Source organism: Bufo bufo, chromosome 4 (genome assembly GCF_905171765.1).
Source record: "Bufo bufo chromosome 4, aBufBuf1.1, whole genome shotgun sequence".
NCBI lineage: Eukaryota > Metazoa > Chordata > Amphibia > Anura > Bufonidae > Bufo > Bufo bufo.
The window spans coordinates 155,417,718-155,489,806 of record NC_053392.1 but is presented as its reverse complement, the minus strand read 5'-3'; the positions used below and the strand labels follow the sequence as shown (position 1 = coordinate 155,489,806).

General features: G+C 42.1%; 1 protein-coding gene across 1 annotated transcript; it reads right to left on the bottom strand.

Moving 5' to 3' along the window:
• Positions 1–12,070: 12,070 nt before the first annotated feature.
• LOC121000012 (phospholipid scramblase 1-like) lies at positions 12,071–68,993 on the bottom strand. The gene is made up of 8 exons (XM_040431043.1): positions 68,954–68,993; positions 57,952–57,981; positions 53,591–53,706; positions 51,925–51,967; positions 46,688–46,893; positions 43,251–43,403; positions 14,878–15,033; positions 12,071–12,166 (listed from the first exon to the last, which is right to left on the bottom strand). The coding sequence occupies exons 2-8, from the start codon at positions 57,965–57,967 to the stop codon at positions 12,158–12,160; spliced, it is 699 nt and encodes a 232-aa protein (XP_040286977.1). The 5' UTR covers positions 57,968–57,981; positions 68,954–68,993; the 3' UTR covers positions 12,071–12,157.
• Positions 68,994–72,089: the final 3,096 nt, after the last annotated feature.

Below are 72,089 nucleotides of genomic sequence, written 5' to 3'. Positions count from 1 at the left end.
ACTTGCAGTATGTTCTGTCTCTTAAGAACAGGGCAATATTAGAATAATGTGTATGTAGGTGTAAAAAATAATACGTAATGGCCAAGTACTACAAATTATAATTTGAAAATAAGCAGAATTCTAAATGAAAACCCCAGGGAGAGACAGCTTCCTTCTTCCCTGTGCTGCTGAGAGCAGCGCGATCCATATTCTCTGATACTGGGCTGTGCAGTAGCACAGCCTAGTATCGATAAAATTAATATATTCAGCGTTCACTGTTGCAGTTATATGTGGTAAAGCCTTTAGTGCCATATTTCAGTAGAAAAAGAAAAATATATTTGGCATTCAGCGCCGCAGTTATATGTGGTAAAGCATTTAGGGGCGTATTTCAGTAGAAAAAGAAATATATATTCAGCGTTCACTGTTGCAGTTATATGTGGTAAAGCCTTTAGTGTTGCATTTCAGTAGAAAAAGAAAAATATATTTGACGTTCAGTGCCGCAATTATATGTGGTAAAGCCTTTAGTGGCCGATTTCAGTAGAAAAAGAAATATATATTCGGTGTTAGGGGTGTTTTTAATTTTCGTTTTATTTACTTATTTCAGCTAACAATATGTCAGACAGAGAAGTACCAGGCCCTGCACAGTGGAGTGGCAGAGGCCTAAATGTTTCTGGCGCAGGCCCAGGTCACAGCAGAGTAAAGGGGCATGGCAGCAGGGGTCACTTCGAGAGGCCTGAGCTCCCAGTGTCAGCTAGCGGTCGTGTCTTGACCAGCAACCCAGCGGTTCTTGATTGGGTGACTCGATCTTCGACTTTGTCGCAAGTGACAGCAGCACCAGCAGCCTGAGTCTAGAGTTGCTGATGAGCAGCTTTCTTCACCTGCATAGTGAAGAAACTACTCACCAGCAGCTAGACATAGAGCAGAACCTGAACCAGCAGGTGGTGGCATAGTTGGATTTGTGGCCGCAACTGGCCAAGTTTGCCCTGGAAAAGCTGTCCTGCCCGGCCAGTAGTGTGGCATCAGAGCAGGTGTTTAGTGCACATAGTTTCCCCAAGAAGAACTCGCCTGTTCACCCCAAATGTGGAGAGATTGACTTTTGTCAAGATGAATCAGGCGTGGATCAGCCCGGATTTTCACCCACCAATGCCTGATGCATCAGATTAGATCATCCATTCTGCCTCACCCAAACCTTGACAAAAGAGACCAGTTTCTTCTGGCTACCTGCCTCAGTTACTATTCTGATGCTGCCACCCGCCTGATGCCACACATCTGATGCCAAGTGCTACTTCTTTTACTCACCTTCGTCAGCGGGTACTGGTAGTGCCACCCACCTACCGACTCTGTCACCGGGTCACTCTGTAGTCTCCTGCTGCTGCCATCTCCACACTATATCACCTTGCCACTCTGTAGTCTCCTGATGCTACTGCTGCTGCTCTGTGGCCACTCTGTGGCCTCCTCCTGATTCTGCTGCTGGCACGTCTACACTCTGTCATTGTGCCACTCTTTGGCCTCCTCATGCTACTGCCACTTCCAGACTCTGTCATTGGGCCACTCTGTGGTCTCCTCATGCTGCTTCCACCTTACCACTATGTCATAGGGCCACTCTGTGGACTTGTCATGCTGATCCCACCCTCCCCACTTCATGACTGGGCCACTATTCTGCCTTTTGGCCTGGCTGACATCATCATTTATTTGACCTTTCTTCTGATCTGTCAGAAGGAAGGAAAAATGAGACGCACAACAAATCCTGTCTGTGTAGCAGCTGTAAGGCCTGTATGGTCCCATCAGCATTGGCTTATGATTTGGTAGCCAAAAGCAGGAGTGGGTAGAAAACAGAGAAGACATGCAAATATTCCATTCACGTGTCGAGGGCCATATGCAAATGAGCTTCTGAAGGTGCCCAGGGGCGGCGTTACTGCGCGATGTGCCCAGAAAAACACACCTCTTTCAGCCCTCTGGCCCGCCCTTCTGTCCTATTATTACCTCCTCCTCTGCCTCCACCCGGGGGATGTCACGAGCAGCAAGAGAAGAAGTCAGGCTGGGAACTGGCCCGCACCTGCGCACTGCTCTGCCCTGCCCATTATGGGCAGAGGAACAGCTTTTTATATTGCGCATGCCCCGGCCAACTAAACACAGCCGGCCCGCTGGCCTCTGGTGCCGCTCGTGACTTTCGCCGGCTGGAGGAGGTAATACGACAGAAGGGCGGGCCAGAGGGCTGAAAGAGGGGTGTTTTTCTGGGCACATCGCCCAGTAACGCCGCCCCTGGGCACCTTCAGAAGCTCATTTGCATTCGTTTAAAAAGTGGTTTCTTTCATGATCCGGATGAGAGACACAGAAAACAAAGGTACCATTGTAATAAGGGTCAAAGAGTCTATAACCTGATTTGAGCGGTCTAAAACGCGGTAAAAGACTCCCTTTAAATTTTAAGTTGGAATAACCTAGGCATCATTTGGATATCATTATAAATGTACAGCTAACAGCTGGTATATATTATAAATCTTTAATGGACCATGCTTGTATAACCTGGGTACCTCCTGTATATAATGATATATGTACAGTTGGTATAACCTGGGTATCTCCTGTATATAATTATATATGTACAGCAGGTATAAGTTATACATCTTCTTGTATATAGTGATATGAAGCATGCTGGTATAACCTGGGTATCTCCTGTATATAATTATATATGTAGAGCCGGTATAAGTTATACACTGTATACAAGAATATGTATAACTTATACCAGCTGTACATATATAATTATATACAGGAGATACCCAGGTTATACCAGCATGGTCCATATCACTATATACAAGAAGATGTATAACTTATTCCAACTGTACATATATATTTATATACAGGGGATACCCAGGTTATACCAGCATGGTCCATTGAAGATTTGTAACTTATACATCTACTTGTATATAGTGATATGGACCATGCTGGTATAACCTGGGTATCTCCTGTATATAATTATATACAGCTTGCTGCTTTTTCAAGGCTGCTAATCTAGTGCTGGTCTAATCAAGTGCGGGTCTGCAAGTGCATTGGAGATATTCAGGAGACGAACTTAGTCTAACTCAGAGTTGTTGTTTTTTTTTCCCCTCTTTGCAATGGCAGACCTGGTTCTGTGCAGGAATTGTTGTGCTTTTATTTCAGGTTCCACTCTTCAGAGGTTTGGATACTGTCTGATTTGTAGACAGCTCTCCATAATGCAACAGGAAATTACCTTTTTGAAATATGAGATTTGTAAATTAACCATTAAGCAAACTCAGACTGAGAACATTGCAATGCCACTGTCACAGAGGCCCCCTAGAAATGGAAGATGGGTTACTGTAGGTTCTGGTAGACTGAGAGTTGTGGATAGAAGACATGTCCCACAGTCTGTGGATCTCCATAATTCATTTGCAGCACTTTTAGAGTGCAAGAGCAACATGGCGGATGGCTCAAGCACAGTGGGCGAGAAACAATCATCTCCCATGCCTAAAGTATGCAAGACTGCAGCCAAAGACAAAAAGGAGAAGGTGAGGACTGATAGTAAGCAGCTGTTGGTGGGCGATTCCATCATAAGAGGTGTGAAGTTTGAGGAGAATGGTGTTGTAAGATGTCTCCCTGGTGCTACCGCTAGCAGGGATAGAAGACGGATCCTTTAATATTGTTAGGCAAGCAAAACAGGAAAGGGAAGTGGATGTTATTGTCCATCTGGGGACAAACGATCTGGCTTGCAATGAGGTTTCAAAGGTGAAAGAAGCTTTTCACACACTTGGAAAGGATATACGGGAGGTTGCATCAGCTGTTTCATTCTCTGCAGTTTTGCCTGTGCATAACCTTCAGCATGACAGGAAGATGCGCATTAAGGAATTCAATGTATGGCTTGGTGAATGGTGTCGGAACCAAGGGTTTGGCTTTGTGTCTCATGTTAGCTCTTGTTGGAATGGAAAAGAACTGTACAAGAAAGATGGTTTGCATCTTTCTCTCAAAGGAACGAATGTCCTCGGTGAACAGTTCCAAGTATTTGCTAAGGAGCATTTAAACTAGGAAAGGGGGGCAAAAGAGTGATAATCCAGCAGTCCGACTGCCCCCCGGAACAATGCCAGAAGATGCCAGTAGCACAAAGGTTAAGAAATGACAAGCTCAGATTCTTATCTACAAATGCTCGCAGTTTAGGGAATAAGATCAATGAACTTGAGACTATAATTCTTAGTTCTGACCCAATTGGATGGGATAATGGTCCGCTGTAGTGTTTCCCTGCCAGGATGCCTCCAACTGTTGCAAAACTACATCTCCCAGCATGCCCTGACAGCCAAACGCTGTCTGGGCATGCTGAGAGTTGCAGTTTTGCAACAGCTGGAGGCATCCTGGTTGGGAAAAGCAGGTCTACTGTGATAATATGAACAAAGGGGGTTCTACAAAAGAGCTATTGTGGGGCAAAGTTCATATTTGTGTTTACACACATGTTTTAAAATGAATGCTTCCCCCTTTTATAAACAACTAAATAATGACGCAATGCTGTTGGGCTGGTATGCAACTTTTTCCAGGGCTGGTTTTTATCCCCAGTCCGGCCCTACACGTGTCATCTCTGTTTTAGATCCACTCCTGTTTTTTTGTTTTTTTTTACATTAGCAATACTGATGGATTATTGAGCAAATGCTGACGGAAGGGCAAAATAATCAGTGACTTCAACACAAACTTAGTGCGGACACCCACTCCACTCTGTCAGGGGGGCTCTACTTTACTATAAGCGTTTAATAGAACAGGTTCTGTAGACTTCTATGCGGAATCAGCTGATGACGGTGTAAAAGGAGTGTGCTTCTTCTTGGCACTAACATCGACCTGTAAATCTGAGTTCATACTTGAGTTATTTGGTCAGTTTTGGCCACGTGACTGCCCAAATAAGTGAAGTGTGCAGTGATTCTAAGAGTGACGAGTGACGCCTGTCATGTGCATGTCATACTGACTCACTGTATTATTTGATTACCACAGCAGACTCCCTATGCGTGTTACTACAAGGCACAGTGTTCTACACCCATATAAATGCTCTCTGCAGCCCGGAAATAGCAGTTTTTAACGCGATTCGCAGCAAATAAATTCGGATCGAACCGAATCTTTTCAAAAAACTTGGCGAACCAGCCGAATCAAATTTTGATTCGGCTGGTTCGCCGAGTTTTTTGAAAAGATTCGGGAGTCTTAGGGAGTCTGCTGTGGTAATCAAATAATACAGTGAGTCAGTATGACATGCAGATGACAGGCGTCACTCGTCACTCTTAGAATCACTGCACACTTCACTTATTTGGGCAGTCACGTGGCCAAAACTGACCAAATAACTCAAGTATGAACTCAGACTTACAGGTCGATGTTAGTGCCAAGAAGAAGCACACTCCTTTTACACCGTCATCAGCTGTTGAAGTCACTGATTATTTTGCCCTTCCTCTGATCCGTCAGAACAATAACCCACAAAAAACGGATCCTGTCTGTGGAGCATACGCCTTTACTCAGTCAGCATTTGCTCAATAATCCATCAGTATTGCTAATGTAAAAAAATAAATAAAACAGGAGTGGATCTAAAACAGAGATGACACGTGTAGGGCCGGACTGGGGATAAAAACCAGCCCTGGAAAAAGTTGCATACCAGCCCAACAGCATTGCGTCATTATTTAGTTGTTTATAAAAGGGGGAAGCATTCATTTTAAAACATGTGTGTAAACACAAATATGAACTTTGCCCCACAATAGCTCTTTTGTAGAACCCCCATTGTTCATATTATCACAGTAGACCTGCTTTTCCCAACCAGGATGCCTCCAGCTGTTGCAAAACTGCAACTCTCAGCATGCCCAGACAGCGTTTGGCTGTCAGGGCATGCTGGGAGATGTAGTTTTGCAACAGTTGGAGGCATCCTGGCAGGGAAACACTACAGCGGACCATTATCCCATCCAATTGGGTCAGAACTAAGAATTATAGCCTCAAGAAATTTGCTCATCTCTACTGCCACCCTGCTGGGTCATCTGTTCAGCCAATCCCCTGATGATGAAGCCCCCTCTTCACCTGGTTCCCAAGTGCAATTGGCTACATCATCATCCACTACTGTCTGCACATCACTGATGTCACCCTCATCAGTCTCACGGCCGTGTGCCATAACCGCGCTCTCAACAACTGCTCCCATGCAACTCCCATCATCTCTACTTGCCCGCCTACCAGAGGAAGCAGCGGATCTCTTCTCCACAACTTGGCTGGGCAGTAGCTGCTGACTGTTCTCAATAAGCTCATTCTCGCTAAAAAGCGGAGCAGAGCCGACAGCATACAATACTTTCCGAGCAGAAGGAACAGAAAGTGAAAGAGGCAGGTTCAGGACAGGGGTGGACACAGAGCTTGTTCCTGGGCCATGCCAACTAAGCGTGGTGTCAGAGGAACCCACCAACTCCTGGCTGGGGGTGTCTGATGTCAGTTGAGATAATATTGAAGACAAGTCAACCCATTTAAGGACAGTTGGGTTGCTGGTCAAAACCCAACGGCTGGATGACACTGGCAGCTATGGCCTTTTGCTGCGACTGCTGCTACCACCGCCACTTCTTCTGCCAGCTCAAGTAACATGTTTTCCACTGCTCATTCCCTTAGAAGGGCCTGACACCTGCTTGTCAGACATACTGTATTGTAACAGTAACTGTAAGTGTAAAATAGCAGTAGTATCAAGCCGCAATTTTACCCCAGAATCAAGTAGGAATGGATTTACTTATGTAAAAAAGAATGTAGTATCTGTAGTATCAGACCGCAATTTCACCCCAATTGCACAATTAAGGGTTAACGGAATGAATTATATATAAAAGAATGTGAACACCCTAAAATCTGTAGTATCAGGCCGCTGCAAAATTCTATGGGAAATCCACATGTACCATGTGTAGATTTTCTTGTGGATTTGAGGCCATTTCTGCAGCAGAAGTATATCTGATGCCTGTGAACATAAAGTTAGTTTAAGGGGTATTCCGGATGGTTAAAGTTATCCCCTATCCACGGGATAAGGGATAACTATCAGATAGGTGGGGGTCCTACTGCTTGGACCCCCACCGATCATGAGAACGGGGGTCCCGTACTCCCTGCAGACCCCTGGAAAGAACAGAGCGGCCGGTCGCACAGGCGGGTGAGTGCTCCATTAATTTCCATGGGAGTTCCGGATATATAGGACAGCATCCAAAACCACTCATCACACGGTCATGACATTGCTATCTATACAGCAAGAAAGAGCAGAGAATTACCAGAGACACAAAGTTCATGCAAAGTTCATTTATTTCAGTAATGCAACTTTAAAGGTGAAACTAACACATGAGATAGACTCATTACATGCAAAGTGAGATATTTCAAGCCTTTATTTGTTATAATTTGGATGATTATAGCTCATAGCTTATGAAACCCCAAAGTCACAATTATGAGGTACCCTTTGCTCAGGGGGTATGGATTAATTAGCTGACTAGAATGTGACACTTTGAGCCTAGAATAATTAACATTTTCACAAAATTCTAATTTTAGGCTGCATTAATGCAATTCCTTTTAATTTGCATTGCTGAAATAAATGGACTTTTGCACGATATTCTAATTTTTCGAGTTTCACGTGTATATGTATATGTATATATATATATATCTATATATATATATTTATTCTCTTTTGCCAACTGTATTTATTATTTTTTATTTTATACATAGTGTAGATGATTTTCCAAATGTTTTCTCTATAATATAGGAAATAGACGGACGTGCAGGTTGGGGGACACCTGGGAAATAGTGACCATAAAGTAATAACCTTCCAATTATCATTCAAAAGAGCGTTTCTACAGGGAGGAACAAAAATACCAAACTTCAAAAAAGCTAAATTTAGCCAACTAAGAGAGGCCATAGGCCAAACTAACTGGGACAAAGTCCTCACAAATACAGACACAAAATGGGATATCTTTAAAAACATCCTAAAAACTCATTGTGAGAGGTACATACCGTATGGTAATAAAAGGTTAAGGAACAAAAAGAAACCAATGTGGATAAATAGAACTGTAAAGAAAGCAATAAATGACAAAAAGAAAGCATATAAAACACTAAAACAGGAGGGTAGCACGGAAGCACTGAAAAACTATAAGGAAAAAAATAGAACATGTAAAAAACAAATAAAAGCGGCCAAACTAGAGACCGAGAGATTAATTGCCAAAGAGAGTAAAACTAACCCTAAAATGTTCTTCAATTATATAAATGGTAAAAAGTATAAATCTGAAGGTGTTGGCCCTTTAAAGAGTAATGAGGGGGGAGTCGCAGAGAGCGACGAGGAGAAAGCAAAGCTGTTAAATATTTTTTTCTCCAATGTATTCACTGAGGAAAATAAACTGTCAGATGACATGCAGAATGTAAAAATAAATTCCCCATTAAAAGTGTCCTGTCTGACCCAGGAAGAAGTACATCAGCGACTTAAAAAGATTAAAAATAGACAAATCGCCAGGACCGGATGACATACACCCCCGTATCCTAAAGGAATTAAGTAATGTCATAGCCAGACCCTTATTTCTGATATTTGCAGACTCTATACTGACAGGGAATGTCCCACAGGATTGGCGCGTGGCATATGTGGTGCCAATATTCAAAAAGGGGCCAAAAACAGAGCCTGGAAACTATAGGCCGGTAAGTTTAACATCTGTTGTGGGTAAACTGTTTGAAGGTTTTCTGAGAGATGCTATATTAGAGCATCTCAACGGAAATAAGCAAATAACGCCATATCAGCATGGCTTCGTGAGGGATCGGTCATGTCAGACTAATTTAATCAGTTTCTATGAGGAGGTAAGTTCTAGACTTGACAGCGGCGAATCAATGGATGTCGTATATCTGGACTTCTCCAAAGCATTTGACACTGTACCACATAAAAGGTTAGTATATAAAATGAGAACGCTCGGACTGGGAGAAAACATCTGTATGTGGGTAAGTAACTGGCTGAGTGATAGAAAACAGAGGGTGGTTATTAACGGTACACACTCAGATTGGGTCACTGTCACTAGTGGAGTACCTCAGGGGTCAGTCTTGGGCCCTATTCTCTTCAATATATGTATTAATGATCTTGTAGAAGGCTTGCATAGTAAAGTATCAATTTTCGCAGATGACACTAAACTGTGTAAAGTAATTTACACTGATGAGGACAGTATACTACTACAGAGGGATCTGGATAGATTGGAGGCTTGGGCAGATAAGTGGCAAATGAGGTTTAACACTGATAAATGTAAAGTTATGCACATGGGAAGGAAAAATGCAAGTCACCCGTACATACTAAATGGTAAAACACTCGGTAACACTGACATGGAAAAGGATCTAGGAATTTTAATAAACAGCAAACTAAGCAGCAAAAACCAGTGTCAGGCAGCTGCTGCCAAGGCCAACAAGATAATGGGTTGCATCAGAAGGGGCATAGATTCCCGTGATAGGAACATAGTCCTACCACTTTACAAATCGCTAGTCAGACAACACATGGAGTACTGTGTACAGTTCTGGGCTCCTGTAAACAAGGCAGACATAGCAGAGCTAGAGAGGGTTCAGAGGAGGGCAACTAAAGTAATAACTGGAATGGGGCAACTACAGTACCCTGAAAGATTATCAAAATTAGGGTTATTCACTTTAGAAAAAAGACGACTGAGGGGAGATCTAATTAATATGTATAAATATATCAGGGGTCAGTACAGAGATCTATCCCATCAGCTATTTATCCCCAGGACTGTGACTGTGACGAGGGGACATCCTCTGCGTCTGGAGGAAAGAAGGTTTGTACACAAACATAGAAGAGGATTCTTTACGGTAAGAGCAGTGAGACTATGGAACTCTCTGCCTGAGGAGGTGGTGATGGTGAGTACAATAAAGGAATTCAAGAGGGGCCTGGATGTATTTCTGGAGCTTAATAATATTACAGGATATAGCTACTAGAGAGGGGTCGTTGATCCAGGGAGTTATTCTGATTGCATGATTGGAGTCGGGAAGGAATTTTTTATTTCCCTAAAGTGGAGAAAATTGGCTTCTACCTCACAGGGTTTTTGGCCTTCCTCTGGATCAACTTGCAGGATAACAGGCCGAACTGGATGGACAAATGTCTTTTTTCGGCCTTATGTACTATGTTACTATGTTACTATTGCCACCTACTGGAATAATATGCACAGTGCAGAAACCAGAAATCTATACTGCAAAATGATAACTATATGAACAGGGAGAAAAGTGATTGTGGAAGATTTATTATTATCGCCCTAAAGTTAGACATTAAAACTAGACGTGAAAATCAGAAACTGTGCCATATTTATCACCATGGTGCACACTGTATAGCTTTAAAAGAAGTCTAAACATGTAATGTATTAGAAACATAATGCTACACTAATGCACACATTTTATTTGATGGTTTATTAAGCAGATCATCCATCAGTTAACTGTTGATCAGTTGTAGGGGCAATAATGTAAATTTCCACCACTGATCAGCATGCACATAGTTGTACCCCAGTCTGTAGGTAGCAAATGTTTGTTGTACACAGCGATGAGCAAATTAGGATTTGCAGGGCAGCAAAGACTACAACAAGGCATCCAGATGATGTGGAATAAGAAGCAAGCTGCTAAACAATGACAGGCCATACTTAGCAGTTGTCTGTATGTAAAACCTAAATCAGTTGCTGGTGAGACATTCCCCAGTGTGTATGAATGGAGCTTGTGATGCTGATTATAATACTCAACTGGGGTCCGCATAACAGTCAATCGCCCTGAATACTTATTGGTGTGAAGGAATACATTTCAGGGCCACTGCTATTATAGGTAGCACCGCTTTTAATTATCTAATAACATGTCAGAAGACTGCAATGGTGGGGTCTGTTGACAGTGGTGCTCATTTCCATGTCTACATAGTTTTGAGACAGTGCTCACAGGATTGCTCCTCCAGGCTCCTTGGGATCTACAGAATCCCAGCTTGCATATACCCGACTGATGTTATCTTGTGATATCTATAATAATATATATCACAGTTAAAATATTAAAATTTATGTATGTGTCTGTGTATATTTAGATATACACTCCCCTAAAGAATTATTAGGAACACCATACTAATACGGTGTTGGACCCCCTTTTGCTTTCAGAACTGCCTTAATTCTACGTGGCATTGATTCAACAAGGTGCTGATAGCATTCTTTAGAAATGTTGGCCCATATTGATAGGATAGCATCTTGCAGTTGATGGAGATTTGAGGCATGCACATCCAGGGCACGAATCTCCCGTTTCACCACATCCCAAAGATGCTCTATTGGGTTGAGATCTGGTGACTGTGGGGGCCATTTTAGTACAGTGAACTCATTGTCATGTTCAAGAAACCAATTTGAAAGGATTCGAACTTTGTGACATGGTGCATTATCCTGCTGGAAGTAGCCATCAGAGGATGGATACATGTTCTCATTCTGTTTACGCCAAATTCGGACTCTACCATTTGAATGTCTCAACAGAAATCGAGACTCATCAGAACAGGCAACATTTTTCCAGGCCAATTTTGGTGAGCTCGTGCAAATTGTAGCCTCTTTTTCCTATTTGTAGTGGAGATGAGTGGTACCCGGTGGGGTCTTCTGCTGTTGTAGCCCATCCGCCTCAAGGTTGTGCGTGTTGTGGCTTCACAAATGCTTTGCTGCATACCTCGGCTGTAACGAGTGGTTATTTCAGTCAACGTTGCTCTTCTATCAGCTTGAATCAGTCGGCCCATTCTCCTCTGACCTCTAGCATCCACAAGGCATTTTTGCCCACAGGACTGCCACATACTGGATGTTTTTCCCTTTTCACACCATTCTTTGTAAACCCTAGCAATGGTTGTGCGTGAAAATCCCAGTAACTGAGCAGATTGTGAAATACTCAGACCGGCCCGTCTGGCACCAACAACCATGCCACTCTCAAAAATCAGCTTTCTTTCCCATTCTGACATTCAGTTTGGAGTTCAGGAGATTGTCTTGACCAGGTGCACCCCGCTAAATGCATTGAAGCAACTGCCATTTGATTGGTTGAGTAGATAATTGCATTAATGAGAAATAGAACAGGTGTTCCTAATAATTCTTTAGGTGAGTGTATATTTTTTTATATATATAGTTTTATCGGCTGCCCGCTACAGTCGTCCATGTTGTCTTCCAAATCTGTCTTCGCTCGCCATTGCCACCATTGCCATTTAGAAACTCTGTTAAGGGGAAAACATAGCAAATTATCAGTAAGGTTAGATAAAGTTAGGCTAAAAGGGAATGAATAAATGCTGGACTATGTTTATACGTGGAAAATTCTGCACCATAAATCTGCAGCAACGTACAGTACAATGCTGAGAAATATAATCTGAGGAATTTCAAATTGCCCGAGTGCTCTATTCTACCACGAATATGCTTTAGATTTCACAGTGGATTTGACTGTTGGCCTTACGTGGCATCTAAAAATCTTCTAAAACATTTCTGACAAAATCCATGCATGTAAAGTCAATTCCGCGGTGGTAAATGTGGCTGTGTGTAAACTTATTTCCTGCACTGTTCGGACTTTGTCATTGACCGGCCACAATATCTTGAGCTACAAACATTTGCTAAGCAACAATTATGAAAATACTAAATACTATTCTTAGTTAGTACATAATCGTACAAGAAAGAGATAGCAAAAGCTGAAAGCTTACTTAAAAATAAAAAAACAAGCAGGGAGGATTTATTGCTACTGATTTTGTCTCAATTTTACTTTAGAATTTTAGCAGATTTTTTTCTTTTTTGTGGCTTTTGCTGCAGACTTGCCATGGATTTCACCTCCTGTATAACAAAGGGTGAAATCTGCAGAGAAAATTAGCATCATAAACTGACATATTGAAGATTTTAAATGTCACAGCTTGTAGATGAGATTTCTTAAAATGCAGTAAAATGCTTTGGATTTTCAGCATGCAAATCTGCGATGGGAAAATTGCAAGGTATACAGTGGGGAAAAGAAGTATTTGTAACACTGGCGATTTTGCAAGTTTTCCCACCTACAAAGAATGGAGAGGTCTGTCATTTTTAGCCTAGGTGCACTTCAACTGTGAGAAACAGAATTAATAAAAAAAATCCTGAAAATCACATTGCATTATTTTTAAATAATTAATTTTCATTTTATTGTATGAAATAAGTATTTGATACAATAGAAAAACAGAACTTAATATTTGGTACAGAAACGTTTGTTTGCAATTTCAGAGGTCAGACGTTTCCTGTAGTTCTTGCACACACTGCAGCAGGGATTTTGGTCCCCTCCTCTATACAGATCTTCTCCAGATCTTTCAGGTTTTGGAGCTGTCACTGGGCTAAATTGAGTTTCAGCTCCCTCCAAAAATTTTCGTTTAGGTAGGCCACTCCAGCACCTTGAAATGCTTCTTATGGAGTCATTTCTTAGTTGCCCTGGCTGTGTGTTTCCGGTCATAGTCATGCTGGAAGACCCAGCCACAACCCATCTTCAGTGCTTTTACCGAGGGAAGGAGATTGCTGGCCATAATCTTGCCATACATGGCCCCACCCATCCTCCCTCAATACGGTGCAGTCGTCCTGTCCCCTTTGTAGAAAAGCACCCCCAAAGTATGATGTTTCCACCCCCATGCTTCATGGTTGGGACGGTGTTCTTAGGTTGTATTCATCCTCCTTCTTCATCCAAACACTGCGAGTGGAGTTGATACCAAAAAGTTCTATTTTGGTCTCATCTGACCACATGACCTTCTCCCATGCCTCCTCTGGATCATCCAGATGGTCATTGGTGAGCTTCAAATGGGCCTGGACGTGTGCTGGCGTGAGCAGGGGGACCTTGCGTGCCCTGCAGTATTTTAATCCATGACGTGTAATGTGTTACTAACAGTAATCTTAGATTCCACCTTTCATTTTTCAGATCTCCTTTGGGAAATGAAAGGTGGGATCCAATTTTTGCTATAAGTAACCAAGTCAGTTTTCCTTTATCACCAGTTTTGATAAATCTTCCCCTCTAATAAAAAAAAAATCTATTTAATATATTATTTGAATGACCATTTACCATTGTTATAAAAACTTCAATAAAGGGTCGAAGTTTGCAAAGAATTTTATGTTGTGTAGTTCTCTTTAAATATTTACTATAAATAGAAATAACTATGGGGCAGAACACAGAATGGGGGGTGGGCCCAAGTTCTGGAAACTGCCCCAGGCCTATGATGCACTTAATCCGCCCCCTGGGTCCCGGCTCTCTTCAGGTCATTAACCAGGCTGTGTGTAGTTTTGGGCTGATTTCATGACCTTTTTCAGAATCATCCTTACCCCACGAGATGAGATCTTGCATGGAGCCCCTGGCCGAGGAAGATTGACATCTTGTGTTTCTTAAATTTTCTAATAATTGCACCAACAGTTCTTTCTTTCTCACCAAGCTGCTTGCCTATTGTCCTGTAGACCATCCCAGTCTTGTGCGGGTCTAAAATTATGTCCCTGGTGTCCTTAGACAGCTCTTTGGTTTTGGCCATGGTGGAGAGGTTGGAATGCGATTGAGTGTGTGGACAGGTTTCTTTTATACAGCCAATGAGTTCAAACAGGTGCAATTAATAAGTGCAGAGTAGGACGGTTTCTTTAAGAAAAATGAACATGTCTGTGAGAGCCAGAATTCTTGCTGGTTGGTAGGTGATGGAATACTTATTTAATGCAATAAAATGCAAATTAATTATTTAAAGATCATACAATGGGATTTTCTGGACTTTTTTTTAGATTCTGTCTCTCACAGTTGAAGTGTACCTATGATAAAAATTACAGACCTCTCCATTCTTTGTAGGTGGGAAAACTTGCAAAATCACCAGTGTTTCAAATACTTATTTTCCCCACTGTATGTCCCATGTGAACAGACTACATTGGAGCTATTTTAATGATGAGCTAAATAAATCAACTTACAAAAAAGTAAGAACGTTCCTAGTATAGCTGCTTTCAATTTCACATCCAGATCCAGAGAAAAATGAACATCAAAATTTATAGTATCTGGAAACAGAAAACAAGGAGTTCCATATAGAGAAATTCTTCCAACCTCAATTTTCTCCCTAATGGACGTTATCTATAAATATGAAAATAAGTTAACATAAAAATAAAGTTTAAATACAGGAAACGCAGGTTTGATCTAGTAGAAGTAAGGTCACATATTCTTTCAGGCTACTTTTGGGCGAATGGATCCATTACAATAATACAACCGCATGCATCCGTCATGAACGGATCCGTTTGTATTATCTGTAACATAGCCAAGACGGATCTGTCATGAACTTCAGTAAAAGTCAATGAGAGACGGATCCGTTTTCTGTTGTGCCAGATTGTGTCAGAGAAAACAGATCCGTCCCCATTGACTTACATTGTGTTCCAGGACGGATCCGTTTGGCTCAGTTTCGTCAAGCGGACAGAAAAACGCTGCAGGCAGAGTTTTGGTGTCCGCCTCCAGAGCGGAATGGTGACTGAACAGAGGCAAACTGATGCATTCTTTTCAATTCAGAATGCATTAGGGCAAAACTGATCCGTTTTGGACCACTTGTGAGAGCCCATGATGGATCTAACAAATGGAAAGCCAAAACGCGAGTGTGAAAGTAGCCTTAGAGGCAATTTCAAGCCTTTTCAAATTAGGTCATTCTAAGGTTATTTATACTCTGAGTTCCAAACAATAATGCTAAGAACGCGGCAGGTAGAAATGTATTAACATATTACACCTTTTTAACCTCAAATACAGCTACGAGCTGTGGGTGCCTTCGAGTGCTGATCTAATCTGAAAGGAACAAAACGGCAATTTTATGAATCCTGTAGATCGGGTAAACTTATTTAGGAGACATGCATACAATTTATCACAGTGGCTCATGTTGGATGGTAAATTTGGTGCAGGGATACACCCTTTTGTCTAACTTTATACCACCTATGGATTAACTTACTTTGAAACAGAAATCTATGCCAGAATTGGGGAGCAATTTTGGGGTGAAATGTTGCAGCTTAGATCATGCTCACTTTCAGCTGGTCTGCCTACAAAAGCCTTTGTGGATGGCATTGGTAACTATAGGTGGGACCATACTGAGGCAAGATACTGAAAAAAGACAATGATCTATGAGAGACATTGGGGGTATGTACACCAGTTTTTGGGCGTAAAAAAACTTTACATTTTTGCATAAACAGCATTTTGAACAAGCATTTTGTGACTTTTTGCATAGTACACTGCTCTTGCCACTTCTTTGAAAGTTGTTGGGGCTTAGCTAGATAGGACAGGGCCACTACGGCCAGACACATTTGCTATAATTATAAAAGAAAACTGGTGCAAATTATAAATGAAATCTATGCATAGGTTTCAGTTTCTGGCACATGGTCATCATATATGATACATTTATTAGGACTGCACTTAATAAATTGGTTGCATCTAAATCTATCAATTTTGTGAAATGCCAGTCTTTAGTGAATGAGCCCCACTGAGTGAATCTCCTCAGATCATATTCAGGAAAGGGTGTTCCTTAACCACTTCCAGACCGGGCCATTTACTACCTTCCTGACTAGGCCTAATTTTGCAAATCTGATGTGTCACTTTATGTGGTGATAACTTTCAAACGCTTTTACTTATCCAAGCCATTCAGATATTGTTTTCTCGTGACACATTGTACTTCATGTTAAGGGTAAATTTGAGTCAATATATTTCACCTTTATTTATAAAAATATCCAAAAGTTAACGAAAATTTGAAAAAGTTCACTTTTTTCTAAATTTGAATCTCTCTGCTTTTAAGACAGATATGTCCCATATGTCTACTTTATGTGGGCATCATTTTGGTAATGTCATTAAATTTTTTTGGACGTTAGAAGGTTAGAATTTTTGAAGCAATTTTTGAAATTTTTTAAGAAAATTTCCAAAGTCAACTTTTTTAAGGACCTGTTCAGTTCTGAAGTCACTTTGTGGGGCTTATATAGTGGAAACCCCCCATAAGTGACCCCATTGTAGAGACTACACCCCTCAAGTTACTTAAAACTGATTTTACAAACTTTGTTAACCCTTTAGTTGTTCCACAAGAATTAAAGGAAAATGGAGATTACATTTCTAAATTTCAGTTTTTTGGCAGATTTTCCTTTTTATTCGATTTTTTTCTTTAACACATGTAGGGTTAACAGCCAAACAAAACTTAATATTTATTACACTGATTCTGTGGTTTACATAAACACCCCACATGTAGTCGTAAACTGATGTAAGGGCACACGGCAGGGCGCAGAAGAAAAGGAACGTCATATGGTTTTTGGAAGGCAGATTTTGCTGAACTGGTTTTCAGATGCCATGTCCCATTTGAAGCTCCCCTGATGGACCCTTACAGTAGAAAATCCCAAAAAGTTGCCCCATTTTTGGAAACTAGGGGATAAGGTGCCAGTTTGATTGGTACTATTTTGGGGTACATATGATTTTTAATTGCTCTATATTATGTTTTTTTTTTATAAGGCAAGGTAACCAAAAAAGGTCTGTTTTGACACTGTTTTTACTTTTATTTTTTACAACATTTATCTGACAGGGTAGATCATGTGCTATTTTTATAGAGCAGGTTGTTACAGACACAATGATATCAAATATGTCTAGTTTCTTTGTTTGTTTGTTTGTTTCAGTGTTACATAATAAAGCATTTTTGAAAAAAAAAATATGTTTTTGTGTCTCCATTTTCTGAACGCCATATTGTTTTATTTTTCTGCTGATCATCTTGTGCAGAGGTCATTTTTTGCAGGAAGAGTTGACGTTTTTATTGGTACCATTTTTGGGTATATATAACTTTGATAATTTATTATTATACTTTATGGGGCAAGGTGACCAAAAAATTGGTTGTTTTAGCACAGTTTTTATTTATTTATTTTACAGCATTCACCTGAGGGGTTAGGTCATGTGACATTTTTATAGAGCAGGTCATTACGGACGTGGAAATACCTAATATGTATACTTTTTATTATTTATTTAACCGCCTCCGGACCGCCTAACGCAGGATCGCGTTCCGGAGGTGGCAGCTGCAGGCAGAGTCACGCATATATGCGTCATCTCGCGAGACGCAGGATTTCCTGTGAACGCACGCACACAGGCGCGCGCGCTTACAGGATCGGAAGGTGAGCGAGTGGATCTACAGCCTGCCAGCGGCGATCGTTCGCTGGCAGGTTGTAGATGCGATTTTTTTAACCCCTAACAGGTATATTAGACGCTGTTTTGATAGCAGCATCTAATATACCTGCTACCTGGTCCTCTGGTGGTCCCTTTTGCTTGGATCGACCACCAGAGGACACAGGCAGCTCAGTAATAAGTAGCACCAAACAGCACTACACTACACCCCCCCTCATCACTTATTAACCCCTTATTAACCCCTGATCACCCCATATAGACTCCCTGATCACCCCCCTGGCATTGATTACCCCCCTGTCATTGATCACCCCCTGTAAGGCTCCATTCAGACGTCCGTATGTTTTTTTTACGGATCCACGGATACATGGATCGGATCCGCAAAACACATACGGACGTCTGAATGGAGCCTTACAGGGGGGTGATCAATGACAGGGGGTGATCACCCCATATGGACTCCCTTATCACCCCCCTGTCATTTATCACCCCCCTGTCATTGATCACCCCCCTGTAAGGCTCCATTCAGACGTCCATATGTTTTTTACGTATCCACGGATACATGGATCGGATCCGCAAAACACATACTGACGTCTGAATGGAGCCTTACAGGGGGGTGATCACCCCATATAGACTCCCTGATCTCCCCCCTGTTTTGGGGTGTCATTTTACATATACCCATGCTGGGTGAGATAAATATCTCGGCAAAAGACAACTTTTCATAACCAACTTTGTATAAAAAAATGGGAAAAGTTGTCTTTTGCCGAGTTATTTCTCTCACCCAGCATGGGTATATGTAAAATGACACCCCAAAACACATTGCCCAACTTCTCCTGAGTACGGCGATACCAGATGTGTGACACTTTTTTGCAGCCTAGGTGGGCAAAGGGGCCCACATTCCAAAGAGCACCTTTAGGATTTCATAGGTCATTTTTGTACACATTTTGATTTCAAACTACTTCCCACACATTAGGGCCCCTAAATTGCCAGGGCAGTATAACTACCCCACAAGTGACCCCATTTTGGAAAGAAGACACCCCAAGGTATTCCATGAGGGGCATGGCGAGTTCCTAGAATTTTTTATTTTTTGTCATAAGTTAGCGGAAAATGATTTTTTTTTCTTTTTTTTTTCTTACAAAGTCTCATATTCCACTAACTTGTGACAAAAAATAAAAACTTCCATGAACTCACGATGCCCATCACGAAATACCTTAGGGTGTCTTCTTTCCAAAATGGGGTCACTTGTGGGGTAGTTATAATGCCCTGGCAATTTAGGGGCCCTAATGTGTGGGAAGTAGTTTGAAATCAAAATGTGTAAAAAATGACCTGTTTTACACAATAATAGCATTTTTTTAAACCAAATAAATGTTTTAGTGTCTCCATAGTCTTAGAGCCATAGCTTTTTTATTTTTTGAGCGATTGTCTTAGTTAGGATCAAATTTTTTGTGGGATGAGGTGACTGTTTGATTGGTACTAATTTAGGGGGCATACGCCTTTTTAATCGCTTGGTGTTGCACTTTATGTGATGTTAGGTGACAAAAAATGGCTTTTCTGGTACTGTTTTTATTTTTATTTTTTACGGTGTTCATCTGAGGGGTTTGGTCATGTGATATTTTTATAGAGCAGCTAGTTATGGATGCGGCAATACCTAATATGTATACTTTTTTTTATTTATTTCACTTCAACACAATAATCGCATTTTTGAAACAAAAAAAATGATGTTTTAATGTCTCCATGTTCTGAGAGCTATAGTTTTTTTTTATTTTTTGAGCGATTTTCTTATGTAGGGGCTCATTTTATGCGGGATGAGGTGACAGTTTTATTGGTACCATTTTGTGGGACATATGCCTTTTTGATCACTTGCAGCAGGGGCCCGGCTGTCAGTGACTGTCGGGTCCGTGCCACTGATCGGGCGGGCGCAGCCCCTGTACCCGCCCGATTAGCCCGCCGTACATGTACTTAAGGGGTTAATAACAGCTTGTCTTAACATGTTTCATCTAATGGCCACTGTCTTTGGAAGGGGCTTCCATTATTGAGGATAATTGATAGCCTGTAACACCCAGAGAAGCTGCAATCATCCAGGATACAGAGTCGACCATAGGATGTAGGGGTTGTATGTCAGTAGTTTTCAGGAGAGGAAGGTGGAACCACAGATCATGAGACAGGTTTTCAAACTCAGTGAGTTCAAGTCATTAATTTAAAGGGACATCTGGTGTAAGGACTGTTGAGCTGTATCCTATAGAAGAATATTGACTACTTTGCATTGCTGTGGTTGCCTGCAACATAAACTAAATATAGTTTCTAGAGATTGTCCACAAATATAATTTTAGAAACCTACACTTCCCTTAGGCTGCAGCATTTATGGGACAATAAACTCGATGGAGTCCACAGGGGTGATTGCTACAGTCATTCAGATCTTTTCTTAACATTGGATTTTCTCTGTGATGTGGCTGACCTCTAGGCAAAATTAACAGTCATGGTTCTCTACTGCTAGGAGAAGAATCATATGCTTAAACCTATGTCAATTTAGTAGTGCATCTGAATGGGCAACCTAATAGGGGACTTGTTCCATAAGAAGCAAGACTCCCCCAATCCGATCTGTCTAGATGGAAGAGTTCATATACAGGATCTATATCTCCTAAGTTTTCCATCCTCCAAATCAGAGTGAAGCCTCTAGCATGGGTCTCAGGACAATCAGGCATATCTGGCACATCCAGTTTGTCATCACAACAGCTACATGCATCTTTACCAATATCTGGTGTGAGAAGGCACAAGGTGCTATAGTGGATGATGGATATGTGTCACCAAGGTGCCTGGGCTCAGGGAAATGAATCGGTAGTGTTTCGTCAGTAGCCCTAGGTTACTGACAGTTGTTATTAGTAGTTTAGCTGCTGGCTGCAGTTGATCTGGGCGGGTTTCATTGGAGTAGTCAAAGAGCAGGGTGGAATGACTACTACAATGTATCCAGGCCAGGTTTTAGCTGGCCTATATACGCCAGGAAGCCCAGGAGAGCTAGGGGTGTGGTTCCTAGTCTGAAAGTGTTATAGACTGGGAGTGTAGCTGTGTGGAGTTGATTTAGCAGAGAGCCTGCTATTGCCAAGTCTCTTCCCCCTCAGGCTGGAGGTGGAAACCAGGAACTACAGAGGACTGTGTGTTAGGCGAGTTCACATTGACTGTGTAATTTTTGTGTTTACATGCAGAAGTAAGCTAATTTTTGTTGATACTGTTTTTGGACACAATAAGAAGACTATTATTTGGACTATTTCTGAAGTCGCCATTTGAGCTACTCTCCAAAATGGATTATTGCATAATGACATAAGACATGTACACAGCTGTGTTGAAAAAACTGTTAAGAGAGATTTGGGATTTTTTTCACTAATTTAGGTAGGATTTTTAAATAAATTCCAAGAGTTTCCCTTTATAAATCACTATTTAAAAAGGATGATGGGAGACTATGATCCTGAGGTTGAACACAATCAAAACTCAAGACAGATCATGAAAATCCTGGGTTTCATGTCGGCAGCAATAGATGTTGTTCTTTGGGAGAAATTACATTTTAGAACACTCAAACAGAAGCTGCTGTTGAGATGGGATGGCCACACAGATCTTCTATGAAAGTCTTCTCCTGTCATGGGACTGAAAGTGATCCCTCATAAGATCCTGTGCTATTTTCATCTTCAGCTGTGAGGCAGAAATGCCTGGCTACTGTCCAACACCACCACCACTACCGTAACATCAATAAATCTGCAAGTTGGAACAAGATCTCAAGCCCATCTTGGAGAAGTAGTATACGACCTGGATTGGGCAGAGTCATAGATCAAGGGCAGCTTGGATGTTTGGGCAAATCATATTCTAAACTGGGATATTCACTTGGCTCTCAATAACGCTAACTATGTCAGGAACCATTTAAGCTTCTCCAGGAGGCCACAATAGTAAGTGATGTCCAATTGCTGGCCATCAAAGAAACATACTTTCCCAATTTAACAGAAAGAATGGTTGTTGGGACAGGAGAACCAGGAGATCACCTTCCCCACATTCCACATGGAGTCCACCTCAGACGATCAGAAGAGTGTAAAAGACTATGCCCTCTTGATGTTCAATGATGTCTCAATATTTATCTATCTAGAACCCAGCATTTCAAATGTTGGATAACCTCTTTGTAACCCTTCAGTGGTCAAAGCACAAACTCTTGGCTTGTGTTATGATGACTTCTTATACCCTTGCAAGGTGTGAGTGCTTACTCCACAAGAGCCATAACAGCATCTTGGGTTTAGAGGACGTTGGTACCAAACTCTAACTTTTGGAATGCTGCTGCAGAAGAAAATTGATTTCAAAGCTGCGGAGGAATCTAGTATTTAACATTACGTTTTGAGTTCCATGTAATCCCATTATTGAGCTGCTTTATCCGCATATATGTGTCCCCATACAAGGCATGTGGCAAACTTCAAATGGAACTTCAAATGGGTTGCTTGGGATCTTCTTTCCACTCTTCCATAAAGGCCAGATTTGTGGAGTACACGACTAATAGTTGTTTTGGAGACAGATTCTCCCACCTGAGCTGTGGATCTCTGCAGGTCCTCCAGAGTGACCATGGGTCTCTTGGCTGCTTTTCTAATCAGTGTTTTGCCTGAGTGTCTTGCCTGAGCTGTCAGTTTAGGTGGGCGTCCATGTCTTGGTCGGTTTGCAGTTGTGCCATAATCCTTCCATTCTCAGATGTTCAGAGTTTGGTATATTTTTTATAACCTAATGCTGCTTTACACTTTTCCACAACTTTATCCCTGACCTGTCTGGTGTGTTCCTTGATTTTCATGATACTGTTTGATCACTAATGTTCTCTAACAAACCTCTGAGCCCTTCATAGATCCACTGTAGTTATACTGAATAAATTATACACAGGTGAACTCTATTTACTAATTGGGTGACTTTTGAAGGCAATTGGTCACACTGGATTTTATTTAGGGGTTCCAGAGTACAGGGGGGCTGAATAAAAATGCACACCACACTTTTCAGATTTTTATCTATTTAACATTTTTAAAATCATGTATCATTTTCTTTTCACGCTTTTCCTTTCACAAATTTTTTATCACATAAAATCCCAATAAAATACATTTTAGTTTGTGGCTGTAACATGAAAAAATATGGAAAAGTTCAAGGGGTCTGAATACTTTTTCAAGGCACTGTATGTGTTGCTGCTCAAACTATGGGGTATATTTATCAATGTAAAGCCAAGGAGTTTAGGTGCACTGAAGCCCTCATCTACATAAAGAAAAAAAATACGTGTCACTTTAATCAGAGGCAGACAACTGCAACTTCTTGCATTCTAGCTGTTGTGGAACTACAATTCACAGAATACTACATTTACTTCTGTTGAAGTGCTCAGTTGAAGTTATTACTGCATACCACTAGATATGGCCTTGCGGTTCGCATGGAAGTCGTTTCGCGCCAAACTTTGGTCGTTTGTGATTCGCCGAACATATGGCGATATTCGCAGGTGCCATATTTTTTTGCATAGCGCCGAACTTTGACCCATGACACATCCATCAGGTGGGACAGGGCTGTCAATTGAGACATTTCAACACATGGACATACCCCCTACCCTATAAATAAACCCGATCTGGCCGCCATTTTACATTCAGTCTTTTGCCAGTGTAGGGAGAGGTTACTGTGTGGAGCAGGGACAGACAGTTAGGGACACCAAACGATATCTAATATGGCCACAAAAGTCCTTTTAAGGACTGGTAAAGTTGTGCTATCGATAGGTGTGACATACTGAGGAATGTGATATACTGTACTTATAATATACTTTCTAACATAGAAAGTATATTATAGTGCATTTGAACTGTGCAGCAGTTGTGTGTGGTTCTGCTGCGATACTGCAGCTATACAGAGGGACAAACGCTATTGAAACAATTAATTGCAACTGGTGTGATATACCAGTTGCCCCCCAAAAAACACTGATTAAGGCAGGGGTGTGATATACCTATAATATACTTTCTATATAGTGCATTTGTATTGTGCAGCAGTTGTGTGTGATTCTACTGTGATACTGCAGTTATACAGAGGGACAAATGCGATTGGAACAACTAATTGCAACTGGTGGGATATACCAGTTGCCTCAAAAAGCACTAATTAAGGCAGGGGTGTGATATACCTATAATATACTTTCTACAGTTGCAAGAAAAAGTATGTGAACCCTTTGGAATTATATGGATTTCTGCACAAGTTGGTTAAAAATGTGATCTGATCTTCATCTAAGTCACAACAATAGACAATCACAGTCTGCTTAAACTAATAACACACAAAGAATTAAATGTTTCCATGTTTTTATTGAACACACCATGTAAACATTTACAGTGCAGGTGGGAAAAGTATGTGAACCCTTAGATTTAATAACTGGTTGAACCTCCTTTGGCAGCAATAACTTCAACCAAACGTTTCCTGTACTTGCAGATCAGACGTGCACAACGGTCAGGAGTAATTCTTGACCATTCCTCTTTACAGAACTGTTTCAGTTCAGCAATATTCTTGGTGTGAATGGCTTTCTTGAGGTCATGCCACAGCATCTCAATCGGGTTGAGGTCAGGACTCTGACTGGGCCACTCCAGAAGGCGTATTTTCTTCTGTTTAAGCCATTCTGTTGTTAATTTACTTCTATGCTTTGGGTCATTGTCCTGTTGCAACACCCATCTTCTGTTGAGCTTTAGCTGGTGGACAGATGGCCTTAAGTTCTCCTGCAAAATGTCTTGATAAACTTGGAAATTCATTTTTCCTTCGATGATAGCAATCCGTCCAGGCCCTGATGCAGCAAAACAGCCCCAAACCATGATGCCCCCACCACCATACTTCACAGTTGTGGTGAGGTTTTGATGTTGGTGTGCTGTGCCTCTTTTTCTCCACACATAGTGTTTGTGTTTCTTCCAAACAAATCAACTTTTGTTTCATCTGTCCACAGAATATTTTGCCAGTACTGCTGTGGAACATCCAAAAAACTGTAAACGTGCAGCAATGTTTTTTTTTGGACAGCAGTGGCTTCCTCTGTGGTATCCTCCCATGAAATCCATTCTTGTTTATTTTTTTACTTGTCATAGATTTGCTTACAGGAATGTTAGCATATGCCAGAGACTTTTGTAAGTCTTTAGCTGACACTCTAGGATTCTTCTTCACCTCATTGAGCAGTCTGTGCTGTGCTCTTGCAGTCATCTTTACAGGACGGCCACTCCTAGGGAGAGTAGCAGCAGTGCTGAACTTTCTCCATTTATAGACAATTTGTCTTACCGTGGACTGATGAATAGCAAGGCTTTTGGAGATACTTTTATAACCCTTTCCAGCTTTATGCAAGTCAACAATTCTTAATTGTAGGTCTTCTGAGAGCTCTTTTGTGTGAGGCATCATTCACATCAGGCAATGCTTCTTGTGAAAAGCACAGGGAAGCTGTAACCAACACCTCCAATCTCATCTCATTGATTAGACGTCAGTTGGCTGACACCTCACTCCAATTAGCTCTTGGAGATGTCATTAGTCTAGGGATTCGCATAGTTTTTCCACCTGCACTATGAATGTTTACATGGTGTGTTCAATAAAAACATGGTAACATTTAATTATTTGTGTGTTATTAGTTTAAGCGGACTGTGATTGTCTATTGCTGTGACTTAGATGAAGATCAGATCACATTTTATGACCAATTTGTGCAGAAATCCATATCATTCCAAAGGGTTCACATACTTTTTCTTGCAACTGTATATAGTGCATTTGTATTATGCAGCAGTTGTGTGCGGTTCTGCTGAGATAACGCAGCTATACAGAGGGACACACACTATTGGAACAACTTATTGCAACTTGTATGATATACCTGTTGTCCCCCAAAAAAACTAATTAAGGGGTTTGATATACCTGCTTCCAGCAAATACTTATTAAGGGGTTCTATTTACCTGCTTCCACAAATACTGCTCTTCTATAGGGACTTTGTCACAGGGTCATTTTGAAAATGATAGGCAGAGGAAAAGTCAGGCCATTCCGCAGGGGTGATAGAGGTCGGGCAGGTGCACCAGGCCGGAGCCCAAGTGGGAAGTTGGGGAAGGTGCGTTGCTGCCTACTCCAAGATCTCTAATGTCAGTGGTGGTGAAGTTGACGATGATGACGTGTCGATGGACTTCAAGTGGGTGCCCACAAGAGAGGAAGAGGACGGGAGTTCAGAGGGAAAGATGGAGCAGCAGATAGGAAGGAGAAGGAGGAGTAGCAGGCAGAACTCGCAGTGCACAGGAGGCAAAAAGCAGACTGCAAATGTATCTGGAACGAGCCATCCACCATGCACGGTCACATCTGGCGCTCCCAGTACACCAGCACATGGCTCCGCAGTGTGGGCTTTTTTAACGTGTCAGCTGCGGACAATAGTGTTGCCATCTGCAGCCTGTGCTGTCAACGCATAAGCCGCGGTATGTCCAACACTCATCTAGAGACAACTGCCTTAAGAAGGCATAAATATAATAACACTAGAGTGGATAGCTCACCTCTTTTACAGCCTGGAACTGGTGCTCTAGTCTGAAACTGATCACCCAATCAGTATAAGGGACAATTAGAAAAGAATAGTATGAGACTGGCACTCAATTATGCGGATCACATAGCACATGGCAGTTTATTACAGCAATTAATTGTTATACACAAGTTTAAAAATATGCAATAAAATACAATTAATAAAATCAATAAATAAAATTTAATAAAACCGCAGGATAAGTGCAAACTGGCAAATCTATGTCGAATTATATACAGTATATGTCTTGTCCTTCGGTTAGATATAGTAATTTAATCGCGTATAGTTAATGGAAAATAAATCCAGGTATGGAACTGTATTTGGAGAGAAAGTCACTTCTTTAAATGTCACTGTGCTCTCTCAGAGGTATTCCCTTGAGTAGGGACAATACGAACAGTGAATAGAATCGGAGAACGGGACCTTGATATTCCGGTTGATATTATTATTGAATATAAGTGGTGAGTAAGGCGTGAATTGATATCTTACCCCTGTTGTATCGGGAACGCCACTTAGGTTTCCACTCACCACCTTGTCCCGGCGTCTTCTTCTCCCGTTTGGCGTCCTCGTCCGAGACTTCCGGGTCACGTGGTGTTTGTCTCGCGGGACTTGCCTGTTTAGTCCGGTCTTTCACACGAATGTTAATTCGAAGATTTTTTATGGAGCGCTCCACAAATCAGATTATCATCGGTCCTCTACAGTTGATCCGGATCTTTCTTTATGGGGGTGAACCACGCCAGACGCGTTTCGGGGACCGCTCTCCCCTTCCTCAGTGGCTCAACCCCCATTGTAATGTCACTTCCTTTTATAGTTCACTTAGGATTGTGAAAAAACCAGGACCGGAATCAACTTTTTTAGCTTTCCATGACATTTTTGGTGCGGTTATTCCTATGTCTATGCGTTTTTAGCATATTATCTCCATCTAGTTGCGATTAAGTCGTATACTAAAGGAGACATCTATGCGGTACTGCTTTCTCAAGATAAACTTTAAAATATATAAATATAAATTACATAAAAAAATTGCTGTATATTTTCTTAAGATATAAATAGGCCTGATTGTATTGCCCATATACAGTTTTAGATTCACATTCTAATTTATAAACCTGCGGTAAAAATTATACTTCAGTAATGTAAAAAATGTCTAAAAATGTATGATAATTAAAAATTCCAGAAGGGACTTGAATATAGAAATTTTATTAAAATACAAGTTACTACATATAATTGATTGTACGTGGAGACGGGGCCCCACACAGCCAAGGGGACAAAACATATTGTGTAATTTAATCTGTATTTTCTCTGATTTCTATTCTTTCAGATTTTATTGTAGAAATGGGTGAGTGGGCCCACCTCCAAGGGGGGATGAGAGTGCCAATAAACGGCCAGACACATGATCCCCCATAAGATAGGGGGCACACCCACCATAGTCTAGAGGAAGCCAAAAATTTCAAGTTCAGCGTTCAAACCTGCTGGTAATAGACTTCCAAAATCGTATATGCGTCGAGATTCCGCTCTAGACATTTTTTCCAGTGTGTATCTATCTTCTCCAAGGCCATAAATATCAGTCCCCCAGGATCTTGGTTGTGGACCTCTTTAAAGTGCTTCGAAAGCGAGTGTTTCAGGTATCCTTTTTTTATATTGGACACATGTTCAGAAACCCTCACCTTCAAAGCCCTCTTGGTTCTCCCAATATACTGTCTGGAGCAGGGGCATTGGACAAGATATACTACACTGGTGGAATTACAGGTCAGGAATTGTTTGATCTCCCATGAAAAGGTATTTTGGGTTGAGTCCATCTTCTTGATATTTCTAGGGGCTTTTGTAACCTTACAGCCGGCACATTGGCCGCACCTGTAAAAGCCCTTCAGGCTCATCCAATTGCTGGTTGCTGTTTTTTTTTTCCAGTCTATTCTTAACTGATGGGGCCACTTTTATCCCAAAATTGGGTGCCCTTGTGAAGGTGATCTGAGGTCTTACCAGTATAAGTGCACCTAATGTCTTATCTTGTAATAAATTGTGCCAGTGTCTTTTTACTATCTCTTTAATTCCCCTATATTGTGTAGTGAAGGGGAGCACCATTCTAAATTGAGACTCCTGTTGGGTTTTCTGGACAGATTTGTCTGTTAAAAGAGAATTCCTTGGTATCAAGCTTGGATATTGTTTTGCCATGAAATAGATTTTCATGGCAAAAGCTTCTTTTTCAAATTGTGAATCTTCGGTACAGTTCCGTTTTAGTCTCCGGAACTGTCCGAATGGGACATTAAGTAACCAGCTAGGTAGATGGCAACTTGAATGTAGAATAAACGCATTCTTTGCTGATGGTTTCTGATATGTTTTACATATGTATTTGTTGTCCCTTTTGGCTATTGACAAATCAAAAAACTCTGTCTCCACCGAACCAATATTAGCAGTAAACACAAGGTTAAAATCATTTCTATTTAATGTAGAAATAAACAAACGCAATACTATCTCTTTATTGGACAGATTATTTTCAGGAAAATGAAAGAGAAAAAATATGATAAAAATAATCTGTCCAATAAAGAGATAGTTGCCATAAAGGAGCTCCAAAAAAAATGAAAATATAACCATCCGCCCTGCGGACAAAGGAGGGGCAATTGTAGTCTTGGAAACTGCAAAATACATAGAAGAGTGCTCAAAAAATACCAAGGAATTCTCTTTTAACAGATAAATCTGTCCAGAAAACCCAACAGGAGTCTCAATTTAGAATGGTGCTCCCCTTCACTACACAATATAGGGGAATTAAAGAGATAGTAAAAAGACACTGGCACAATTTATTACAAGATAAGACATTAGGTGCACTTATACCGGTAAGACCTCAGATCACCTTCACAAGGGCACCCAATTTGGGGATAAAAGTTAAGAATAGACTGAAAAAAAAAACAGCAACCAGCAATTGGATGAGCCTGAAGGGCTTTTACAGGTGCGTCCAATGTGCCGGCTGTAAGGTTACAAAAGCCCCTAGAAATATCAAAAAGATAGACTCAACCCAAAATACCTTTTCATGGGAGATCAAACAATTCCTGACCTGTAATTCCACCAGTGTAGTATATCTTGTCCAATGCCCCTGCTCCAGACAGTATATTGGGAGAACCAAGAGGGCTTTGAAGGTGAGGGTTTCTGAACATGTGTCCAATATAAAAAAAAAGGATACCTGAAACACTCGCTTTCGAAGCACTTTAAAGAGGTCCACAACCAAGATCCTGGGGGACTGATATTTATGGCCTTGGAGAAGATAAATACACACTGGAGAGGGGGGAAACATGTGGAAAAAATGTCTAGAGCGCAATCTCGACGCATATACGATTTTGGAAGTCTATTACCAGCAGGTTTGAACGCTGAACTTGAAATTTTTGGCTTCCTCTAGACTATGGTGGGTGTGCCCTCTATCTAATGGGAGATCATATGTCTGGCCGTTTATTGGCACTCTGATCCCCCCTTGGAGGTGGGCCCACTCATCCATTTCTACAATAAAATCTGAAAGAATAGAAATCAGAGAAAATACAGATTAAATTACGCAATATGTTTTGTCCCCTTGGCTGTGTGGGGCCCCGTCTCCACGTACAATCAATTATATGTAGTAACTTGTATTTTAATAAAATTTATATATTCAAGTCCCTTCTGGAATTTTTAATTATCATACATTTTTAGACATTTTTTACATTACTGAAGTATAATTTTTACCGCAGGTTTATAAATTAGAATGTGGATCTAAAACTAAACATGGGCAATACAATCAGGCCTATTTATATCTTAAGAAAATATACAGCAATTTTTTAATGTAATTTATATATTTTAAAGTTTATCTTGAGAAAGCAGTACCGCAGAGATGTCTCCTTTAGTATACGACTTAATCGCAACTATATGGTATAATATGCAAAAACGCATAGACATAGGAATAACCGCACCAAAAACGCATGGATGTCATGGAAAGCTAAAAAAGTTGATTCCGGTCCAGGTTTTTGACAATCCTAAGTGAACTATAAAAGGAAGTGACATTAAAATGGGGGTTGAGCCACTGAGGAAGGGGAGAGAGGTCCCCAAAACGCGTCTGGCGTAGTTCACCCCCATAAAGAAAGATCCGGATCAACTGTAGAGGACCGACGATAATCTGATTTGTGGAGCGCTCCATTAAAAATCTTCGAATTAACATTCGTGTGAAGGACCGGACTAAACAGGCAAGTCCCGCGAGACAAACACCACGTGACCCGGAAGTCTCGGACGAGGACGCCAAACGGGAGAAGAAGACGCCGGGACAAGGTGGTGAGTGGAAACCTAAGTGGCGTTCCCGATACAACAGGGGTAAGATATCAATTCACGCCTTACTCACCACTTATATTCAATAATAATATCAACCGAAATATCAAGGTCCCATTCTCCGGTTCTATTCACTGTCCGTATTGTCCCTACTCAAGGGAATACCTCTGAGAGAGCACAGTGACATTTAAAGAAGTGACTTTCTCTCCAAATACAGTTCCATACCTGGATTTATTTTTCATTAACTATACGCAATTAAATAACTATATCTTACCGAAGGACAAGACATATATATACTTCGACATAGATTTGCCAGTGTGCACTTATCCTGCAGTTTTATTTTATTTTATTTATCAATTTTATTAATTGTATTTTATTGCATATTTTTAAACGTGTGTATAACAATTAATTGCTGTAATAAACTGCCATGTTCTATGTGATCCGCATAATTGAGTGCCAGTCTCATACTATTCTTTTCTAATTGCCTTAAGAAGGCACCTGGCCTCCCATCACCGAGCCCAGTGGGAGCAACACCGTCAGAACCCACAAAGCCACACTCCAGGTGCTCCATGTCCTGCCTCTTCTCCTCTCTCCTCCCATTTGTCCTTCACTCCACCTTCCACCGTGCCGTAATCGCATTCATCTAGCAAAAGGCAGGCTTCCATGACCCAAATGTTTGAACGCAAAAAGTTGATGACACCTGATAACCCTCTTGCCCAACGGCTGACCACCGGCTTGTCGGAGCTGCTAGCCCACCAACTACTGCCATATAAACTGTTGGACTTGGAGGCCTTTAGAAAACATGTGGCCATTTTAACACCACAATGGAAGGTCCCCGGAAGGAAATATTTCTCCCAGAAGGGCATCCCAAAGCAATATGGCCATGTTCAGCAGCAAGTGAATGTATCTCTGGCACACAGTGTCGGTGCCAAGATACATCTGACCACCGACACGGGCAGGGAAGGTACATAACTTTTACTGTCCACTGGGTGAACCTTCTGACGGCTGTCAAGCATGCAACCCGTGACACCCGTGTGGATTTGGTGTTACTGCCATGGATTACATGCAGGCCTGCCTCTTCTTCTCTCCTCCTACTCCATCCTCCGTCTCCTCCTCGGCTGTCTCCTCCTTTTCCACTGCAACCGCCTCTTCCGCTGCACCCCCCCAGTTCCCCAGAACCTATTCAACGTGCCAGATGAGACATTGCCATGCTGTGCTGCGGCTGTTGTGCCTGGAAGCCAAGATCCACACTGGTCCTGCACTCCTTTCAGCTCTGTGGTCACAGGCCGATCAGTGGCTAACCCCGCTCAATTTGACAGTTGGTAAATTGGTGTGCGACAACGGTCCCAATCTGCTGAGTGCGCTGAAACTGGGCAAAATGACACACGTGCCGTGAATGGCACATGTCCTGAACTTAGTCGTGCAGCGATTCGTTGTCAAATACCCCAGGGTCCAGGATGCCTTGCGGCAGGCCAGGAAAATCTGTGGCCATTTTAGAAGATCTTACACGGCCATGACTCGCCTTGCTGACGTTCAGCGGCGACACCACTTGCCCTTCAGACGTCTGATTTATGACTGCCTGACTCCCTGGAACTCTATGCTTGATGGGCTGCTCCAGCATTAAGGTGCCGTTAACGACTGTACGAACTCTGTGGCAGGACAGGTTCTGGGGATTTTTTTTTTTTCACTGCGCCAGTGGCTGCTCATGCGCGACGCATGCAGACTTTTGCGGCCATTTGATGAGATCACCCAACTGGTCAGTCGCAGACAGGGCGCCATCAGTGACATCGTACCTTACGCCTTCTTTCTGGAGCGTGCATTGCGTCATTTCAAAAATCTAGCCGTCGAGGAGCAAAAGCAGGAAGATGAGGAAGTCGCAATGCTGGATGAATTCCCAGGGGGGGCTACTCCATCTGAGACAAGTCAGCAGGAGTCTGAGGACGAGTCAGAGGATGGTGCCTGGGGGGAGGAGGAGGAGCAAGAAGAGCAGGCTTTAAACTTTTCTGGGATCCCTGGTGCTGTCCGTTGATGGGTGGAGGAGACCGAGGACGACATTCTACTGGGCGATGAGCAGGAGCCAGGCCGCTCTACCACTTCTAGTTTAGTGCAAATGGGGGCTTTCATGCTCCAGTGTTTGAAGAGGGGCCCCCTTATAAAAAGCATAAAAGGCAAGGACCTGTACTGGGTGACAATGTACTTAGACCCCCAGTACAAACACAAAATGGCAGACATGTTACCAGAATTCTGTCAGAATGCAGCATTTCCAGGCCTTGCTTTGAAAGATGCTGCATTCTGCTGTTGCGGGCACTGGCAGAGGAATTTCCACCCACAGAGAAACAGTTGCGGGTATTAATCATACCGCGTATGCAAGAAGAGGGCAGTTCGAAGATGTGTTGGTCACTTCGGATATGAGATCATTCTTGCAGCCAATCCATCGACAGCCAGCCTCCAGATCCAGCCTCAGGGAACGCCTAGACCAACAGGTGTGCGACTACATCAGGTTAACGGCTGATGTGGACGCTCTGAGAAGTAAGGAACCCCTTGACTACTGGCTGTTCAGTCTTTGTCACGAGGGTGTCGAGGACCACGCCTGACTCCGTTATACCCGGGGTCAGGAAGTCGCAACGGTTGGCTGCACGCTCTATTTAAGATAGGGCTGTTTTCCTTATGGTAGCTTTCTGGGTTTGCTTAGCAAACCCTTTTGGCTCACTCAGGGATGCGTAGCTCCTTCTCCTCAGCTGTTCCTTGTCCAGCACTCCCAGACCTCCTTATATTTCTCTCTCACACTTCTCTGGTTGCCAGAGATAGACCTTCCTGCCTGGACATCTATTCTGACCTTCTGGAGCTGTGTTGCTGCGTTCGCTGGTAGTTGGTCCAGTACGCTACCCTCCAGATCCCTGTTAGATCTTTTAGGTTTATTGTGGTCGCCCACCTGGGTGTTTGTGTTTGTATGTTTTGTCTGTCCTCTCCCTGGTGTTTCCCTCTTAGTGATAGTGGTGTGGACTAGCGATCCCACCGGCCTGTTCACTATCCAGGGCTCATATTAGGGAAAGCCAGGGTTTAGGCACGCGATCGCCGCACGGGTGAGGAACCCGTCTAGGGACGTCAGGGCAGTCAGGTGCCAGCCGCAAGGTGAGTTAGGGGTCACCACCTTTCCCTCTCCCTTGGGCAGGGCTTTCCCTGTTTTCCTCTCTGTGCGTGTCGTCGGTCATTACATTATCTCTGGCCATTATTTTGTGTAGGTAAAAAAATAAAATAAAATAATAATAATTTTTTACCTACTTAGAATCCAGTATGGATCAAATTGCTGCTCTGTCCAAACAATTTCATGGCCTGTCTTTGGAGGTGGTAGGATTGAAGGCGTCGGTCCTCCAGCAACAGCAGCAATTACAACTGACTGCAAGCCCAGCGGTTGCTACTGGTAACCAGGTTGTTGCGGAACCCAAGGTCCCTCTCCCTGACAGATTTTCTGGGGGAAGGGACAAGTTTTTGACATTCCGTGAGGCCTGTAAGTTATATTTTAAACTGCGCCCTTACTCCTCTGGTAATGAAGATCAGCGGGTGGGGGTTGTTATTTCCCTGCTGCAGCGGGATCCGCAGTCCTGGGCGTTCTCTTTACCTACTGATTCCCAGGCTCTTCGGTCAGTGGATGAGTTTTTTGGGGCCTTGGGTCTCATATATGATGACCCTGACCGAGTCGCCCTGGCTGAATCAAGATTACGGAGACTCTTACAAGGAGAGCGGCCGGTAGAGGAGTATTGCTCTGAATTCCGTAGGTGGGCTACGGATACCCAATGGAACGACCCGGCTCTCAGGAGTCAGTTCTGCTCTGGGTTATCCGAAAGGGTTAAGGATGCGCTTGCATTATATGAGACCCCCTTTCTCCTTGATGCGGTTATGTCCCTTTCTATCCGAATAGATAGACGCCTTAGGGTCAGGTTGAAAAAACCGGAGCAATTGGTAACCCCTCCCAAGCAGCAGTTAGTCTGTACGGACTTAGACGAGCCTATGCAGCTAGGAGGAACTACTCGTCAGGTCCGTCCTCCTGAGGCTCGCCGTAGGCGTGGGGTTTGTTTTTTTTGTGGGGAGAGGGGTCATTTCATTAATGTCTGTCCTTCTTTCCTCAGAAACAAAAGACCGTCGGAAAAACTACTAACCCCAGGCTGTGTGGAGGATGTCAGCCGGGGGGTATACGTTTCCTCCATACGTACATCGCAATTTGTGTTGCCAGCGGTTATTATTTTTGGTGATAAGACGGAGACTATTTCTTTCTTTCTAGACAGTGGAGCAGGGGTAAATTTGATAGATGCCCATTTTGCCCGCACTTTGGGTTTGTCTCTCTGTACTTTACAGAGACCCATTCCCATATTCGCTATTGATTCTGCTCCCCTGTCTCAGAGAAACCTCACGCACATGGTTCATAATTTACACCTTCGGGTAGGGGACCACCATAACGAGATGCTTTCAGGTTATGTTCTGGAGGGGCTTCCCACTCCGGTAGTGCTGGGTCTTCCCTGGTTGGTAGCGCACAATCCAGTGGTGGATTGGCAGGCCAGGGAGATATTGGAGTGGAGTGAGCAGTGCAGAGAAAATTGCTTAAATAGCAATTGCTTAGTCGCCTCCATAACTACCCTACCTACATTTATTTCGGACTTTGAGGATGTTTTTTCTGAAAAGGGTTGTCAGAAGTTACCACCTCATCGTCCTTATGATTGCCCGGTTAACCTTATTCCCGGCGCAAAATTACCCAAGACCAGGTTATATAATCTTTCGGGTCCAGAGAGACAAGCCATGAAAGATTATATCTCCGAGAGCTTGGCTAAGGGACACATCAGACCCTCTTCTTCACCCGTGGCTGCAGGGTTTTTCTTCGTTAAAAAGAAAGATGGGGGCCTGCGTCCTTGCTTAGATTTTCGCGAATTAAATCAGATAACCATCCGAGACCCATACCCTCTTCCTCTCATTCCTGACCTGTTTAATCAGATTGCGGGTGCTAGGTGGTTCTCCAAACTTGATCTTAGGGGTGCCTACAATCTGATTCGTATTAAGGAGGGGGATGAGTGGAAGACAGCGTTTAACACCCCTGAGGGGCATTATGAAAATCTAGTTATGCCTTTCGGTCTGACCAATGCTCCTGCCGTCTTTCAACATTTCGTTAATGACATTTTTAGTCATCTAATCGGCAGGTTTGTGGTAATATACCTAGATGATATTTTAATTTATTCGTCCGATCTGAAAACACATGAGGTGCATGTCAGACAAGTACTGCAGGTCCTACGGACGAATGAATTATATGCTAAAATTGAAAAATGTGTCTTCGCCGTTCAGGAGATACAATTCCTGGGTTACTTTTTATCTGCGTCAGGTTTCCGTATGGATCCTAGGAAGGTCCAGGCAATTTTAGATTGGGATCTTCCTGAGAACCTCAAAGCACTACAACGGTTCTTGGGCTTCGCGAATTTCTATAGGAAATTCATTAAAAATTATTCACTTATTGTAAAACCGCTTACTGACATGACTAGGAAGGGGACTGATTTTTCTAAATGGTCTGACGCCGCTAAAGTTGCTTTTTCCTCTCTAAAAGAGAGGTTTACCTCAGCACCTGTACTGGTCCAACCTGATGTCTCTCAGCCTTTTATTGTTGAAGTCGATGCGTCAGAGGTGGGAGTGGGGGCGGTGCTGTCTCAGGGTCCGTCTCCTGGCAAATGGCGTCCTTGTGCTTTCTTTTCTAAAAAACTATCTGCAGCAGAAAAGAACTACGATATTGGCAATAGGGAACTATTAGCTATTAAACTTGCGTTTGAGGAGTGGCGTCATTTCTTAGAGGGGGCAGTCCACCCCGTCACTGTAATTACGGACCACAAAAATCTTCTGTACCTCGAATCAGCTAAGCGTCTCACCCCTAGACAGGCTAGGTGGTCGCTATTTTTTACCAGGTTTAACTTTGTGATTACCTATCGTCCTGGGGCAAAGAACACCAAGGCTGATGCACTATCTCGTTGTTTCCCTGGAGGGGGTAATGTGAGTGATCCGGTACCCATTCTTCAAAGAGGAGTGGTTGTTTCTGCGGTACACTCTGTTTTGGAGGGGAAGGTGTTAGAGGCCCAGGGGGACGCCCCGGTCTCTTGCCCCTCAGAGAAATTGTTTGTACCGTTGAACTTACGTTTCGAATTATTAAAGGAACATCATAATTCGGCACTTGCTGGGCACCCGGGTAGTAAAGCAACCTTGGAACTATTGTCTCGTCGTTTTTGGTGGCCAAGGTTGCGTCAGGATGTATTGGATTTTGTGTCTTCTTGTTCTACCTGTGCGCGCGCTAAAGTTTCACATACACGTCCTGCAGGGTCTCTATTACCACTCGTCATTCCCAATAGACCATGGACACATCTGTCAATGGATTTTATCACTGACTTACCTTTGTCTGCGGGTAAAACAGTTATTTTGGTAGTAGTGGACAGGTTTAGCAAAATGGTACACTTCATTGCGTTACCCGCACTACCTAATGCTAAGACTCTTGCTCAGGTATTCGTCAGTGAAATCGTGAATCTTCACGGGGTCCCCTCCGATGTTGTTTCGGATCGGGGTACCCAGTTTATTTCTAAATTTTGGAAAGGTTTTTGTTCTCGTTTGGGGGTACACTTGTCCTTTTCCTCTGCTTTCCATCCTCAGTCGAATGGACAGACTGAGCGTACCAACCAAAACCTTGAGACATATCTAAGATGTTTTGTGTCTGAAAACCAAGAGTTGTGGTCATCATATTTACCGTTAGCTGAGTTTGCCATAAATAATCGTCGTCAGGAATCCACTGGCAAGTCACCATTTCTTGGTGCATATGGTTTTCATCCCCAATTCTGTACTTTCAAAGAGGGGGGGTCTTCTGGGGTTCCCGAAGAGGAACGGTTTTCGTCATCTCTTTCATCGGTATGGCAGAAGGTGCAAGCTAACTTGAAAAATATGGGAGGTAAATACAAATGCATGGCTGATAAGAGACGGTCGCCAGGTCCGGACCTAGGAGTGAATGACTATGTGTGGTTGTCTACTAGGAATATTAAATTGAAGGTTCCCTCTTGGAAACTGGGTCCTAGGTTTATTGGCCCTTACAAAATTGTAGCCATCATCAACCCCGTGGCTTTTCGCCTGGAGTTACCTCAGACTTTTAAAATTCATAATGTTTTTCATAAGTCGTTACTCAAAAAATATGTTCCACCTCTAGAACCATCACCGCTGCCACCCCCTCCTGTTGTCGTGGATGGTAACCTAGAATTTCAGATATCCAAAATTGTTAATTCTCGTCGGGTCCGCCGCTCTCTTCAATATCTGGTGCATTGGAGAGGTTACGGTCCCGAGGAAAGAATGTGGGTTCCTGCGTCTGAGGTAAACGCCGACAGGTTAGTTCGGGTTTTTCATGCCTCTCATCCTGGGAGACCTGGTCCTGAGTGTCCGGAGGCCCCTCGTAGAGAGGGGGGTACTGTCACGAGGGTGTCAAGGACCACGCCTGACTCCGTTATACCCGGGGTCAGGAAGTCGCAGCGGTTGGCTGCACGCTCTATTTAAGATAGGGCTGTTTTCCTTATGGTAGCTTTCTGGGTTTGCTTAGCAAACCCTTTTGGCTCACTCAGGGATCCGTTGCTCCTTCTCCTCAGCTGTTCCTTGTCCAGCACTCCCAGACCTCCTTTTCTCTCTCACACTTCTCTGGTTGCCAGAGATAGAGCTTCCTGCCTGGACATCTATTCTGACCTTCTGGAGCTGTGTTGCTGCGTTCGCTGGTAGTTGGTCCAGTACGCTACCCTCCAGATCCCTGTTGGACCTTTTTGGTTTATTGTGGTCGCCCACCTGGGTGTATGTGTTTGTATGTTTTGTCTGTCCTCTCCCTGGTGTTTCCCTCTTAGTGATAGTGGTGTGGACTAGCGATCCCACCGGCCTGTTCACTATCCAGGGCTCATATTAGGGAAAGCCAGGGTTTAGGCACACGATCGCCGCACGGGTGAGGAACCCGTCTAGGGACGTCAGGGCAGTCAGGTGCCAGCCGCAAGGTGAGTTAGGGGTCACCACCTTTCCCTCTCCCTTGGGCAGGGCTTTCCCTGTTTTCCTCCCTGTGCGTGTCGTCGGTCATTACAGTCTTGACCTGTGGCCAGAGCTGGCACAATTTGCCATGGAACTCTTGGCTTGCCCCTCGAGTGTCCTGTCCGAAAGGATGTTCAGCGCAGCAGGGGGGATCATGACTGATAAGCGCACTCGCCTCGCTCACGACAGTGTGGACTACCTCACATTTCTAAAAATGAATGAGGCATGGATCTCAGAGGAATTAAACACCTGTGACGACCACGTTTAATTGAATTTCCTCATGCCAGCCCACACATATCCGCCACCACCCAGAACAAATAATGGTGCCTGTCTTATGTAAATACAGTTCCATAAAAGGCCTTTTCTGTCCGGTGAATGCCTAATGTTTGGGACCTCAGAGGAATTCAACAACTGTGATGACCACGTGTTATCGAATTTCATCTATTATCATTTGGGGTTTTTCAGGAGGGGGGATTTAGTTAGCCATGACTTTAATACAATTTAATATTTTTTGTTCTTTTAAACGTATGTATTTGACATGTATTTTTACTGGCCTGCAGTAAAATTGTTATCCAATGACTAATATACCTCCACCCACATTATCAATTGTTCTTTTCTGTACATTGAATAATTAATTTTTGGGGCCTATACTCCACTGGCCTGAAGTAAAATTGTTATCCAATGACCGTCTAATATACCTCCAGCCACATAATAACTTGATGTTTTCTGTCCGGTGAATGCCTAATGTTTGGGGCCTGTACTCCTGTGGCCTAAAATAATTTTCTTCTAGGCTCCAGCAGGCGACATTTTTGACAGTTTCCCTTTTAAGACGCATAAAAATGCCCCCTGATTAAAATACATATTTTTTGTGGGAATTTTTGCCATTGATCCCCCTCTGGTATGTCACTGTCCATGTTGTGGGACGATTTGTGCTCTTCTAGTATGTATTTAATGGTTGCAAATATGACCTGAAGGTTTTTCAGGTTCGCCTGCCATTACAGTGAATGGGGCCTGCCGCAAACTTGTGGTTCGCGAACATTTGATCGTGTTTGCGAATCGTCCCGACCGATGTTCGTCCATTACTACATACCACTACTGAAGTGTGACTTGTTCCATTTACTATTGGTTCCAGTACAATCAAATCTGGACCCTATATATTACTATAATTAGCCTTTGTGAATTATTAGGGGGTTTAGGGGTCATCAGATTGCATTGCATGAGCTTAACCATTACAATCAGCCACACTTACAGTACAGACCAAAAGTTTGGACACACCTTCTCATTCAAAGAGTTTTCTTTATTTTCATGACTATGAAAATTGTAGATTCACACTGAAGGCATCAAAACTATGAATAAACACATGTGGAATTATATACATAACAAACAAGTGTGAAACAACTGAAAATATGTCATATTCTAGGTTCTTCAAAGTAGCCACATTTTGCTTTGATTACTGCTTTGCACACTCTTGGCATTCTCTTGATGAGCTTCAAAAGGTAGTCCCCTGAAATGGTTTTCACTTCACAGGTGTGCCCTGTCAGGTTTAATAAGTGGGATTTCTTGCCTTATAAATGGGGTTGGGACCATCAGTGGCGTTGAGGAGAAGTCAGGTGGATACACAGATGATAGTCCTACTGAATAGACTGTTAGAATTTGTATTATGGCAAGAAAAAAGCAGCTAAGTAAAGAAAAACGAGTGGCCATCATTACTTTAAGAAATGAAGGTCAGTCAGTCAGCCGAAAAATTGGGAAAACTTTAAAAGTAAGGGCTATTTTACCATGAAGGAGAGTGATGGGGTGCTGCGCCAGATGACCTGGCCTCCACAGTCACCGGACCTGAACCCAATCGAGATGGTTTGGGGTGAGCTGGACCGCAGAGTGGAGGCAAAAGGGCCAACAAGTGCTAAGCATCTCTGGGAACTCCTTCAAGACTGTTGGAAGACCATTTCAGGGGACTACCTCTTGAAGCTCATCAAGAGAATGCCAAGAGTGTGCAAAGCAGTAATTAAAGCAAAAGGTGGCTACTTTGAAGAACCTAGAATATGACATATTTTCAGTTGTTTCACACTTGTTTGTTATGTGTATAATTCCACATGTGTTAATTCATAGTTTTGATGCCTTCATAGTCATGAAAATAAAGAAAACTCTTTGAATGAGAAGGTGTGACCAAACTTTTGGTCTGTACTGTACAAGCTACAGTTAGGAGCTCTGATACATTTTATTTTCCTAAAAAATTGTGTTTATATTCCTAATACAATGCTGCTATAATATTAGGGCAGATATGTCACCCCACCATGCCAGTTATTTCTATCCAAATAATGTTGTGCATATATGACTGACTAAACCAGAGGTCATCAACCTTTGGCACGTCATCTGTTGTGAAATTACACAACTTACATTACTTACTTCCAGCATACAAGTTGCTCAGCTTTTCTCAGAACTTCCACAGAAATGAATGTAGCATTCGGGGAATTGTAGCTCTAGAGCAGCTGGAATGCAGGAATTTGCTGTCCCTTTGGTGAGACAGTTCTCTGCCTATGATAAAAGTGAAACTTCAGGCTTTTAGATGTACCTTTAGTCCTACGTTTATGACCATATTTTTCATCCATATCCACATTTTTGTGGACAGCATACTGACACATTCATTTCTATGGGACCATGCACATATCTGTATTTTTTGCAGATCTGTGTCTCCTTTCCACAAATTACAGAACATGTCCTATTGTGATCTCCACTGAAGATGAGACTAGTCATTTCTATTGATGGGAGTGAGAAAATGCTAAACCAGTATTGCCGCTCAGCTCCATTGAAGTGAAAGAGGCTGAGCATTAATTCCACATACAACCTGTGGACACATGTTGTGCTGTTATTGGAAGAAATCTTTTCTAGTCCTGGGCAATCCTTTTTTAGTTGGGATCTCTAATAAAACTTTTATTTAAAAAATAAAAAATAATTAACTCACCTTCTCCTCTTGATCGCGTTGCTGACGGTCTCTTCTTACTTCTTTATTCATGAGCTGCCGGCTAAAGGACCTGTGGTGATGTCAGATCACATGGTCCAATCACATGGTCCATCACCACGGTGATGAACCATGTGATTGAACCATGTCATGTGATGTCACCACAGGTCCTTTAGCCAGCAGCTCATGATTAAAGAAGTAAGAAGAGACCGGCAGCTATGCGATCAAGAGGAGAAGGTGAGTTAATTATTTTTTATTTTTTAACCCTCAATTGACCACCTACTAAGCATTCTGTATTAAAGAATGCTATTATTTTCCCTTATAACCATGTTATAAGGGAAAATAATACAGTGAATAGACTGTCATCTTAGCAACCATGCGTGAAAATCGCACCGCATCCGCACTTGATTGCGGATGCTTGCGATTTTCACTCAGCCCCATTCACTTCTATGGGGCCTGCGTTGCGTGATAAACGCACAATATAGAGCATGCTGCGATTTTCACGCAACGCATAAGTGATGCGTGAAAATCACCGCTCATGTGCACAGCCCCATAAAAGTGAATGGGTCCGGATTCAGTGCGGGTGCAATGCGTTCACCTCATGCATTGCACCCGTGCGGAAATCTCGCCCGTGTGAACTCAGCCTTAATCATTAGGAGTAGTGTGATTAAGTTTTATTCTGCTAGATTCTGCTCCTGCATGTGTCCAGGAGTCAGGGCTGCACAGTGAAGTGTTAATGGGTGGATTGGCCATAGACCCTACAGCGAAATTTCACGGTGGGCCGATGCCCCAGGGGGCCACCCAAGTCCTCCTCTCTGCCGCTGACCGGGTAAATAATGAACTCTCAACAGTAATTAACACTGTGAGAATCAGGTACTCACTTACCCAGCTAGCAACCACACGTGCCCTCCTGAATTCAACTGCTGTGGCCCTCACCTCCCCAGCTGACACCCCTGCTCCATAGACAACTGGAGGAGGAGGACAGATTATGGTAGCTATTGATGGCCACCACAGAGGGCCAGCTTTTGGGGCAATATATTGTGCTGCACTGTGTTAGTTGGTTCTGCTGGGGTGGTATTTTGCACTATGGTATTGTTGACCCCACCTACTTGTGTTGCCCTGCCTTCTGTTAATTTGGACCTGCCTAGAAAATGGGGCCACTTTCTTTTCAGGGCCACTTTCAGTTCCCAGTCTGCCCCTGGAAGTGTTCTCTGCATTGACCTGCTTCACAGGCCCTCCCCTGTGCTCTTAATGACCGCTATAGCATTCTGCAAGGAGACCATGCAAGGTAAGAGATGAAGAGATCTGTTCATGAGGGTATATATAGATATATTTAATGTAAAATAAGATATAAAAAATTACCTTAAATTTCTTCTCGCAGAAGTTGGAATGTATTTGAGATATTTGCAGCACTTCATCACCATTTTCATTCAGAATTTTAAATGTCACTGTACATGGGAATAATCCTTTAACTATAGAGGCCATTGGTACCCCAGATGCCATTCTCACTTCAGTCTTTAGAAAAACAATAAAACAAGCATAAATAATACTGTTAGCTGCCCTCCTTCTCCAGGTAAGGTGGTCTTTTTAGGATGACAAAATATACGCAAGTATTCCATATTTAAAGTGTACCTGTCGTTTCAGTTTATTTTTGATATAGTGTAGGGACAGGCATGTTAAACATTTTTGTAATATACTTCATTAGGGAAAGATGTTTCTTTGCATTAGAAAACAGGGTGTAAAGAGTCGTCTTAGTGAAGCTCTCACTAAGTTGCAAAGGAGAAACAGAACTGAAAGCTGAAGACGCCTGTTTGTAACAAGTCAGGTGATGGCCAAAGATAGGGCACATGTCAGGTAGTGACAAGAGGCAGGCTGGAGGCCTCAGTATGTTACACACAGGCATATTCAGTGCTCAGTAGAAAAGAAGACTTAAAGGGGCATTCCCATCACAGACAATGGGGGCATATCGCTAGGATATGCCCCCATTGTCTGATTGGTGCGTGTCCCACCTCTGGGACCCAAGCCTACAACGAGAATGGAGCAGGGAGAGCTGTGGCTGGAGGACCCCGGATTTCCCGGGGTCCATCCACCACCAAGCGCTGCTCCTATATAAGTGAATGGGAGCGCACCGTGCAAGCGCGGCCCCTGCTCCAATTCATTTCTATGGGGCAGATGGAAATAGCCGAACCATTGCTCGGCTATTTTTGGCGACCCCATAGAAATTAATAGAGGGTGACTGCGCATGCGCAGTGCACCCTCCATTCATTTTCCCGCTCCATTCTCATTGTAGGTGCGGGTCCCAGAGGTGGGACCCGCACCTATCAGACATTGCGGGCATATCCTAGCGATATGCCCCCATTGTCTGTGATGGGAATACCCCTTTAAGACAGACTCTCCTTAACAAAACTTAGTGAAAGCTTTGCTAAGAAAACTTTTTAGATCCTGCTTTCTAGTACAAAGAAACATCCTTCTCTAATAAAGTATATTACACAACTGTTTAACATCCCTGTCCCTACACTATATTGAAAATAAACTGAAATGACAGGTACACTTTAAAGGGGTTATGAATAGAGTTGGCAAACCCCCCACTTAGCCTCACCTGTAAAGGGAAACTTCCCGGCGCTGGCTCGCTGCTCCTTTGCCTCCAGGCCTGTGACGCTCTGCTAAACTCCCTTGATATCAACATCTGGATTGAAATTGCTGCAGCCAATCACTGGCTGCGGCGGTAACCAACTCCCCTTACATCATGAAAAATAGTTACATGAAGCAAGGGGAAAGGGTATTTAGTCTCCTCCATGACCAGTGATCGGCAGTGGCAATGTCAAACCGGATGCTGTTTTTAGCATAAAAACCGAGTGGAGCATCACAGACCTGGAGAAGAAGGACTGGGGAACCAGTGGTGGGAAACAGGTAAGTAAGTTTCATTTTACAGGTCCAGTCGGTGGGGTAAATTTGGTTCCAAAATAAAATAAAAAAATTCTTGAACAATCCCTTTAAGTGTAGTCTTCAGTCCCGTGATTTATTAAAGAAAGTCTTTATTGTGGTTTATAATACATGGAAAAACATATGTTCAGTCTTCTTACACCATAAAATATCAATATTTTAAAACTAGATCTTTGCCACCCAAATTGTGTCTTTAGCTTGTAATCGCCATGGCTTTTCAGACTGTTTGCTACAGGTCAATCACGAAAACTAATGCTCTGCCCCTCTGACACTGCTTTAGAATCCAAAACACATTATTAAAAAACATATGGCATGGTATATGAGCAGGTAGCACATTGTGGTCTCTCAAGAGAGATTTATGACATAATTCAGTGAGAATGTTAAGCCCCTACTATAATTTTCAGGCCAATGATTGGGTATATGCATTTCTAAGCTTAGAAAGAGCAGGAATGTAAACGACTAAAATATAAGTTTTACTAAATCTATTCCCAAATTAGTAGATTTCAATCTGGTTACCCCCTCCTGCTCTATAATATGCAGCCTACAGATGTTCAACGTGACAGGTTCCCTATAAACTTTATGACAAAGCAGCTTACCGTGTCAAACTAAGATGGGTCATGGTTGTATAGCATCCATTAGAGGGTTTGTCCCATGACTTTTTACATTTCTCTGTGAGATCTCACAAAACATAGCAATTCTTGCAGCTGTATTCATTTTAAAAAAAATGTCCATGTGTCTATTCCTGTTACATACTTTTTATGGCATTCCTGGTGTTCCTTTATCGAACATCCAACTGATGTGCCCTGCCTCGGTGAAAAGATGTAGGTTGTAGCGATTGGTTGTTCTGCACATGAAAAGGAATGACTCAACTGCCATAAAGTATGAATGAGCTACTGGGCACGCGTGTCCCACTGTACTAAATTTTTAGGTAGGTGGTTTGGTTTTTGGTGTTTTTTCTTTTTCCTTTTTAGAACATCCATCTAATGTGTTCACTGGGGATGGACACACCTATTAATTATCTTACTTCCACCATCCAGATCCTATTGCACTTAGCAGCTGAATGATTCTTTCTTTTATGCAGGCCAGCCAATAAGAACCAGTACACTAAATGTGCTATTTTTCCACCAGCAAAGAACAGATTAAGTACTGTAGACACACTGAGAAGCAATCAGACAAACACTAGGTGCACCATAACAAATGTGTAACAGCAATACCTAGACATATGAGTATTTTTTTAGAATCCAATTAAAAGCATATTTTTGTGTAATTTTACAGAGCTGTATAATATAAGATATTTATTCAAGAGACAACCTCTCTGATATAGACTTCTATATGTTTGCATATTTTCCCCAAGAGGTTTATGAAGGCATCAAAACTTTCAAGAGAAATCATGTTTTCTTAAAAACAACAAAAATTTGAAGTTTTAAAGGGGTTATCCTTGAATTTATACTGATGACCTATCCTCTGTATAGGTCATCATATTAGTTTGGTGGGGATTATGGGAGTTAGAAGATTCCTAGGCCAGTGACATCACCGTACATCGGTCACATGGCCTAGATGCAGCTCAGCCCCATTAAAGTCAATGAGGCTGAGCTGCAATACCAATCACAGCACTATACAATGTACAGTGCTGTACTTGGAAAGCTGCTGGAGCCCGCAACGTTCACCACAGCTTCGGTGAGACGAGTAGCTCCCTAAAACAGCTTATTGGTTGGGGTGCCAGGACTTGGGCACCCGCCGATGGAATAATGGCGACCAATCCTGAGGATAGGTCATCATTATCAATTTCTGGATAATCCCTTTAAGTCAAAGTCTCATTTCAAATATACAGGTTATGTAGATCAACTCATACATACTTTTGGATTGCAACATAAAGTAAATAATTGGCAATTGAAAGGTTTGTAGACTTCCATAACAAGATTTCCTGAATTATCACAAATCCTCCCGGTAATGGATCTATTTCCCAAACAGAAGTATTGGCAAGCGCAATTATAGTCTTCAGTGATGGTGTACACTTTTTGGCCCATGCTGTTTTTTATCTCATATACGATTTGCCTACAGGCTGAATAGAAATATTAACACATTATATACATTATATATGGATAAAAGATTATGACTGCTTACTTTGCAATATTTATAGCTACAGACAGCAAGCATTTTTGAGTTACATGAGAAAGTAACCACATAAAGGGCTATAGGCCAATAGATAACAAAATTTTCTTTCTCTGCTCGGATGATGATCTGTGCACAAGCCTGAGGGAGCAGGAGGAGCAGGTCTGCCTTTGTGCATGGAACGTCACAGTGAAGACTGTGCTGTTTGGAGCGCCAAGCCACGTCCCCTGCACTGCCCAATCTGCTGGTTAAGCTGTCTGCCCTGTGTGTCCCCTCCAACTGGATTCTTCAGCAGTGTTTCCTCTTCCCAGGCACTGTGATAAATGCTGTGCACAGGATCGTCCCTCCCTCTTCACCCCTGCAAACACAGAGCTGTCAAAGACTGAAGGAGTCCTCTCCTCTATACTCTTCTGCTGGCTGTGAAGAAGTGTCTGTAGAGTATTGAAGAAGAACATGTAGGGGGAAGATCCTGTGTGTATCAGCAATTACATTGTACTATACAGCTGGGACTTGTAGTCCCACACATACAACATGAGTATCTCAGACAGGGCAGTAATTTTATTCCCTTTGCAGAGCGAGGGGGGAAGGATGGGGGATGGTTGAGCAGAGAAAGGCAGTCTTTATTGACACCCATAAATATTCATGAGGAAAACCTCAGGAGGTTGTTACACGCCCCCACCGCTCTGCAACTGCATGTCAACAAAGGGCCAGAACAGAACTAGGGAACTGAGGAAATATAATTTGGTTTTGCCTAAATCTTGCTTAGCTTATGTATATATTGCTAACCATTAGATTTCGACTCACAACCCACACTACATAATTAACATGTAATTTATCCCACGTGAATTGTGGGGATTTGCTCTGGTAGACAGGCTAGTGGACACAGTACAGAGGCAACCACAAAGTCTTTAACTTAAACAGTTCAGTGTTTTATTATGGCTACTTTCACACTAGCGTTCGGGGCTCCGCTCGTGAGCTCCGTTTGAAGAGTCTCACAAGCGGCCCCGAACGGATCCGTCCAGCCCTAATGCATTCTGAGTGGATGCGGATCCGCTCAGAATGCATCAGTTTGGCACCATTTGTCCTCCGCTCAGCAGGCGGACCCCTGAACGCAGCTTGCAGCGTTCGGGTGTCCGCCTGGCCGTGCGGAGGCAAACGGATCCGTCCAGACTTACAACGTAAGTCAATGGTGACGGATCCGTTTGAATTTGACACTATATGGCTCAATTTTCAAACGGATCCGTCTCCTATTGACTTTCAATGTAAAGTCAAAACGGATCCGTTTGCATTATCATGAACAATCATGGTAATGCAAACGGATCCGTTCTGAACGGATCTAAGCGTTTGCATTACAGGTGCGGATCTGTCTGTGCAGATACCAGACGGATCCACACCTAACGCAGGTGTGGAAGTAGCCTAACACATAAGGAAAAACAAAAAGTAACGGTTTGCAGTCTTGGTGTTTGTTCACACCATAAAAAATGCACAGAACAAAAGCCTTCACCTGGTCAGCAGTTTTTCCACCCGCAGTCCACAGCAGGCTTTAGGGCCTGTTTCCCAGCAGGCGTCTCTCATCCCTTTAGCATAAGTTCTCAGTTCCCAAACACACAGCGACTGACAGCGCTCCACTGTCAGAGAGGAGTTATCCACACCAGCTGAGACTGCTGGCCAGGTTTGACATAGGCCAGTAAAGACCCGGCCTGGAACGTGAGGAGCAGCCACCCACCCAGCACTTTGGCCACTCCCAGTAAGAGACGGCACGGATCGGCTTTACAGCCATACTAATAGCAAACAGTGGCAGCACTAGCTGCCACTGACCCTTGAAATTACCGGCTCTTTCCTCACCGAGGCCAGGAACCTCGGTGACACATATCTTCCGTCAATGACGGCCCCTTGCGCCTTCCTACAGAATGTAAAAAAAAAACTACCAGAATTGCTGCTTTTTGCTTACTTGCTCCAAAAAAAACGGAATAAAAAACAATCAAAAAGTGATTGTACCCCAAAATTATACCCACCAAAGCATCCCCCAAAAGCCCTGAAATAGCTCGGTAGAGAGAATATTTTTAAAGTTATGGGTCTTGGAATGGTGTGATGCAAAAACATTTTCTTCTGTTTAAAAATGTAGCAAAAGTAAACAACAAAACCTGTATTTATTTGGTATCGCTGTAATTGTACAGATCCAGAGAGTAAAGTTATCAAGTTATTTATGACTATCAGTAAACACAGAAAAATTTATAATGTAAAAACTCAGTGGCAGTGTTTTCCCATCCCTCTCCCAGACAGTGTTTAATCAGTAAGTTATATGTACCCCAAAAAGACACTATTAAAAACTACAACCTGTCCCTCAAAAATCTAGCCCACATACTTCTACATCGACAGAAAAATACAAAAAGTTATACAGTTGTGTTCAAAATTATTCAACCCCCACTGAAATTGAGTGTTTTGGCCAGTTTGACATTGATTTTGATCATTTCAGTCATCTTGTTTACAATTAAATCAAAGAGGCACTTGTAAGTCAGACAAATATAACATAACATTTATAATGAAATAACCACAAATGTATTTTCTGTGCTCACATCATTATCAGTTTTATTCAACCCCCAAGTGACATTCAATCTTAGTACTTAGTACAACATCCTTTTCCAGTTATAACAGCTTTTAAACGTGAAGCATAGCTTGACACAAGTGTCTTGCAGCGATCTACGGGTATCTTCGCCCATTCTTCATGGGCAAAAGCCTCCAGTTCAGTCACATTCTTAGGCTTGCGCGCTGCAACTGCTTTCTTTAAGTCCCACCAGAGGTTCTCAATCGGATTTAAGTCTGGTGACTGCGATGGCCACTTCAAAATGTTCCAGCCTTTAATCTGCAACCATGCTCTAGTGGACTTGGAGGTATGCTTGGGATCATTGTCCTGTTGAAAGATCATTGTCCTGTTGAAAGATCCAAGCCTCAGGTTTGTGACGGACTGCATCACATTTTCATCCAATATCTCCTGGTACTGAAGAGAATTCATGGTACCTTGCACACGCTGAAGCTTCCCTGTACCTGTAGAAGCAAAACAGCCCCAAAGCATGATTGACCCCCCACCATGCTTCACAGTAGGCAAGGTGTTCTTTTCTTCATAGGCCTTGTTCTTCCTCCTCCAAACATAGCGTTGAACCATGGGCCCAAACAGTTCTAATTTTGTTTCATCAGTCCACAGAACACTATCCCAAAACCTTTGTGGTTTGTCAACATGACTTTTGGCATACTGCAGTCAACTCTTCTTATTCTTTGGAGAGTTCTGGCATGGAGGCCTTCATTACGCAGTGTGCGCCTTATTGTCTGAGCTGAAACTTCAGTACCCACATCTGACAAATCTTTTTTCAGTTCCTCAGCAGTCACACGGGGACTTTTCTCCACTTTGTGCTTCAGGTAGCGCACAGCAGTCGAAGTCAGCATCTTCTTTCTGCCACGACCAGGTAGCGTTTCAACAGTGCCCTTTGCCTTGAATTTGCGAATGATGCTTCCTATGGTGTCTCTTGGTATGTTTAACATCTTTGCAATCTTCTTATAGCCATTGCCCTTCCTATGAAGAGAAATCACCTCTTCTCTTGTCTTCCTGGACCATTCTCTTGACTTCACCATGTTTGTAAACACACCAGTAAATGTCTAGAAGGAGCTGAGTATCACAGTCCTTTTAAATCTGCCTAATTGGTGCTTATTATGCTTGATTGCTGCTCCTTGACATCCACAGGTGTTTTCAATACCTGATCGAAAACACTTGAATGAACCTCTGTTCTTAAGAGTGGTAGTCTTTAAGGGGTTGAATAATTGTGTCAATGAAGAAATCACAAAAAAAACATTTAATACTGTATTACAAAAACAATTGATGTCATTTTAGTTGCATTTGGTTCTTTAAAAAGTCCTTGTAAGATTTCATTCTGAACACAATTACAAATGTACACTAAATTCCCTAAAACCCTTTACAGCATTGGGGGTTGAATAATTTTGAACACAACTGTAGCTATTGGAAGGCGACCAAGAAAAAAATAAAAAATCACTTTTCCATTAAGGCCCAAAACAGGCTGGTCACAAAGGGGTTAAGAATAGAATTGCATAACGTCTTAATGCAGCACTTTACACTGTATCATTACTGAAGCAAGAAGTTATTATAACATGCCTCAATATGATTTAACAAGATTCAATCTGGAAATACAGTGACAAAGAAGCTTTAAGAAGGCAAAACTATGGGGGATACCATGCAAACGTCTAAGGTGAAATTCATTTATATGGCCCATGTGAAAAAAACTTTGCATTGCATACCATTGGGAAAAAAAAATAATGAAAGTCTACTAAAAAATAAAAACCATGGCAGTACAACCATGGTAACCACAGTAAGACTGCGGTTTTTATGCTTTATACTATAAAAAAAAAAAACATTTTTTAAGTGCTTTTATTGTACAACATTACAAAAACGGGGGAAAAAAAATAGACCTTTGGTATCACCAGAATAAAGTTAACATGATTTATACAACACAATATGCAAAATGCAAAACTTAAAAAAATAGCAGAATTGCATTTTTTCCATTTTCCCCCCAGAAAGCATTAAAGAGGTATTATCAGAATACCGCACCTAAGTGGCAGCTAGATGTGACTGGGGTTACGGAAACAGCTGTGTGGCCTGTGCTACTGAGGTAACTCCTATAGTAGAGAATGGGATCTATGGAAACAGTGTAGCTCAGAAAGCTACATTGTTTCCAGAACTACAAAAACAGAGTAGCATAGCCCTCTCATCTGTTTCCACATCCCTGGCCACAACATATGAGGGGGTTCCAATTTTAGCCATAAATGGCAGACGCTAGTAACCCTTTAATAAAAGTTAATTAATAACAATATGCATGTACCCCAAAGATGTAAAAATTACAAATATATGGTTTCAAAGGTAATAATAGTCACTACCTTTCGAAGAAATAAATACGGCCCAGAAAAAAGTACTTACCCTGCATCCATTTAAGTTTAAGTTGCACTAGCATTTGGGATGCCTGCAAAGCAAGGTTGACATATAGGGTTACAGGATTGTAGAATTTGTATGGGACAAAGTTTAGAGGGGTATTTAAGTTTTGTAATAAAGACCCACACTGTAGTGGTGGTGCAGGGTAATTACAGCTTCCTCTCCCTTTCAACTGAATGGAACAGTTATAATTACACAAAACACAGCTCTCGCACTAAAATAATAATAACCTTTATTTATATACCGCTAACATATTCCGCAACGCTTTACACTTCAGGGGTTCATGTACAAACAGTCACAAATAACATAGCAGACAAGTCAATAATTACAATTACTAGGACGATGCTCACAAGAGCTTACTATCTATGAGGAGAAAGGGGTGACACAAAAGGTAAAAGTGCTTGTTTTGTACAATGGTCCAGCCATTTTGGGAAAATAGGTGAGTAGATATACAGTTGCATGAGGCAGTCACCAGTCAATATATGAAGTGCTGCATGGGTGCGGTGGAGGATCAGGCTCAGGAAATGACAAATGGTCTATATATGGAGAGGAGTTAGATCAGGGGATGTGATAGGCCATCCTAAAAAGATGTGTTTTTAGGGAGCTCCTAAAACTGTCCCGCAGTCCCTTTAAACGGCTTCCAACTTCTATAACTTTTTACATATTCTATTCACATAACCATATGGGGGCTTTTTTTGTGGGAAAAGTTGTATTTTTTGATGGAACTATTTATTTTACCGTAAGTTGTATTGGAAAACAGAAACAAATGCTAGCAGGGTGAAAAAAAACACAAATCCGCCACTTTAATTGCTTTTTTTTTTTATTACATGCTCACTATGCACTAAAGTAACAAGACAACCTTACCCTGCAGGTGCAATGACGAGGAACAGCGATTGCACCGCCCCCATGATTGAACCCTTCAGATGCCACGGTTATCTCTGATCGTGGCATCTGAGAATAATAGTGCCTTTTAGGGATTAATCCATAAAAAAAAAAAAATAATACTCACACCATATCCATTCGAGCGCAAAGAGGCCACTGCGACCATCCTGATCGAAGATCCTGCGCAAAATCTTGTGTGATGACGTCATCATGCTCGGCAGTGTGGTGACGGCATATGTCACCCACAAGAGATTTAGTGCAGGATCTTCAATAAAGATGGCCCCAGTGGCCTCTATGCGCTCAAATGGAGGTATGTTTTTGGGTCTTTTTTGTTTGTTTTTTTTTAACTGTCATTTAAGGGAAAATGTATTTGTTACCACGAAGCACAAGGAAATTCAGCAGAGTGCAGATCCACAATAAATGGAAGTTGTCTGTTTGCATGCCACACTTTTTGTGGGCCCCATTTTAACAATACTGAGTCCACAACACTGTGTGCTATCCCCATTTTTTGTAGCCCCATTGAAATAAATGGGTCTACATCTGATTTGCAAAAAAATGTGTATCGGAAGCAGACCAAAAATACAGTCTATATACTGTATCTATGACTGTGTGTGTAGTAAAATGTATTCTCACTTGAGAATGAGAAATAGTATGTGAATTTGTCATGAATTATCGTACCATGCCAAATGGAATTAGCCCATCTTCTACTTTCAAGAACAGGTGCCCTTGTCTTCAAGTTCAGATAATAACGACTGATATAAGAAACAATTACCTGGCTGAGGTATTCCAGTCCTTGAACAGAGCATGGTGTTGGTGCTGGTGTCATTGGGGACACTGCTCCACCAGACCGTGGCTGACTCTTCACAGGTTCATTTTCTCCATGTTGTTCTGTTAAACAAATTTGATGAAAATTAAATAAATGCTAATGCTAAAAGTAGAGCTGCGTTGTGGAGCTACCAACGCGTTCTATATGATCAAACACAGGATTCAGTAAATGCCAAAATTATTAGCAACCTTCCCTCTGGCAGAATTTATTCAAGAGTATTATTTTATTCCAAGAACAGTGGATTCTTTCACAAACAGTTGCCACTCCTAAAGAACACATTAAATAAAAGCATAGAAGGCTGTATATCAGAATATAGAAGGCTAGAGAGGCATTTCAGTTTATGGAGGCTTTTAAAGGAGTAGCATATTACCCATTAATGGATCCTAATTCCTGAAATAAGAGGACTAGTCACTGGATCGCCAGTACTGCTATGTCAAACAGCACCATTGGGAAGCAAGGGACAATAAGCAGAATGCATGTGTCATATATGACTGTGTAAGAAAACAATGGATGAAGTCTTGCTGGGTCACTATGGCCTGATTAGAATCACAGGGAAACATATATATTATGAAACCTTGCCCTGGCCAAAGTGCCACAGAAACATCAGTGACTAGACCCAGGAGCTTTCCATTGTTCCACTGGCCACCAGTGACTAGGCATATTCCCTATCACGTATGGTGCTCTACAGGAGTCTTTGGGGGAGATTTATCTAAACTGGTGTAAAGGAAAACTGGCTTCATTGCCCATGGCAACCACCTAGATTCCACCTTTTATTTTTCACAGCTGCTTTGGAAAATGTAAGGTGAAATCTGATTGGTTGTTATGGGCAAAATCACACCCTTTGTTTACTTGGCTGCAGTTGTTACAAGGCAGATGTGGATCTGCTTTATCACTTAAACAGACTTGGCTTGGGACTCCTCCTAAGGGCATTATCTAAGTGACCCCCCCCCCCCCTTGTCATTACCCTTAAAGGGGAAGACACCACCGTGATCTGGATTCCACTTCTGGGGACCCACCTCTTGGAGTAGTCCTGGTCAATTCACTGCTGACCCACCATGGTCAAGAGACACTGGTGTAGAACACCAATGGGTCAGGCTAAGCCATAGTCAGGTAAAGTCTGAGGTCAGAGCAGGCAGAGTTTGTGCGATCTAAAAAAAACTGTCTGAAGTCAGGGAGGACAGCTCAGGGTCAGAATGGAGATCAGTCAAAAGTCAGTTCAGGCAGTGAATGGGTTAAATCTAGGAAACTTGCAGAAGTAGGTACATGGGCAGACAAGTCTATAAACAGCACACCTTTCTAGGAACCTAGAGAACTAGAGCTTATTGCTCAGGCACCTTCCCATAGAGAAAGATGCCTTATGTAGCAAAAGGTGCTAGGAAAGATTAGTGTGCTCATGTGCTGCCCCCTATCCTCTTAATAGTCACTCTAAAATTGGAAAAGCCAAACTAGAAATGCCACTTTTTTATTGTAGATTTTTAAATTGTCTGAAGTAAATATAGCCTGCACACACCTCAGGGGACACAAGTGCATTTTAACCCATTATTGATTTAACTAAAGGCACTGGAATGTAAATAAGGGGCCAGATTTATCTTTACTCTGACAGCTCACTCCACTTTAACATATGGCTAAAGTCAGTTTTAGCCAAGTCAGATTTATGATCGGCCCTTTAAGACTGTAATAAATGTGGTTTGACTGTAGCAGTTTATCCGTCAGTAAGCAGCTTTACAAAAGTCGCACGTTTTTATGAAAAAGTCGCATGTTCTATTAAAAAGTCTCATAAGATAAGCATGGTCCTCACTGGAGTGAAATTGCGACTTTTTTGCTACTTTTTAAATAGTCCCAATAGTAAATCTGTCTAGAGATTCATTTACATAAGAAAAAATGCCCACTTTCAGAAAACTGGCGAGCATAGTGCAGAGCAGAAAAAAGTCGCAAATTTGTGCACAGTTTTAGCGTTTGGGACTTTTTTTGGGACTTTTTCACTCCATTATTCTGACCTGAGCTAATGATAAATCTGGCCCCTTGGATTCTACTGTTATTGTATTACATTTCCTCCTCTTTGCCCCATCTTTGTGAACTTATAAAACACCTTTAACCTTGTGTTAATTAACTAAATCTAGCACTGGCGTAAACTATAGGGGCCGCAGTGGTCGCAGTTGCCCATAGGATATAATGGAAGCGCTCACTAGTGTGCAGGGGAGTGAAGCACTGTGAGCACTGTACTTACCCCACCTCCTGCTGGCTCTTCTCAGGGCCCGCGCTGCTGTGTCCTGGCTGCCTGCAGCGCCAGGACGTACAGAGCGCACTCTGACCTGACGCTGCAGGAGGTCAGGTGACTACAGCGTGGGCCTTGAGAAGAGAGCCAGGACAGGGAGAGAGGCGACAGGAGAGGTAAGTTACTTTATTATTTTACAGTCTGATCTGAGGTCTGATATGGGGGTCTGAATGGTCTAATGAGGGGTCTGGAGGTCTGACGGGGGTCTGGAGGTCTGACTAGAGGCCTGGAGAGGTCTAACTGGGGCTCTGGAGAGGTCTAATGGGATGTCTGAAGGTCTGATTGGGGTTCTGGAGAGGTCTAATGGGGGGTCTGGAAAGGTATAATGGGGGGTGTGGAGTGGTCTAATGGGTGGTCTGGAGGTCTGACTTGGGATCTGGAGAGGTCTAATGGGGGTATGGAGGTCTGATTGGGGGTCTGAAGGTCTGATTGGGGGTTTGGAGGTCTAATGGGGGTCTGAAGGTCTAATGGAGGTCTGATTGGGGGTCAGGAGGTATAATGGGCGTCTGATTGGGGGTCTGGAGGTCTAATGGGGATCTGATTGAGGGTCTGGAGGTCTAATGGAGGTATGGAGGTCCAATAAAGTCTAATTGGGGGTTTGGAGGTCTAGTGGGAGTCTGGAGGTCTGGTCTGAAGTGTAATGGGGCTCTGGAGGTCTAGTCTGAGGTCTGATATGGAGGTCTGGAGGTCTGTTCTGATATGTGGGTCTAGAGGTCTGGTCTGGAGGTCCAATATGGGGGTCTGGAGGTCTGATACGGGGGTCTGGAGGTCGAATAGAGGTCTTATCTGAGGTCTGATATTTGGTCAGGGTCTGACATGGAGGTCTAAAGGGGGTCTTATATGGGGTCTGACATAGAAGTCTAAAGCGGGTCTCGTCTGGGATGGGGGTCTCATTTAGGGTGTTAAATGGGGGTCTTATCTGAAAGGAAAGTTTTTTTTTTTTTACTGGCACACAATATAAAGGGGTGTTTTTGTACTGACACATCTGTGTGGTATTTTCAGGGGGACTGTTTCTGCAGGATAGTATGGGGGGGTACAGGGGACACAGTATTGGGGGTGGGAGGATGGGGTGTTGAGAAGGTGAGGAGGAGGATGGAAAAGTAGGAGTTTGTTAAACTCTGCAGAGAAGAGGCACGGATGAAAGAAGTCACCATGGCAGTCTGGTCTGATAGGAGAAGAAGAAGAAAGAGAATATGTACATCAGAGGAGACGTCACTGGATGTAAGAGGCACATTTGTGGGGCTATATTACCCTGTATGTTCTGTAGGGCTGTATGTAATGTTTTCCAAGTATCTCTTTAAAGGGGTTGTCCGTTTTTAGTTTTTTTTTCTATGAGCGCTGCCTTCTCTGCTCTGTTTACCTGCTCATCACTGCAAATGCTGCGGAAAGCAGGTAAACAGAACAGAAAAAGCATCTCTCATATAATGGCTGCCTTCTCTTCAAACAGCTGATTGGTGGGGTGCCGGGTGTCTGATATTGTTGACCTATCCTGAAGATAGGTCATCAGTAGAAAAAGAGGACAACCCATTTAACAGTATGACTGGAAGGAAGGTTTCAATTTTTTCCTCGGGCAGGAAAGGTAGGTGCACCAGCACTGAGGAAAGGAGGGGGGGGGGGGGGGGGGGGGGCAAGCTGAACTCTTGCACCAGGGCCCATAAGCTTTTACCTATGCTTCTGAGAACTAGACTGGACAATTTATTTTATGCACTACTATATTCCGCTTTGCTTTACAGACATTAGCATCCAACTGTCCCCAATGGGGCTCACAACCTAAAGTCCCTATCAGTTTGTCTTTGGAGTGTGGGAGGAAACCCACGCAAACACGGGGAGAACATACAAACTCCATGCAGATGTTTCCCTTGGTCGGATTCGAACCTAGGACCCTAGTGCTGCTAGGCACCAATGCTAACCACTGAGCCACCGTGCTTCCCAATGTACTAAAATGACCAAGTATGGCATTGTAAAACTTTCAATCCTTTGCTTTAGATTAGGACAGCAAGCAGATAGATAGAATTGTAACATGTTATATTACCTTTGTTTTGCATCATATTCTCAGTTGATCCTGAAAAGTACAAAGTTTTAGTCAATTTTTAACGTCCCCAAAAAATAAAATGTAATTCACTAAATAATCCAAACATAAAGTAGACTTATGGGAAATGTAAAGTAATAACTATTATATGAGGAATCACTACATGTCTCTGTTTTAAAAGCAGAGAAATAGACATTTGGAATGTTGCGAATTTTTCAAATTTTTGGTAAATTTGGTATTTTATTAAAAAATAAAAATGAAAAATATTTACTGAAATATACCACTGTCATGAAGTACAATGTGACACGAGAAAACAGAATGGTCTGGATAAGTAAAAGCGTTCCAAAGTTATTACCACATAAAGTGACACATGTCAAATTTACCCAAAAAACGGCCTGGCCCACCACTTACACAAAGCAATATAAGTGAGGAAATATATTTCTCTATTGGCTTTAAGCCTGCAAACTACAGGAAAAACAGCAGGAAAATTGCTGCAAAAAATAGCTTTATTTCTTAAAAACCTCTGCGTAAAACTACTGTAGTTTACTGCGTATGGGTATTTCAGAACTGTATTATTGAAAGCTTATCTCTAGGGTAGGCCAAAAATATTATTGGCGGGTAACACCCTGCAACCCTGCTGTTTTAGAGTAGCTCAGTCGCCATAAGTCAGCACTGGCACAACAATTACCAGCTTCATTCATACACAATCGACAGGTCTGTGCACTTCAAGCACCGTCTTCTGGCACTGGAGCTACTTTAAAACCACTGATCAGCGGGGTGTTAAACCCCTGTAGATCAGATATCGATGGCCTAGGCCATCAATATTAAAGGGGTTGTCGGCATGTTTCTATTGATGACCTATCCTCAGAATAGGTTATAAATATCAGATCGGCGGGGGCTGACTGCTGGCACCCCTGCCGATGATCTGTTTGAAGAGATCATATCACTCATACATGAACTGCCTTCTCTTCATTGTTTACCTGCTTTCCATCACAACTGTAGTGTTGAGCAGGTGTAATTACAACTAAGCATTCACTTCAATTGGAGGGCTCCTTCCTGTTCAAGTGAATAGGAAGGAGCCATTGCATAGAAGTGAACAGGATGGCTTAGATATAATTGCACCTGCTAACCACTGCAGTTGCAACGGTGAGAAGGTAAACAATGAAGAGAAGGCAGTGCTCATACAAGCGCTGCTTTCTCTTCAAACAGCTGACTGGCTGGGGTGCCGTGAGGATAGGTCATCAGTAACAACAACATTGTACAACCTCTTTAAAATGCTGTTTAAAACAGCAGAGGGCCGTGGCTAATGTCTGCGGCTGGCAATAATGCAGATCGCAGGTATTTAAGCCTTTAGAAGTTGTTGCATCTAAATAGCAAAAAACCCAGAAGAGTGAGCTTCCGGGTTAAGACAAGCAACCCCGTGCAATTCTAATTCTAATACGCTGAGTCTTTTTTAAGAGACCCAACATATTAGAGCTGCATTTCCTATGTTGGTTAGCAGATGGCAGGTCAACATAGGATATCTGCAAAATCAGCTTGTACTGTCATTCTATGGGAATACAGTACAAGTTGAAATATTGTAGCCTCCAAGAGGGGCTATAAAAAGGTTAAAAAATAAATAAAAAAAAGGTAAAAAAGAAATATGAAAATTGAAATCACCCCCCTTTATAAATACATAAACAATAAACATAAAAAATAAAACATCATGGGCATCGCCACCTCTGAAAATGCCTATACGTTTAAAATTAAAATATTTAGTCCATACGGCAAATGGCGTTACAGAAAAAAAATATCAAAATTGACGATTTGCCATTTTTTCATAGCTTCTCTTACTCCCAAAAATTTTATAAAATGCAATCAGAAAGTCACACAAAATGGTATTAAAAAAAACTACAGATTGTCACAAAAAATGAGCCCTCACATAACTCAGTAGACATAAGTATAAAAAAAGTTATCAGGATCAAAATATGGCGATTAGAGATGAGCGAAATATTTAAAAATTTAATTTGGTTGCTTTGCCAAGTGCGCTTTGTGCAATTCTAATGCTAATATGAGAATAGCAATCTAATGATTGCTTGTTATAGTTCCCTAAAGGAACTATAAAAAAGTGTAAAAAAAAAAAATTGTTACTGAAAAGAAAGAAAAATACACGTCAAGGGGATCCCACATGAAAACGCCCATAATATAAAAATATAAAAATGTTTTCCCCATATGGCAAACCACGAAATGTAAAAAAATCTAAATGGCTGATTCACTGTTTTTGGTTGCTTCATTTCCCACAAAAAAATTTAATAAAAACCCCAGAATGGTATCAATGAAAAGTACAGATTACCCCGCAAAAAATAAACTCTCACACAGCTCCAAACATAATTACAAAAAAGTTATAGGGGTCAAAATATTTTTTCCAAGGTTTTTATTATTTTATCAGCATCAAAACACAAAAAAATTATACATATAAAGGTATCACCAGATTTGCACAGACCTTTATAAAGAAAGTAACTGGTCAATTTTATCACACATCGAACATCATAAATAAAAAAAACATAAAACTAGGGGTCTCCCTTCCAGCTAAATTGCTGTCTAATTCTGGTTAAATCCGGACCAGCCTTAAGTTGCGTTGCGCCCTGTGCAGGAAGCCTTTTTGACAAACGGATACAGTGGTAGTAGTGCCATACCAAGCTCCTTACATAGATACAGCACCAGAACCAAGCTCATTATATGAATACAACACCTGAACCAAGCCCGTTACATAAAATAGCACCTAAACCAAGTTCATTACATAAATACAGCACCAGAACCAAGCATGTTACATAAATAAAGCGCCAAACAAAATGCATTACATACAGTAAATACAGCACCAGAATGAATAGGGCGATACCGAAGTGTGCTGTCACGGCTGAGGATGGGGAAAACCCTCAGCCATGAGGTATCAGGAGATGGAAGGTCGCTACTTGGCCAGTAACACAGAATTAGGGAGCAGGTCACCTCCTAGAGCTTCCCTAATCTGACCCTGACTCCTAGCTGCATGAGCCGCCCTTGAAGGTAGGAGGGCTCATGCTCAGGAACCATAGGGCTGAGACACTGCCACCACATGCACACAACACCACACGTTGCCACGGGCAACCAAGTGAAGGAAAGTGTCACAAAACAAACCACTGGCCGTGACATGTGCATACCATTGTTTTATGCGTTTTATCAGAAATACTGTTGTAAGTACAATAAATCTTTGCACGTGACGGTGGCAGTCTGAGCTTTACTATTGTTGTGACCTTTAATTACCCACAGGAGTGTTGGAGAGAGGAAGGATCCTCGGGTATACCCCTTGCAGATCCTTCCCCGTGCCTTTTGTAACCCGTACCAAGAAGGGAGGAGGTGTATCAAGCAGCGCGGTTTTCCACTTTCTTGATTTACATAAACACAGCAGCTCAACCAAGTACATTTCATAAATACAGCACTAGAACTAACCTCGTTACATAAATACAGAACCATGACCTAGCATGGTACATATATATAGTATCTCAAGCATGTTACATAAGTACAGCACCAGAATCATGCATGATATAAAACACAGCACCTGAACCAAGCTCATTACATCAATACAGCACCGGAACCAAGCTCATTGCATAAATACAGTACCACAAACCAAGCTCATTAGATAAATACAACACCAGAACCAAGCATTGTACAATGTGAAACTACAGCTTCCAACATGTCCTGAAAAGGTGTAAAGGTATGGTGGGAGTTATTTCACCAGAGAGAATACTACCACCCATCATCACTCTGTAGACCATACACATGATTACATCACTCAGACACACTGTGGCAGAATAAACATTTACATTTAGTAAATTACAGATCTTTTCTCTTTCCATTTCTTTCCTTCTGGTCCAAACTACCATAGTTGGCTTCTTCAGGTCACAACTCATCTCTGCAGAGATTGCTGCCCAGATGTCTTCAGCTTCTCACTTTACCAATTTATTCAATGCACGCTATTGACTAATACAATCTATTCAAGTGCACATATACCTTGACCCTGAATACAATCATGCTACAAGAAAATTTAGACTAGCACATCCAAAGTCACAGGTGCACATCCATAATGTCAGCACACTGTTATACATACAAGCAATAGAACTAGGGACTAGAGATTATTCTGGATTACAGTGGTATTATACCTACTATACATGAAAAATAGAAGCTCTGCACACATCTTTGATCAAACATGTGATTTTATATATATATATATATATATATATTTAATATACACCAGTCCCAAGACATCCTGCAGCAAAGCCAGCATTAGCAGATTGTCGACAGCAATGCAATAACGTCATTGTGCCATCTTGGTGTGAAGGGTGATTTGTCCTTTGAGACTGTACAGGTGGCACAACCGTAAGACCAGCCTTGAGTGAAGTCTACCTCTAGCAGCACTGAGACAGGATTCAAGAAGTTGGGGCTTGTCCTTTGTGATCCTGCATTACACAGAGCTCAAAGACCATGTTCACAGACCATGGATGAGTGTGTGAAAATACTCAACCCTGTCCCTACTAAGAGTTCTCTCCTCTGGATCAGAACTTGGCAGTCAGACAAAAAAACTGAAAAGGTAATACCACTAAATCGCCTTTCAAAGACCAGAGGACAATACATACTATAAACAGGAGGATCAGAAAGCCTAAAAATCCTGGCATCAACCTTCATTCATATTGAGAGGCTGAATTAAGCTGGCTTCCTTCATTCACATTGCTGAGAGCCAAGACCTAGCCACAAGATTGCAAGGGGATTGTTTAGGTATAAAACCAGTGCCAGATCTATGTTCAGATCTTGCTATTAGTGATGGCCTTGCAGTTCGCCCGGCGGTCGGTTCGTGGCGAACTTTGCTCGTTCGCGATTCGCCAAACATGCGAACATATGGCCATATTCGCGCACGCTATATTCTTTTACATTGTGAAGAACCTTGACCCATGACACATCCATCAGGTGGTACAGGACAGCCAATTGAAAAGTTTCAGCACATGGACATACCCCCTGCCTTATAAATAAACCCGATATGGCCACCATTTTACATTCAGTCTTTTGTCAGTGTAGGGATAGGTTGCTGTGTGGAGCAGGGACAGACTGTTAGGGACAAAACACTATCAAATAGGTCCAAAAAAGTCTGTTTAAGGACTAGTACAGGTGTACTATTGATAGGTGTGCAGTACAGAGGGGTGTAATACACTTATAATATACAGGGTGGGCTATTTATATGGATACACCTTAAAAAATGGGAATGGTTGGTGATATTAACTTCCTGTTTGTGGCACATTAGTATATGTGAGGGAGAAACTTTTCAAGATGGGTGGTGACCATGGCGGCCATTTTGAATCCAACTTTAGTTTTTTCAATAGGAAGAGGGTCATGTGACACATCAAACTTATTGGCAATTTCACAAGAAAAACAATGGTGTGCTATTCTTTCATTAGTTATTTACAAGTTTCTGACCACTTATAAAATGTGTTCAATGTGCTGTCCATTGTGTTGGATTGTCAATGCAACCCTCTTCTCCCACTCTTCACACACTGATAGCAACACCGCAGGAGAAATGCTAGCACAGGCTTCCAGTATCCGTAGTAGTTTCAGGTGCTGCACATCTCGTATCTTCACAGCATAGACAATTGCCTTCAGATGACCCCAAAGATAAAAGTCTAAGGGGGTCAGATTGTGGGAGACCTTGGCGGCCATTCAACTGGCCCACGACAACCAATCCACTTTCCAGGAAACTGTTCATCTAGCTGGCACGTTCCCTGAGTTTTTCCAGCAAGATAGTTCACCACCACATTATAGGTGTCAGGTCCGAGCATTCCTAGATGAACAGTTTCCTGGAAAGTGGATTGGTCATCGTGGGCCAGTTGAATGGCCCCCAAGGTCTCCCAATCTGACCCCCTTAGACTTTTATCTTTGGGGTCATCTGAAGGCAATTGTCTATGCTGTGAAGATACGAGATGTGCAGCACCTGAAACTACAGATACTGGAAGCCCGTGCTAGCATTTCTCCTGCGGTGTTGCTATCAGTGTGTGAAGAGTGGGAGAAGAGGGTTGCATCGACAATCCAACACAATGGGCAGCACATTGAACACATTTTATAAGTGGTCAGAAACTTGTAAATAACTCATGAAAGAATAAAGTTACGTTAAAACCAAGCACACCATTGTTTTGCTTGCGAAATTCCCAATAAGTTTGACGTGTCACATGACCCTCTTCCTATTGAAAAAACAAAAGTTGGATTCAAAATGGCCGACTTCAAAATGGCCGCCATGGTCACCACCCATGAAAAGTTTCTCCCTCATATATACTAATGTGCCACAAACAGGAAGTTAATATCACCAACCATTCCCATTTTATTAAGGTGTATCCATATAAATGGCCCACCCTGTACTTTCTAACATAGAAAGCATATTATAGTTTATTTGTATTGTGCAGCAGTGGTGGTGAGCGGTTCTGCAGTGATACTGCAGCTACACAGAGTGACAAACGCAATTAGAAAAAATAATTATAACTGGTGTGATATACCAGTCGCCCTCCAAAAAAACTGATAGAAGCAGGGTGTTATATACCAATAATATACTTTCTTTATAGTGCATTTGGGTACTGCAGCATATGTTTGCTGTTTTGCTGCGTTCCCTCTGCTACACACAGTGAGAAACGGTATTGGAAAAAATAATTATAACTGGTGTGTGCATGCACGTAAGCGAAAATTATATTGCCGATATTTTGCATTAAAAAAAATAATGAATGGAGATCGCAAATTCGAATAATACATAATGTCACTGTCCATGTTGTGAGACTATTTGTGCACTTCTAGTAATTATTTCTTGGCAGAAAATATGAGCTGAAGGTTTTTCAGGTTCGCCTGCCATTAAAATGAATGGGACCCGCGGCGAAATTGCGTTCGCACAATCGTGTTCGCGAACCATCCCGGTAGATTTTCGTCCATCACTACTTGCTATCATTAATTTGAAAGAAGGAAGCCAGCCTGAACCTAATACTCGCTTCCCCCTACCGTTTGTGCCAGAATCAGGCGACCGCAGTAACTGCCAATCTTAATTTGTCTAAGCATCTTGTCGTCACAAGATCGCTGTCAAACCAACGGAGCAAGATTTGGGGCGGCAGCCTTCAGTTATATGGTGCTGTGTAGGTGTATCATAGCACAGGAAAACTGTCTTTACCACATGAGTTGTAAAATATTAAATGAGCATATTTTGCCACCAGAAGAAAAGTCAGCCATTTTCAAATAAAATGAATAGCAAATTAAGTTCACTGCTTATTATTTTTTAACTCCCAGATAACCCCATCAAGAGAAGAATTGGTTGAAACATTGAAAACTTTTTTGTTAACTATGGGATCCGAGCAGGGAAATACTGTACTTGGGATCAAGGGAATATTCCTTTGTAAAGGTAATAATAAAGAAGGAAAAAAAACATTTTGCTACCAGGATCATACTATCTAATAGCCTTGATAAACCATATGTTAGGTCTGGGGTCCATACCTGCCGCCCCCTGCTGTCCCCTGCAGGTGTGGATGCTGTGCTACTCATCATGCCATCTGGAGTCCTGGTAGCTGATGTCCTCTCCATGCTGTTGCCACCATGTTCCTGTCTGATGCTCCCCTAGGGGGCGTGCACTCACCTCCTGTTTCTTAAAGGGCTAGTGTGTGCACTCCCAAATTCTTTCCTAGCCAATGGCTTAAGGTCCCTCCCTGGGTATTTAAAGCACCCTCTCCTGGCAGAGGGTGCCTGAACTTTAGGTTCATTGGGGATCAGTAAAGGTATATGATAGAGATATATCCACGTTCTGTTTCACACCTACTTGTGTGCTCCTACACATTCAACTCCAAATTCAGTTCAGTTTGTGCTTAAGTTAACCCAGTCTATCTTTTCTGTCTGTCTTGTGTGTGCCTCACCACTACACAGTCTCCTAGTCTTACCTGTGTTTATGTTAACTGTCCACTGCCTGTATCTCTAAAACCAGCATTCAAGCCTTAGTCCCATTCAGATGGTACCTGTGGTTTTTCTGCATTTTTGGTGCATTGTCTATATCCAGAGCTCCTTGTGCTTGCATCGGAGTCCCTAACCTCAATGGGTCAGATGCCAACTATATTGGGATTATCTCAGTAGGTACGTGTCTGTTTGCTAATCAGCAGAGAAGTCCAGATCCTTGTATAGGAGTTAAAGGGTGAATACCAGGGAAGTGGCAGAATAATGCCCTTTGGGGTTAGCCTTACACCAAACTGGTTAGTTGCCATAGTGGGTTTACACTTGCTGATCCATAACACCATGTTAAATATCTTTCAAATATCTTAACGATAGGCTAATTAAATTGAACATTTTTTATCCTAAGTTATACTGGTTGTTTGAAATATAGTTTGGGGATGTAACATAGAAGAAGGATTCTGGCTTTACTGGATTGGACTAAAATGAACTGGAGGAAATAAAGAACAAGGCAGAAAAGACTTTCAATAAAGTTGTTTGGCTGTGCCTTTTTACAGTCCTATATTAAATGAGATTTGGTTGGAATAATAATAATAATATTTATTTATATAGCGCCACCATATTCCGCAGCACTTTACAAGTCATAGGGTTCATGAACAAAACAAAAGTAACTGGGTAATATACAACTAAAAGACTAGAAGTCAGGGCCCTGCTAGCAAGAGCTTACAATCTATGAGGAATTGGGGGTGACACATAAGGTAATTGATTGTGATAAGTAGGATTCAATCAATTATTGAACTGATAGGAGTGGTGCTGGCCGATCTGCTTTGGGTTTGGTACTGCTAGAGGATCGAGTTAAGGCCAGAGGAGTTGGTGGCGGAGAGGTTTAGTTGGGGAAAAGTAATTTTAGGTAGCTTGATAAGCCTGCCTGAAAATATGTGTTTTTAAGGCAAGTTTGAAGGTGGAGAAGTTGTGAATTGACCTGATATTCTGGGGCAGAGTATTCCAGAGAGTAGGTGCAGCTCGAGAAAAGTCTTGAAGATAGGAACGAGAGGTACGAATTATGGAGGTTATTAATCTTAGCTGGCTAACAGAACGGAGATCACGAGTAGGGTGGTAGATGGAGATGAGGGGGGAGATATATAGAGGGGCAGCACTGTGGAGAGCTTTGTGGGTGAGAGGTTTGAACTGTATTCTGTGGTGGATGGGCAACCAGTGAAGTGACTGGCACAGACTAGTAACATCAGTGTAGCGGTTTAGGAAAGACTGAAGGGGAGAGAGTTTCGTGAGAGGGAGACCAATTAGTAATGCGTTGCAGTAGTCAAGACGAGAATGAATCAAGTCAACAACAAGAGTTTTTGCCATTTCCACCATAAGAAAAGGGCGGATTCTGGCGATATTCTTGAGGTGCAGATGACAAGAGCGTGTAAGTGATTGAATTGGAATATCATTAAAGCTTTTAAGGTGATGTATCTTAATCTAAAAGCACAAATGTGTGCCTCTAATATTATATCTGAGCAATTTGGATTGATAAAGGTGCAATGCAGGTAACATAGAAACATAGAAACATAGAATGTGTCGGCAGATAAGAACCATTTGGCCCATCTAGTCTGCCCAATATACTAAATACTATGGATATGTTCCTTGTCACTCTTTTTGTTCAAACCTACAATAGAGCTATTGGTTAGATATGTTATGAAGGCAGAGAATATGAAACAAATTCAAAATAGTAGGGCTTTACTTTTACTGTACAATTTTGCATCATACATAAATAGCATAGGGAATAAACTCAGTGGGTCCATGGAGCTTTTCTAGGAGTTTGGATCCTTCTCAGGAATTAGGTTGCAAAATGTAAGGTAGGAACGCACAAAAATCAGGATATACTTGAAACTCTGGTGTGTGAGATAACAAAAGTATATATAACAACTCAACTATGGTACCGTTATAAAAAGAGTAGAGATGAAGAGGGGCTGGAGAGACTTTCCTATCTTGACCTCAGGAAAAGCCATCTAGTAAAGATGATTAGTGATGCTAGATAGTATTAGAGATAGTATAACTAGATAGTATTATCAAGCTAGTATTATTAGATAGTTTAAATAGTATTATCAATCACTTCCATTCTAATGGTAGCCTTATACATTAGATATAAGTAGGTTTACATTTGAATATCAATCAAATGAATGATTATCTGGCAAACGATTATTTTGTGCCCCCCAAAATAATTTTTTTCTACAAAAGATCTCTCTTTGAATGAAGGTGTTTCGCCCAACTACTGGCAGAAATTGTTAAATATGGTTGAGCTGACTTCTTTTCAAAAGATAATGGTCTGTGATCTGTCAACTTAAATGGTCTTTTGTTATTAAATTTCACCTGACAAACAATCATCCATTGTGATAAACTTTAGACTTTAATGTGTATGCAAAATTGTAGTATGTTCTGATTATACTAGAGCTAGAGCAACATACAGTAATGCTTACTTACTTTTTGGAGAGGGATAAAAGGTAAAGAATATTTATGGTTAAACTCTTGAGGCTGAGACAGAATATTGACACGACCCTACTAGACATCAATAAATATAATTTATCTTTCTTAGCATGATATTTAGAAGATTGGTTGGAGGATTATGAGTTTTTGTTAATATGGACTTTGAAAAATTTGGACCAAGGGCAGAGCAGAAATGTGGACATCAAAGGAGTCCGAGATACAAGAGATAAATTCAGAAGGTCATTTAGATAAATAAAATTAGGTCTTTCTTAGGCATGTTAGGAAGGGTCTGAATGACTACAGTAAGTCACACATTTTTCTTAAAAATGGAGGGTCATTAAATATTTGCCTTTTAATAAAGCTTACTATGCATTTACTGTTTCGATAGTAAACTACTGTTTTTAAGCAAAGTTATCTAATAAAATAGAAATGCCAAAATAAAATGCTATACTTAATATCTAAACAAAAATTATTATCATCAAAAGAAGTAAATACAACAAAAAAGACAGAAATATATATATTTAAAAAATCCATGCATCACTGTGACATTACTTACCTGTTTTTCTGAGTGTCTCTGAGATCAAACAGTACACTACAGTTACTTTAGACAAAAGGATATAGTAAATGAAAGCAAACTCTTAGTTTATATACAACAGGGAAGTGATATAACATTGGCAGTTGATAGCATTAAAGGTGTGTTTACTTATGCAAATACAAAATGTTTGCAGCCTCACCTTGGTAAAACCACAGACTGGGTAATTATTACTACATGAACTACTTGGGAATAATTTTTCCCAAGAGTTCTTTACATTGGTATTTGGTTCTGCTAGGGTAATATTTTGTGCTACACTGTGGGATTTGATTCTGTTGTGGTAGTATTTGGTGCTGTGTTGTAGTATTTGGTTCTGCTGTGGCATTATTTTTTTACTGCACTTTGGTATTTGACTCTGCTGGAGAACCAAACACCAAAGTGTGGCACAATATACTGCCCCTCTTTGCTCTTTGGTATTGCTGGCCTTGCCTACATCTGTTGGTTGACCCCATCTTCTCATGTTGCTCCGACCTCCTGTAAATTTTCTGCTGTTTCAGAAACTGTGAAGCCACTGGAAACCATTATATTTGGTGGTGCTTTCTCCTAGTTAATGTGGACCTGATCTAATTCTTTTTACACTATATGTGACCTGATCTATTGTTAAATCCCAATTTCCCCCTCAATCATTTTATTAGGCAATAAGAAGCCAAACCTAAAAATGTCAGCCTCACAAATTATCCCAATAAATTTGCAAAGCTACAAGGGTACACATTGCCTCCAAGTGGAAATTCCCTCCATTGCTTAAAGGGTTGTCCCACTACAGAAAATGGCATTTATCATGTAGATAAAGTTAAAGGGAATGTGTCCCCAGAAAATAACCTGCTGTTTAAATCACTTTTTTTATGTTTAACATATATTTACTAGTGTTTTTGAGCACCGTAGTGCTCGGGTGCTCTGGGCTCGGGCCGAACACATCGTAAAATTCGGGTGCTCAACCGAGCACCCTAGTATAATGGAAGTAGTGGGAGAACCCGAGCATTAAACCAGGTACCCCCTTCTCTGAAGAGGGGAGGGTGCCTGGTTCATAAGAAAATGTCAGAAATTGTTAGTAACACCACCAAAATGGTTCTGTAACAGCATGGGGAGGATGTATGGATGCATCTTGGACTTGCTGGTCGCTGCTGGGAACTATGTTGTCCGAATAGTACGCCACTTTTACATAATGACAATAATACACACAAAACCAAGGGGAAAATTGTTTATTTTAGAGGAAAAATTGATAGAAAACATTCTTTCCTGAATATTTACTTGTATATAAAGTGCAAGTGCTGCCAAAAATTACAAGGAAGAGGCACTCCGATACACTCTTAGTTACACATAAAGGAGGGCATCATACACACCCTTTAAAATTATGATTGATGGCCTGCTGGTGACCCTCAAAAACATTAGGAGCAAGGGCCTGCTGATCTGACCAGCTAAAACATTATGGGCGGTGGCCTGCTGCCGCTTTGGTGACTCTAGTTAACCTGGGGCCGATGGCACGTCCCCGTGACGGCGACGATCCATTCGGATGTCTGGCCTATCAACTTTCGATACAATTGTCAGCTCAAAACCACTGTAAACTACGGGTAACGGGGAATCAGTGTTTGATTCCGCAGAGGGAGCCTGAGAAACGGCTACCACATCCAAGGAAGGCAAGCGGGTGGCGAGCAAATCACACACTCCCGACTCGTGGAGGTAGTGACGATAAATAACAATACAGGACTCTTAAGATGCCCTGTTATTGGAATGAGTAATACAAAATTATAGGGAATGTCACTGCAGTATTTTGGATGAGGAAACGTTATACAGGAGAGGCCCTGCTGCCGCTTTGTTGACTCTAGATAACTTCTGCCTGATCGCACATTCCCGTGACATCCACGATCCATTTGGATATCTTCCCTATTAACTTTCGATGTTCTTTTATGCGCCTAACTTGGTGTCCACCGGTAACGTGGAATCATTGTTCGATTTCGGAGAGGGAGCCTGATACATGGCTACGGCTTCCACATCCAAGCAAGGCAACATGCGCGCAAATTACCTATTAGGTATAATTAGCTGAGGGCCTGCAGATGAGCTGACCCTTTAAAAGATTTGAGTTGCGGGCCTGCTAGTGAGCTGAGGTGGAACGACAAACCCAACTTGATTTTGATGGCTGCATTAATCTGCAGGTGACTTTCATACAGCTCTACAGATTTGTTTCCATCTGCATCTTTCTCAACAATCTGTGGCCTCAGTCTTTTATCCAGACTCTGTCATTGGCCTCCTCATGCTGCCATCTTCACACCATGTCACCTTGCCACTCATTTTTATCACCATACTGCTGCTGATGCTGCTTAAAAGGCCTTAAACTGATCACCAGGCCCACAATTTAATTAAGGTTTTGGAATCGATAAACCCAACTTGCTTTTGTGGGCTGCATCAGTGGCGTAACTAGAAATGACTGTGCCCCACAGCAAATTTTTGAATGGGGCTCCATCCCACAGTAATTTTTTAGCGACCCCTTCCTTTCATGCCGCCCCCATTCCTGTGGCTAGTAAAGATCGCTCTCTCAGATCAGGGCCGGCAGCTGTCCCATCCATTTTATTCACCGTCTATACTGTCACTGTATATAATTTCATTGTGTAATACTGTTGAGGGGGCCCTGACCAAATCCTTTAGTACTCCTCCTCCTGGATGGGCCCCTTCTGGGTCAGGGCCCCAAATCTGTAGCTTCCCCTGCTTCCCCTATAGCTACGCCCCTGGTCTGCATTAATCTGTAGGTGACTGTCATACAGTTCCACAGATTTGTTTCCATCTGCATCTTTCTACACAATCTGTGGCCCTAGTCTTTTATCCAGACTCAGTCATTGTGCCACTATGTGGCCTCCTCATGCTGCCATCTCCACAGTATGTCACCTTGCCACTCATTTTTATCACCATGCTGCTGATAATGCTGCTTAAAAGGCCTTAAACTGATCACCAGGCCCACAATCTAATTAAGGTTTTACGCACAAAACCAAATAAAAAAATTGATTTTATAGGAAAAATTTATTGAAAACCTTCTTTCCTGTATATTTACTTGTATATAAAGTTCAAGTGCTGCCAAAAATTACAAGGAAGAGGCACTCCGATACAACCT

What these genes read in the sequence shown, in the direction of transcription:
- LOC121000012 (XM_040431043.1), bottom strand. An exon ending in GACTGGAATACCTCAGCCAG is followed by an intron (nt 51,968 to 53,590) that starts GTAATTGTTTCT and finishes CTTGCTTTGCAG; the next exon opens with GCATCCCAAATGCTAGTGCA. An exon ending in TAAACTTAAATGGATGCAGG is followed by an intron (nt 46,894 to 51,924) that starts GTAAGTACTTTT and finishes ATTTCTATTCAG; the next exon opens with CCTGTAGGCAAATCGTATAT.